This window comes from Melanotaenia boesemani, chromosome 14 (genome assembly GCF_017639745.1).
Source record: "Melanotaenia boesemani isolate fMelBoe1 chromosome 14, fMelBoe1.pri, whole genome shotgun sequence".
Taxonomy (NCBI): domain Eukaryota; kingdom Metazoa; phylum Chordata; class Actinopteri; order Atheriniformes; family Melanotaeniidae; genus Melanotaenia; species Melanotaenia boesemani.
The window spans coordinates 722799-783746 of NC_055695.1; the positions used below are offsets into that span (position 1 = coordinate 722799).

At 44.6% G+C, this 60948-nt stretch overlaps 4 protein-coding genes across 9 annotated transcripts in view; 2 read left to right on the forward strand and 2 right to left on the reverse strand.

Annotated features, from left to right (window-relative positions):
- The window catches only part of patj (PATJ crumbs cell polarity complex component), a 115216-nt gene extending 104066 nt beyond the window's left edge, over positions 1-11150 (forward strand). Inside the window, exons 45-48 of the mRNA XM_042006703.1 lie at positions 756-860; positions 1584-1690; positions 1762-1885; positions 8289-11150. Of these exons, the coding sequence (XP_041862637.1) occupies positions 756-860; positions 1584-1690; positions 1762-1885; positions 8289-8435 (483 nt within the window). The 3' untranslated portion in view covers positions 8436-11150. The remainder of the gene's footprint in view (positions 1-755; positions 861-1583; positions 1691-1761; positions 1886-8288) is intronic.
- Positions 11151-18657: 7507 nt separating this feature from the next.
- pdzk1ip1 (PDZK1 interacting protein 1) lies at positions 18658-26772 on the reverse strand. 6 transcript variants are annotated; one of them, XM_042006829.1, is made up of 10 exons: positions 26649-26772; positions 26477-26551; positions 24449-24575; positions 24206-24283; positions 23940-24002; positions 23159-23221; positions 22711-22773; positions 22135-22197; positions 21607-21669; positions 18658-18922 (listed from the first exon to the last, which is right to left on the reverse strand). In XM_042006829.1, exons 2-10 carry the CDS (start codon positions 26541-26543, stop codon positions 18850-18852), a joined length of 660 nt encoding a protein of 219 aa, XP_041862763.1. In that variant the 5' UTR covers positions 26544-26551; positions 26649-26772; the 3' UTR covers positions 18658-18849. The 6 variants fall into 6 exon arrangements, with proteins under 6 accessions (XP_041862763.1, XP_041862762.1, XP_041862764.1 ...); XM_042006828.1 differs by having other exon boundaries at positions 26477-26545; positions 26649-26740; XM_042006830.1 differs by lacking the exons at positions 23159-23221; positions 26649-26772 and having other exon boundaries at positions 26477-26560.
- Positions 26773-27063: 291 nt separating this feature from the next.
- nwd1 (NACHT and WD repeat domain containing 1) lies at positions 27064-46450 on the reverse strand. The gene is given in 26 exon segments (XM_042006834.1): positions 27064-27279; positions 27281-27402; positions 28125-28230; positions 28397-28419; positions 28422-28482; positions 28485-28604; positions 28606-28737; positions 28740-28793; positions 28796-28885; positions 28887-28959; positions 29529-29803; positions 29927-30089; positions 30168-30244; positions 31208-31465; positions 33484-33683; positions 33981-34103; positions 34298-34495; positions 34575-34739; positions 35018-35135; positions 35284-35437; positions 38996-39199; positions 40412-41690; positions 41769-42123; positions 42638-42754; positions 43510-43595; positions 45257-46450. Coding segments are annotated over 26 exon segments (4857 nt in total). The 5' UTR covers positions 45372-46450; the 3' UTR covers positions 27064-27090.
- A 5841-nt stretch (positions 46451-52291) lies between these two features.
- On the forward strand, positions 52292-60687 carry LOC121652931 (zinc finger and SCAN domain-containing protein 2-like). Its single transcript, XM_042006080.1, has 2 exons — positions 52292-52592; positions 59403-60687. Exons 1-2 carry the CDS (start codon positions 52424-52426, stop codon positions 60560-60562), a joined length of 1329 nt encoding a protein of 442 aa, XP_041862014.1. The 5' UTR covers positions 52292-52423; the 3' UTR covers positions 60563-60687.
- Positions 60688-60948: the final 261 nt, after the last annotated feature.

A 60948-nucleotide genomic window follows, 5' to 3' on the forward strand; every position in this document is an offset into this window, starting at 1 on the left:
AACCTGGTTAATAACTTTAGCATGCTTTATTAACCTGGTTAATAACTTTAGCATGCATTATTAACCTGGTTAATAACTTTAGCATGCTTTATTAACCTGGTTAATAACTGTAGCATGCATCATTAACCTGGTTAATAACTTTAGCATGCTTTATTAACCTGGTTAATAACTGTAGCATGCTTTATTAACCTAGTTAATAACTGTAGCATGCATTATTAACCTAGTTAATAACTTTAGCATGCATTATTAACCTAGTTAATAACTTTAGCATGCTTTATTAACCTGGTTAATAACTGTAGCATGCTTTATTAACCTAGTTAATAACTGTAGCATGCATTATTAACCTGGTTAATAACTGTAGCATGCATTATTAACCTGGCTAATAACTTTAGCATGCATTATTAACCTGGTCAATAACTTTAGCATGCATTATTAACCTGGTTAATAACTTTAGCATGCTTTATTAACCTGGTTAATAACTTTAGCATGCATCATTCACCTGTTAGTATCACATGTTTAATTACTGACTTTTTTATGAAAACAGACTTCATAAAAACTGGTTTTGGATTAACTCATTTTAGTTTCTATTAGTTTACATCTTCATCCTGGTTATCTTGGATAAAGCAACTGCTCCTCTTCCTGTGTCCACAGGATAAATGTCCTGATTCTACTTTGAAGGTCCACTTCCATAAACGTGATGTGTGTGTGTGTGTGTGTATGTATGTGTGTGTGTGCGTGGGCGTGTGTGTGTGTAGGTGGGCGACAGAATTGTCAGCATCAGCGGTCAGTCAATGGATGGTCTGTCTCACAGTGAGGTGGTAACCATTCTGAAGAACAGCTATGGAAACATCAGTCTACAGGTAAAACGCTCTGTGTACCTGACCACTAATAATCACCAATAATCACCAATAATCACTAATAATCTTTCTTCTGCCTCATCGGTTCAGTTCTTTCTCATCGGTTCAGTTTTGATCTTTTTGTTAAGTTCAGAAACATACAGTTCTGGTGGTTGTTGAGGAAATGGATTAGACTGATAGCTTTGTGTTTCTGGTTCTACAGGGAGAACTGGACTGAGCTGGACTCGAGTTCTGGATCAGTTTCTGACATTCAGAGCATTCAGTATGATTTTATTGGCACATGGATGATTGAGTTCTGTTATCAGTGTCGTCCAGCAGGCTGACTGTTGCATGCTGGGAATTTGACAGCAGCAGCATTAATGAAGCTCTTATCATCCTGCAGCAGATGGAGGCCTCATTCAGATTTCTCTGTCCAGGTTGTTGTCCAGAAATCCTTGATGCAGCTGGACAGTCTGCATTCAGATTTGGTGGATAGTGGCGACTCTGAAGGGTTTACCAGCTCTGCTGCATGTTGTTGTGATTATTGAAACTCTCCAGAACGTTCACCACCTTCACAGAGCTCTGCTTTTCCTTCAGCACGTCCACCAGCTCCTTCCTCATCAAGTTCATGCAGGACCAAGCACTGGACCAAGGCACAGCTTCCCAACAAGAAACCGATCCAGCTCGACTTTTCTGACTTAATGAGAGGAACTTCGTGGTTTCAGTGTTTGTCTTTATGTGTTTCAGGTGGTGGCGGACACAAACATCAGTGCCATCACGTCTCAGGTGGAGAGTCTATCCAGCAGCTGTGGCTTGTCAGCCAACACCGAAGCAAACAGCACAGCTGACCCAGAGTGAGAACACACACAGAATTTAATGATAGAAGTTCAGCCCAGAACCTGAACCTGACCTCCTTCCTCCCCAGGGGTCCACAGCCCCGCAGCATCAGTCTGGAGAAAGGCTCAGAGGGACTCGGCTTCAGCATCGTCGGAGGCTTCGGGAGTCCACATGGAGACCTGCCGATCTATGTTAAGACCATCTTCAGCAAGGTCAGAACCAGAACATGATGCTGGACTTCCAACCCTTCGCCTTCATTTTGAGCAGTAGCTGCGTTTACATGGAGCATCAGTGTTTTTATCAGTATAAAGATGCTTCATGTGAACGTCAGCTTATTGGATCGAGGTAGTTTAAACCATTTCATGAACTAATTGATGGTTTCTCTCTGCACATGATTTTATTATTAACTTTAATTTAACCAGGAATGTGTAGGACAGCTGTGATGGATAGTCTAGACTTTAGGTGATCTATGGTATATGGTAAAATGGTGAACAGACTGTACTTATATAGCACTTTTCCAGTCAGCTTGACCACTCAAAGCACTTTACACTATTTCACATTCACACACACTCTTACCTCGACAGACACATTGGGAGGCAACGTGGGGTTCAGTGTCAAGGACAAACAAAACTTTTCATATCTTTTAATCACAAGCGTCTTAAGCTCCTTCCCACTTAGTTTCAGACCAATAGGACAAAATCCCTAGGAGGGGTCTGTTAAAATGTAATGCAAACAGTAAAAAATGACCAGAAATGGGAATCTTTAACAATAGCCAGTTTGCTGTTGAATTTAGCCTACAGGCCCAGGAGACGCTTTGGAAGGTCCTCACATGTTCTGACTGTACTGACTTTTATCAAGTCAGTGTACTGGGCGGAGATCATTGTTTCAGTGTTCTAGGGGGAGAGGCGTATTGTAACCTAGAACGAATATTTGCTTGCAGCTCAGTTCATGCTGAGTTTGGTAAAGATCAGTATTTCTGTGTGTCAGCTACAGAGACTTCCTGGTTCATGGCTTGGTCACTGTTGATCTGTGTGTTATTTCTACAAAGTTCTGTTAGTAATAAATTCTGCTTTCTTCTTCTGGTCGACTTTTATGCTGCTAAATCTATTCATACATTCATTTTACCTCATTTTACCTCCCAGTCTGACAGCTGCTACACACTGGTTTATACTGGGATTAAAAGCTGCTACAGACTGGTTTATACTGGGATTAAAAGCTGCTACACACTGGTTTATACTGGGATTAAAAGCTGCTACAGACTGGTTTATACTGGGATTAAAAGCTGCTACAGACTGGTTTATACTGGGATTAAAAGATGCTACAGACTGGTTTATACTGGGATTAAAAGCTGCTACAGACTGGTTTATACTGGGATTAAAAGATGCTACAGACTGGTTTATACTGGGATTAAAAGCTGCTACAGACTGGTTTATACTAGGATTAAAAGATGCTACAGACTGGTTTATACTGGGATTAAAAGCTGCTACAAACTGGTTTATACTGGGATTAAAAGCTGCTACACACTGGTTTATACTGGGATTAAAAGCTGCTACAGACTGGTTTATACTGGGATTAAAAGCTGCTACAGACTGGTTTATACTGGGATTAAAAGCTGCTACAGACTGGTTTATCCTGGGATTAAAAGCTGCTACAGACTGGTTTATACTGGGATTAAAAGCTGCTACAGACTGGTTTATACTGGGATTAAAAGATGCTACAGACTGGTTTATACTGGGATTAAAAGCTGCTACAGACTGGTTTATACTGGGATTAAAAGCTGCTACAGACTGGTTTATACTGGGATTAAAAGCTGCTACAGACTGGTTTATACTGGGATTAAAAGCTGCTACAGACTGGTTTATACTGGGATTAAAAACAGCTACAGACTGGTTTATACTGGGATTAAAAACAGCTACAGACTGGTTTATACTGGGATTAAAAGCTGCTACAGACTGGTTTATACTGGGATTAAAAACTGTTACAGACTGGTTTATACTGGGATTAAAAGCTGCTACAGACTGGTTTATACTGGGATTAAAAGCTGCTACAGACTGGTTTATACTGGGATTAAAAGCTGCTACACACTGGTTTATACTGGGATTAAAAGCTGCTACAGACTGGTTTATACTGGGATTAAAAGCTGCTACAGACTGGTTTATACTGGGATTAAAAGATGCTACAGACTGGTTTATACTGGGATTAAAAGCTGCTACAGACTGGTTTATACTGGGATTAAAAGATGCTACAGACTGGTTTATACTGGGATTAAAAGCTGCTACAGACTGGTTTATACTGGGATTAAAAGATGCTACAGACTGGTTTATACTGGGATTAAAAGCTGCTACAAACTGGTTTATACTGGGATTAAAAGCTGCTACACACTGGTTTATACTGGGATTAAAAGCTGCTACAGACTGGTTTATACTGGGATTAAAAGCTGCTACAGACTGGTTTATACTGGGATTAAAAGCTGCTACACACTGGTTTATACTGGGATTAAAAGCTGCTACAGACTGGTTTATACTGGGATTAAAAGATGCTACAGACTGGTTTATACTGGGATTAAAAGCTGCTACAGACTGGTTTATACTGGGATTAAAAGCTGTTACAGACTGGTTTATACTGGGATTAAAAGCTGCTACAGACTGGTTTATACTGGGATTAAAAGCTGCTACAGACTGGTTTATACTGGGATTAAAAACAGCTACAGACTGGTTTATACTGGGATTAAAAACAGCTACAGACTGGTTTATACTGGGATTAAAAGCTGCTACAGACTGGTTTATACTGGGATTAAAAACTGTTACAGACTGGTTTATACTGGGATTAAAAGCTGCTACAGACTGGTTTATACTGGGATTAAAAGCTGCTACAGACTGGTTTATACTGGGATTAAAAGATGCTACAGACTGGTTTATACTGGGATTAAAAGCTGCTACAGACTGGTTTATACTGGGATTAAAAGATGCTACAGACTGGTTTATACTGGGATTAAAAGCTGCTACAAACTGGTTTATACTGGGATTAACAGCTGCTACAGACTGGTTTATACTGGGATTAAAAGCTGCTACAGACTGGTTTATACTGGGATTAAAAGCTGCTACAGACTGGTTTATACTGGGATTAAAAGCTGCTACAGACTGGTTTATACTGGGATTAAAAGCTGCTACAGACTTGTTTATACTAGGATTAAAAGCGTTTACAGACTGGTTTATACTGGGATTAAAAGCTACTACAGACTGGTTTATACTGGGATTAACAGCTGCTACAGACTGGTTTATACTGGGATTAACAGATGCTACAGACTGGTTTATACTGGGATTAAAAGCTGCTACAGACTGGTTTATACTGGGATTAAAAGCGTTTACAGACTGGTTTATACTGGGATTAAAAGCTACTACAGACTGGTTTATACTGGGAGTAAAAGCTGCTACAGACTGGTTTATACTGGGATTAAAAGCCGCTACAGACTGGTTTATACTGGGATTAAAAGCTGTTACAGACTGGTTTATACTGGGATTAAAAGCTGCTACAGACTGGTTTATACTGGGATTAAAAGCTGCTACAGACTGGTTTATACTGGGATTAAAAGCTACTACAGACTGGTTTATACTGGGAGTAAAAGCTGCTACAGACTGGTTTATACTGGGATTAAAAGCTACTATAGACTGGTTTATACTGGGATTAAAAGCTGCTACAGACTGGTTTATACTGGGATTTAAAGCTGCTACAGACTGGTTTATACTGGGATTAAAAGCTGCTACAGACTGGTTTATACTGGGATTAAAAGCTGCTACAGACTGGTTTATACTGGGATTAAAAGCGTTTACAGACTGGTTTATACTGGGATTAAAAGCTGTTACAGACTGGTTTATACTGGGATTAAAAGCTGATACAGACTGGTTTATACTGGGATTAAAAGCTGCAGACTGGTTTATACTGGGATTAAAAGCTGTTACAGACTGGTTTATACTGGGATTAAAAGCTGCTACAGACTGGTTTATACTTGGATTAAAAGCTGATACAGACTGGTTTATACTGGGATTAAAAGCTGCAGACTGGTTTATACTGGGATTAAAAGCTGTTACAGACTGGTTTATACTGGGATTAAAAGCTGCTACAGACTGGTTTATACTGGGATTAATAGCTGATACAGACTGGTTTATACTGGGATTAAAAGCTGCAGACTGGTTTATACTGGGATTAAAAGCTGCTACAGACTGGTTTATACTGGGATTAAAAGCTGCTACAGACTGGTTTATACTGGTATTAAAAGCTGCTACAGACTGGTTTATACTGGGATTAAAAGCCGCTACAGACTGGTTTATACTGGGATTAAAAGCCGCTACAGACTGGTTTATACTGGGATTAAAAGCCGCTACAGACTGGTTTATACTGGGATTAAAAGCTGCTACAGACTGGTTTATACTGGTATTAAAAGCTGCTACAGACTGGTTTATACTGGGATTAAAAGCCGCTACAGACTGGTTTATACTGGGATTAAAAGCCGCTACAGACTGGTTTATACTGGGATTAAAAGCCGCTACAGACTGGTTTATACTGGGATTAAAAGCTGCTACAGACTGGTTTATACTGGGATTAAAAGCCGCTACAGACTGGTTTATACTGGGATTAAAAGCTGCTACAGACTGGTTTATACTGGGAGTAAAAGCTGCTACAGACTGGTTTATACTGGGATTAAAAGCTGCTACAGACTGGTTTATACTGGGATTAAAAGCTGCTACAGACTGGTTTATACTGGGATTAAAAGCTGCTACAGACTGGTTTATACTGGGATTAAAAGCTGCTACAGACTGGTTTATACTGGGATCAAAAGCGTTTACAGACTGGTTTATACTGGGATTAAAAGCTGTTACAGACTGGTTTATACTGGGATTAAAAGCTGATACAGACTGGTTTATACTGGGATTAAAAGCTGCAGACTGGTTTATACTGGGATTAAAAGCTGTTACAGACTGGTTTATACTGGGATTAAAAGCTGCTACAGACTGGTTTATACTTGGATTAAAAGCTGATACAGACTGGTTTATACTGGGATTAAAAGCTGCAGACTGGTTTATACTGGGATTAAAAGCTGTTACAGACTGGTTTATACTGGGATTAAAAGCTGCTACAGACTGGTTTATACTGGGATTAATAGCTGATACAGACTGGTTTATACTGGGATTAAAAGCTGCAGACTGGTTTATACTGGGATTAAAAGCTGCTACAGACTGGTTTATACTGGTATTAAAAGCTGCTACAGACTGGTTTATACTGGGATTAAAAGCCGCTACAGACTGGTTTATACTGGGATTAAAAGCCGCTACAGACTGGTTTATACTGGGATTAAAAGCTGCTACAGACTGGTTTATACTGGGATTAAAAGCTGCTACAGACTGGTTTATACTGGTATTAAAAGCTGCTACAGACTGGTTTATACTGGGATTAAAAGCTGCTACAGACTGGTTTATACTGGTATTAAAAGCCGCTACAGACTGGTTTATACTGGGATTAAAAGCCGCTACAGACTGGTTTATACTGGGATTAAAAGCCGCTACAGACTGGTTTATACTGGGATTAAAAGCCGCTACAGACTGGTTTATACTGGTATTAAAAGCTGCTACAGACTGGTTTATACTGGGATTAAAAGCTGCTACAGACTGGTTTATACTGGGATTAAAAGCTGCTACAGACTGGTTTATACTGGGATTAAAAGCCGCTACAGACTGGTTTATACTGGGATTAAAAGCTGTTACAGACTGGTTTATACTGGGATTAAAAGCTGCTACAGACTGGTTTATACTGGTATTAAAAGCTGCTACAGACTGGTTTATACTGGGATTAAAAGCTGCTACAGACTGGTTTATACTGGTATTAAAAGCCGCTACAGACTGGTTTATACTGGGATTAAAAGCCGCTACAGACTGGTTTATACTGGGATTAAAAGCCGCTACAGACTGGTTTATACTGGGATTAAAAGCCGCTACAGACTGGTTTATACTGGTATTAAAAGCTGCTACAGACTGGTTTATACTGGGATTAAAAGCTGCTACAGACTGGTTTATACTGGGATTAAAAGCTGCTACAGACTGGTTTATACTGGGATTAAAAGCCGCTACAGACTGGTTTATACTGGGATTAAAAGCTGTTACAGACTGGTTTATACTGGGATTAAAAGCTGTTACAGACTGGTTTATGTAAAATTTAAAAAACAGGCGTATAGACAGCGGTATGGAGTTTTAAGTGTTAAATCTTTGCCTAACGTAAACACAACTGATTTATCAGTTTATCCAGCTTCCATGTAAATATTTCAGTTTGAATCTGATCAGACTGGTTCAAACTGGATAGAAGAAAGATGTAACACTAGCTAGGGTTAGGATTATTACAGATTCAAGTGTTGTCATTCTCAGTGTGGCCTGAGGGTGGAAGTGTTATCTTACTCTGTCAGTATTTATTGTTAATGTTCATTCAAATGGAGGTGTAACACTAGGCAGTATATCAGGACCTCTGCCGGTTGTAACTGAACCTGTCCACATCCAACATGGGTGAAGGTAAATGTCAGATATGATGCAGATGACACTGTTTATAAGTCCCGTCCTGTGTGTGTCTCAGGGGGCGGCGGCAATGGATGGTCGTTTGAAGCGTGGAGATCAGATCCTGGCAGTTAACGGAGAGAGTCTGCAGGGGGCAACACACGAGCAGGCGGTCGCCATCCTGAAGAAGCAGAAAGGAGCTGTCACACTGGACATCCTGTCATAACACACACACACACTCACGTCTCTGTCTTCTTGAGGACCAGCAGTTCTAACATGCATTCCTTGGACATTTTATTCCAATCCTGATGTGATCCGAGTCTCAAACAGAACCCTGAAGTTCTTCACTACACTGATTTCATACTGGAACATCCTCACAAAAACAGATGTGACGCCATTACACACTAATGTTTCTGAGCCTTTGGGTCCAGGCACTGGTTGGGTCACATGTATTCACATTTCTCATGAATTCTCAGATCTAGCTTTTGGTCATCAGTCCAAATTGTTATAAATCTTTGTTTCTGCTTGATCTCCTGAAACTGTCTGTTTCCATGATTCCTGAACCAAACAAAACGACTATCCTCGGTTCAGCCAAATACTTGTAACCGAAGAAATATGATTAACACTAAAACATGAGGTTTGATTTCACAACTTTCTCCACCAGTTTCCTGGAGAGAAATTCTTTACTGCAGTTTACCCCTCTGTTGCACCTGGACGGGTTAGATCCACCAGAGGGAAGCTTCGGTGCCAGCCGTAGAAAGTCCAGGTGAACAGTTTGAAGTTTCCACGGCTGGTGTGATGGAGGAGGAAACCTCAGCAGCAGCTTCCACAGAGCAGCAGCTCTGGATGTTCAGGCCATGGTTACATTAACTTTGCTAACTGTTAGCGAGCGCATACCTCAGATGATGAAAATGTTTCCCATTTTGTCAGTGAAGGTCAGAGACGGCTAACATTTCAGCCCTTTCAGAAAAATCGTATGTACTTTCAGAGCACGGGCGTCATTTCACGTTAGTCACTGCTGGTGGATTTCTCTCTGTTTTAGCCCACGTTCATTGATCTGATCTTTTTTCAGGCCTGTGAAGTCAAGAATCTGGAATCAACTCTAGTTTTACATCTGGTTTGTGTCTGTTCAGTGTGTGGTCGTGAGTCAAACACCAGTCATTCCTTCTGACTGGGTGAGTCGGTGCGTCCAAACGTTTGACTGGTTTATATCTGGTTTGTGGCTGTGTGACGTGAGTGAAGATGCTCCTATCAGGTCTCACCAGTTTGATGATGTCAAAACAAACCTGCTGCTCTGTTAGCAATAGCAGCTAGCGTCCAGCGTTTCTTGTCCTTCTCGGTTTTATCTTGGAAAGCAGAATGAATCCGTCCTCTGGAAATGAATCTCATCCACTTCTGGGATAGTGTCAGAGCTGTTTGTGTCCGTCGGTCTAATCTGCTGAGTGGCCTCACAAACAGTATTTTATGATGTTAGTGATACAAACGATGCATAAAATCTAGTGGACACGTGCTATCATGGTTACCTTCTGCTCTTGTGATTGTTGTAAACACTTAAATATTAACTGGCATGGAACAATGTGTCGGGAAACTGGAACCAAGCCTTCAGGTGACGGTGTTTAAAACATGAGTTTAGACAGAACCACAAACCACGCATCACTCCAGGAGCGAGCTTTGCATGCTGCAGACGCTTGAACTAAAAACATCATCATCTCTGCTGGATGATGTTATTTCTTATTAGTCGAATATGTAGAAGAAAACTTTAGATGATAATGGTCTTGAAACAAGGTGACCTGAAAGTGGTTGAATTCCTCCCGAACACTGAAAATGTTTCCGTAGAGGAGCGCTTGTGTTTGTGATCCAGTTTAATAAAAAGTGATTGTCAGCTGTTGCCTGTGAAGAAGTTCCGGACTGGGTTCCAGTTATTTTATCCACCTCACCTTCACATAACGTCACATAACTGTCAGATTCATTTTCGACTCAGTTTCAGGATCTTTAACTTTCCATGAAACGTTTTTCCAGACAAGGTGTGGCTCAACAGACCCATATGATGAGTAAAAACAATGGACCGGGTTACCGGGACCCCTCTGGAGCCAGGCCTGGAGGTGGGGCACGGTGGCGAGCGCCTGGTGGCCGAGCCTTTGCCCATGGGGCCCGTTCGGGCTTAGCCTGTAAGGGTGACATGGGCCTCCCTCCCGTGGGCTCACCACCCGCACTGCACCCCACCTGTAGGGGTCAGGTGCAGCTGGGCGGTGGCTGAAGGCGGGGACCCGGCGGTCTGATCCTCGGCTGCAGCAGCTAGCTCTACCTGGTGCTGAAGCTGTTAGTGTCCACCTTTAAAACAGATCTGTACGTGCATATTCTGAAGTTTGAATTTGTTTTGTAGAGATTAAAAACATCTTTTAGTTTTAGAAGCTGATATTAAAATGTAATGTTGAAAGCGTAAAATAGCCGGCATGCCGCTGTCTGCCTGCTGCTCGACTTCTCTGCATGAAACTTCTTTTAGGAAAGCTGATATTCTTCTGATTTCGTGATACAGTGGCCTTAGTGGATAGAATTAGTACCAGCAGCAGGAAAATGACAACACTGAGGACACTAACCTGGAAAACCCTCTGATAATCGGATGTTTCCCAGTAAAATCTGTCTCCTGATTTACACTTCTTGCTTTATGGAAAAGTTTCTCCAGGATATTTTTTACAGATGTAGTCCACGTGGTTCTGGATCAGCTGTCCGTTAACTGGACCACATGGATCAATGTTTTTCAGCCAATTTAAACATAGTGGAAATGATTAGCTAAGCTAAGCTAACATCCCAGAATGAGTCTCTCAGCTCAAGCGAAGGGAATCCATAAAGATCACGTTTATGGAGAAGAGATGATGTCATGTTGCTTCCTGCTGGTCAAACAGCTGTTCTCCAATAAAACTCCTCTGTTGCAATGATAGCCGAAAAATTAAGCAAGCTAACGTTAGCTTTTCTTAGTTCTAACTGGGCCACATTAGTGGGATTAACTGCAGGTAATCTTTAAACAGAACTAGTTTGTTGAGGCAGCTTGGTAGTTAGGTGATCATCAGCTGTACTTAGATGTAGAAATGCTGCCATCTCGTGTAATTTCCTGCATTTTCTGGTGCTTCAGTTAGCATCCTGGCTAGCTGTCTAGTCTTCTTCATCCAGAACATTCCACACTTTAATCTCTGAGTTGAATCTTTGTTCTCATGAATGTTGTTGTAATTGTTTGTCCATGAAATAACATTTACACCCACCAACTCCCACCTGCAACAAGCAAAAATAACTTCTAAAAATGAACATGTTTGGATAAAAACCTGGTTCTTCGACAGGTTCGGGTGTAAACGAGTTAACTCAGGAACAAGAGCTGCGTTCTGAAAATGGGAAACATTTTGTAGATATCGTGCACAATACTTCATTTTGTCGTAAATTTTGTTAATTGTTTTTTAGATAAACTTTCATTTATGTTTTTTATTTTCTGGGAATTAACTGTTTTTTCTCTTGTCATGAACTGTTTGTTGTTTTAAAACCTGTCAGAATCCAGCAGAATTTTATTTTCTGTGTTCCTCATGTCAACATGTTTCCTGGAAAATCTCTGATTTGTTTAGAAAATTCTGAATTATTTAGATAAATTGTCAATGAATGATTAACAGACAGACTTTCTCTGCAGGAAGTTTTTCTGGAAACCGGCTGCTGCTTCTTCAGTAAACAACGTGAAAACTGAATTAAAATGTTTCCTTCTCACTGAAAAAGAGATAAAATCTGAAAAAGATTTCATGTACTGATCTACTTAGAAGGTAAAAAGAGCTCCAGACTCCAACTTGATGCATAATAAAAAAGGTTTTATTACAAAAAGTGACATCGTAAACAGATGTGCAGCATCTGTGAGGTCTCTGTGTGACTGTAGAGAATGAGTGGCCTTATATAGAGTCACAAACGAGACTGTTCCTAACCACTGGAGCCCGTCATGAGTCCAGCAAATGGAAATGTGACGCTATATCCTATTCAGTTAATTAATTTTATCAAGTTAATGTTAAACTGTCTACTCTGAAGGCCGTGTTTGCTGGATCCATGTGATACTTACAGAAACAGACCCTTATGCCTAAATTTGCTTAGTACATCTCAGTGTGGCTTTGCTGCCTACATGATGCTAATAATTAGACATGACAGGACACAAACAACAGCAGGCGTTCAGAGCCAGTCAAAAGTTTGGACGCCCCTCCTCATTTAAATGTAATGGTGAGGGGCGTCTAAACTTTTGACTGGTTCTGAATATTTAAAATTTGTAAAAATGGAAGACACAGAATTAAAAGATAAATACGATCGTAAAATATAAAGGTTTTTTAAGTGTCCAGGGGGGTATTCCACAAAACTGGATTAAAGGAAAGCCGGGTTGATCTTGATAAGTCTGGCTCATTTAAGCCTGCTGAGTAACCATGGTAACTGATGCACCAGAACATGGTATTCATTAAAACTAATTAACACCTTATTAACCCTCCCCAGGTTCAGGAACCCGACCTCCACTGCCTCTGGTTGACTACCAGTAGAACTGGGATCAGCTGAGTCCCGTCCATACAGGCCGAGGGTGTTTAAAGAGAGAGAGAGAGAGAAAGCTGGTCTAAAGAGATGGATGGAGAAAGATATAGATAGATAAAGACAGGCTTCCTTTCTGGTTACCATGGCTTGGTGTTTTATTAATGACCCTACAGAGGGCGCACGCTTCATTCAAAGCTCATTCGTTAATGTAGATCACACACCTGATAATATATTCACACTGCATATTGATTATTGGGTTATTAATAAACTGAGCAGGGCCGGTACATCTTATCCAGCAGTGACGTGCGGTCAGGAGGCAGCAGTACTCTGCCTCACCTCCAGGGGGCGTAGTTTCATGCTGGTGGATGAATAGTTTAATAAGAAGCTCTTTTTGTTCTTACAATGTAAATGTGGCTCCAGAGGAGTCGGTGCCTCACCAGCCATGAACCCACCGCACGTCACTGATCTCCATCAGCTTTCTTTGTTCAGCTGCTGAGAAAATGAAGCTCTCGGTTTGCTCTCTTTTTCTGCTGCTCCTCTTTTCCACCGTCCACTCGTCAGGGCTTCCTACGTTCCTCAGGACCTCCACATAGCCAGGCTACGTAAGCCTCGCTTGGATTAGCTCAACTAGATGCAGCTGAAATGTGTTAGTGGAACAAATGAGCCTTAATTCAGAGCTGGTGTTAGTTCAAGCGAAGCTTTCCTCATACAGCCTGGCTTCCTGTAGCTACGCTGGTGGAGCTCCTCCTGGTTTCTGTATGACCAGAAACATAAACTTGACTGTGTTTATAAACTATTAAAACCACCTGAGGGGTATTGCACGAAACCAGAATAAAGAAACCCAGGATAATTAAAGCCCAGCTTGACCTAGCTTGCGCGGCCTATCCTGGCTTAATTGGTTGCACGTTTGCTGAGCCAGGATGAGAAGGTGCGGCTAGGTTAAGCCAGGTGAAGATAGTTGGGATAAGTGCGTGTGCACGGCATACTGAAGCAGACCTCGCGATCGCTCACAGAATCACCGATGGGGAAATGGATAAAAGTCGCGCGTCCTACGTCACGGCCGCTGAACAACAGCTCCTGACGGAGTTCTCTGACGAAGTTAAGGATGTTATAAGGAAAAAAGGCAATACCAATGCCATAAGTAAAGAACGCGAGAGAGCCTGGCAGACAATATCCGACCGGCTCAATGCGTAAGTAGTCAAAAACTACAATTAATAAACAGTGCTCCACTGGAACTGTCATAATTAGGCTACAATTAAAGGATTACTTTTCAAATCCACTAACTGTTGTATACTTTAAGAGTGACAAGCAGGTGCATGTTACTCAGGAAATGTAGAGTATGATTAGGTTCAAACAATTATCCACAATGTGTCATTTAATCTATTTTCCTCATGTTACGTTTTTATCTATTTTATCTTTCTGTCCTTCATAAAGGACAAACCTGTCTGGCCATAAAAGGACCTGCAGCAAGAAAAAATTAAATATAAGAACATTTTGCAGGCTGGTAAGTGACTCCAAAGTAGATAACCGTGAACAAATGAGGTGAATAGATGAGGTGTCTGCTGACATGTTCAATGTCTGTATGATTGTAGCAGTTAAAAAAAGGCCTATAAACTGGCACAGGGGGCGGCCCACCAAGCCAGGATGTGACTCCAGCAGAGGAACTGGCCTCCATTTAAATAAAGGGAGGCCAGTGATGGAGGGGATGCAGGGAGGGACAATAACTGACTCTGTCCCAGCCACAGAAACTGTCCGCTTCATACAAGGTACACAAAGTACTGCAATTCTACTGCACATGGAACACTATCAAATATAATATAGTGTCTGACTTTGGATAACCTTGCAGTGTCTGGGAACACAATTACACTTTTGGAGCCACCAGAAGATGATCCGGTTAGTACAGTGTCTCGAAATCACAGGCTTGGTATGTTCTGTGAAATCTTAATCCGAGTCCTCTCGCTGCATGTATACGGCAGGGGGAAGGCACATCTGCAGCTGCAGAATGCACGTCTGCAGATGAGGAGACTGTGTCAGTGGAGTCCAGAAGGCTTGAGGCATGTCAGTTTTATGGGATTGGCCTGCTTATTTATTCCATGAAGGATATGAAGTCAGTGATGTGGTGCTAATAGAAAATGTGTAACAGGACCCGGATGCTGCACAGTCTCCTAAGCGGCCTGGTAACATTGTGAGTATTGGCTAAAGTAAATCTACGTTATGCACAAATCCTGCTGTGCTAACTGACATTTCCTTTACAGACCTCACAAACTGTCAGAACGCTTTATTCAGGGCACCTGGAGAGAGAGAGAGAGCTGGCAGATGTTAAAATCAGACTCAAAAAGAGCAAGCTCCAAGGAATGGAGCTGGATCTTGAGATTAAACGCCGGACACTCAGAAAACTGGACCTGGAAATCCAGTAACAGAAAATCTGTATCTCTCAATGACATAGTCATCTCCAAAGGCCAGGGGATGTGAGCTGTCCCTGAAGACTCGTTCACGTCTGAATGCTCTTCTGAGGATGCGGGCTTCCTCGTCCAGCACATCCTCCGAAAAAGGGCAAGCCATTATGAAGAGGGAACAGGTGGAGGGGAGTTGGACCTGAATATTCTACATTGTCCTCGTCACGGATTTCTTTGAATACACCTTTGTAACCTCATCCACTGTGTTTTGTAATCTCAATTAATGCAATAAAACACATATTTATAAAACCTCTGACAGCAATTTGACGAGCAGTCTTCATTAGCATAGCAATATAACACTTGACCTGAGTAATAATACTGCAACTCGAATCCATATAAAAACGCTGCTGCGATTACGAACAGATTTGGATTAAATGTACAGTGACTGTATTTGTAATGTTTTAATACTGGATGATTAAAATGACGCGCCATACTTAGGAAGACCATGGACATGCTGTAAAACACATTAATTCCTCACAGAATTGACGTTGGACATGCAGGTGACTCGCTAGGATTAATCTTAGCCTGAGCAGTTAGCCTGGTCTGGAGCAGGCTAGCTGCAGCGGATAAATCACCACAGTAACTTGGCCGGGTTTAGTTTGAGCTGCTTTCATGCAACCGACTTAAATTCAGCCAGGATAACCAACATATCCCGGGTTAATCCCTTTTCTTGGTTTCGTGCAATACCTCTCTGGACTAACAGCTGACATTCTAAGAATAATAAAAAATAAAAACCTTTATTAGTCCCTCGGTGGGGAACAGTACAGGTGCAGGAAGCAGAAGTTTCACAGGTAATTTAAACAAGAACACACAGTCAATAATAACATGTCCAGTATCTGCTCTGCAGGGTGAGTGTGTACAGGATATAAACATGTACATAAACATGTAAAGACAGCTTCATGTGTTCGTTGTAAAGTGTGACAGCAGCAGGAGGAAAGACCTGCTTCCCACAGCAAGGACGGACCAGTCTGTCCCTGAAGCTGCTCTCCAGACCAGACAGGTGGGGAGCGGGGACTCATGGTCCAGCATGGAGGGCAGGTTTACCAGGACCCTTTTGTCACTTACCTCCTGAAATTGAAATTGAAATTAAAGCCTTTTATTACAAGACAACAGTAACAATTTACCAATATCACAAAATAGGCCTTGTAAAATGGGCCACCCCAGAAGCCATAGCTGGCTTATCAATGGGGCCCCAATAAACACACAATAAGATATTTATCCAATCTAATCAATTCCATCCATCTAAAGTACGTCTAGAAAACTACCTAGAATTCTATATTTAAGAAGACATGGTTAGTTTCCAAGTTTTTATACATCAGACTTCATTTGCATTGAAAGCGATCATAAGGTAAGTTCCATATAATTTATGATAATTTATATATAAATATTTTATTAATTTAATATACCAGCCAAATTTTGTTTAAAACTAAATATGTTATTAAAAGTGCTTGTTTTAATTTATTTTTAAAGATGGAGAGAGATTGTACCTCTTTTGTAATACAAATTCATTCCAAATCTGAGGACCTTTAATGTTATGCTAAAACTTCTACATTTCAGTTTACGTTTCTTTCCTTCTAAGAGTTGTTTTCTTCTTGTATTATATTGATGAGTAGGTAAACTAATTGGTAGGAGATGGCAGAGCCTGTCATTAAGCCTAAATACTACATCATGCATAATACAAGCATTGTGAAAGATTTGGCACTCAGTCAGTATCAGAAGTCTAAACGTATGGAAAAGAGGATCTGAGGGAGAGTTGTACCCGGCCCAAGATAAAACACGTCTTACTTTCTTCTGTAATATTTGTAATTTGTCAAGATAGCTTGGATACGTATTACACCATATGATATTACAATAATTTAAATGAGGCTCAAATAGAGACATGGACAAGGTTAGAGTAGCTTCAGTAGGAAGAAAGTGTCTCAGCTTGTAAAAGAAAAGGAGATATTTGGATAATTTAGTTGTTAATTGACCAATATGCTTTTTAAAGTTGAGATTTTCATGGATTCTACTCTTTCAATAGCTATCCCACTTATCATGATCTGTCCATCGTCAGTATTTTTACGGTTTCTGTTTGATAGAAATATTATAAAATTTGTTCTGTTTATGTTTAATGCTAATTTATTACATTTGAACCAGGTATCAACTCTTCATTTACAACATATTTGAGATGTTCTACGTTTTTGTGTGATAGAAGTAGATTAGTATCGTCTGCAAAAATAACTTTATGGAGAATATTAGATGCAAAATCATTTATATATAAAATAAAAAGAAGTGGTCCTAGTATCGATCCCTGAGGGACTCTGCAATTTATAGTTTTACATTGTGAAATACTAATATATAGAAGCCTTTATGAGATTGGTACAGTATTGACGCTTACTTACTTTTATGACATGTGTCAACTTATTACAATATTGTATATATTTCTCTTTGTTATTATTAGTTGGGTTTTTAATATAACGTTTATATTGTGTATTTTTCTTTTTAATTGATTTCAGAATCCCCGTGTTAGCCATGTTTTCTCCTCACCTTCAGATTTCTCAGGTCTCAGGTCTTCTCAGGTATACAAAGATTTATACTATCAGTTATTTTATTGAGAGCACTGTATGCCCCATCTGGAGTTTTACATCTGTAAACACAATCCCATGTTTTTCTCTAAGGTTTCCAGATAATTTTATTAGATTTTTTTCTGTCAGTATTTTCACTTTAGTTTTGGAAGGTAGCTGCTCATTGATCTTTTTACCAAGGTCAATGAAGAGCACAACAGGAAAATGATCTGTAATATCAGATAGAATTACACCTTAGTCAAAACAAGCGTTGGGATTATTTATGATGGTATTATAATCATGGTAGCCCCCCTTCCCTCCTAAAAACCGCCGTCTCCTCAGAAGATAGGGCTGTTCTAACCTTCCTGTACAGTGATCCATGTTGTGTCTCGAGTCTGCGGTGTAGAGGGTAAAGAAAAACCTGACCAATTGTTTTATGACGTCCTGTATAAACAGCTGACTTTCTGGAGGAACAGCCAACGTCCTGGAGGAACAGACGGCTTCCTGGATGAACAGCTGACTTACTGGACAAATAGCCAACGTCTTGGAGAAACAGCTGACTTCCTGGGGGAACAGCCAACGTCCTGAAGGAACAGCCAGCTTCCTGGTTGAATAGCCGACATTCTGGATGAACAGCTGACTTCCTGAATGAACAGCCAACATCCTGGAGGAACAGCCGAAGTCCTTGCTGAACAGCAGACGTCTTGGACGAACAGCCAATGTCCTGGAGGAACAGCTGACGTTCTGGGTCTTAGTGGTTTTTGAGCTGGTCCTGTCAGACTTTAGGAAGCTGCTTTAGTTTGTGGGAAAACACATTTTCTCCTCCGGCTGGTTTGTGTCGACTCAGCTGTTAATTATTGATCCCAGCTGGTTGTTTGATAGATCAGTAATGAGATGACACAGCAACTGGTTAGAAAAGATCATTTATTAATCAGGACGAAGAAAAACAGCTGATTATCTCAAAACTTCTGCTTCATTATTGATCGGACAATGAAAAATCAAAGTTAGGACCCTGAAGAGACATCTGCCATCATGATTTCTGGTTTTATTTGGAACTGCAAGAGAAGCCTGAAGCTAGACGGCCAATAGGATCTCTGGAGGACGGTCACATGGGTGTAGCTTTATCCACACTATTTTTCATCCTGAGGTTGTCATAGCCGTTTTTCTTGTCTTTCGTTCTGAAACACAAACAAACCTCATTACTCTCACTTTAAATAAAGTTTCTAACAGTTTACTGAGGGAATGTTAATGTGGTCAAATATAACTATGTTTATCATTATCGTTATTAATTTAATTATTATTCAACTGTCCGCGGAAGAAGAATTGGATATTGATCTGGGAGGGCGCAATCAGATCAGCTGACGAGTAAAGAAACTAGTTTGATAAGAGATGGATTCGACTTTGATCCAAAAGACCCAAAAAAGTTTAGAAAAAGATTAAAGCTGTAAACAGACATCTCACTGATCTACATGCAGGTCCAGAGTCCTGATACAGTGTCCCAGACCAGATTTCTGGTCCAGAGTCCTAATCCAGAGTTCTGATCCAGTCCTTATGTCTTTATTTTGGACATTGGTGCAATCTCTTTGAAAGTGGTCTTCATCAATAGTTCTTCATTTTTCTGAAGGTTCAAAATATCTTCTCTTTCCATTTTTAAGGCCAGTCTTGGTACAGACTAGGTTTCAGTACAGTTTCGCTACTGGATTGGATTAAGTCCAGTTATGGTACTGGACCAGTTCCAGAGGAACATATCTCTGAGCTCTGAATCCTTCAGGATAAAACAGGCTCCTAACTCAAGGGATGAGACAGAGTTGGTCAACACATAACAGACAACTTAGCAAAGAACCGGTTTAAACTGGATCTTCAGTCTAGTTTCCACTGAGTGGTATAATTCGGGTCATTGGTATGATGTGGTCTGCATCCTGTTTCCGCCAGCAGATCAGGTTCAGTACGGTTCAGCTCAGTACAGATTTTTTGGTGGAAAAGAGTCAGAATATGTGATCTGTCCCTCTTTTTTGAAGGGTGGAGCCTGACACGCTGCAGTCCTCTGACTGGTGGAAAGGAGCAGTTCCATGTTTAAATATAAAGTGGATTATTGTTCACATGACAAGAAGAAAGAAAACAACTTGCTGGACGTCCACCGTTGTCCTCTTTTGGTTCTGGATCGCCTTCTTGTTCTGGATCGTTCTTCATTAGAAGGAAGGCGCTGAGTCACTGTGACGTTTTTCAGGTTTTTGAAGATCTTGTCGGGTTAACATGTTTTAACTGGTTTTATTTTTATCTTTCAGTCTGCGATCGATTATTTTCTTTTCTCGTCTTAAACCAGCAGCAGTTTCATCCTGATCATCTTCCTTCTCTGCAGACCTTCGTCTTCCTCGGTTCTCTGCAGACCTTCGTCTTCCTCGGTTTTCTGCAGACCTTCCTCTTTCTCGGTTCTGTGCAGACCTTCCTCTTCCTCGGTTCTCTGCAGACCTTCGTCTTCCTCGGTTTTCTGCAGACCTTCCTCTTCCTCGGTTCTCTGCAGACCTTCCTCTTCCTCGGTTCTCTGCAGACCTTCGTCTTCCTCGGTTCTCTGCAGACCTTCCTCTTCCTCGGTTTTCTGCAGACCTTCCTCTTCCTCGGTTTTCTGCAGACCTTCGTCTTCCTCGGTTCTCTGCAGACCTTCGTCTTCCTCGGTTTTCTGCAGACCTTCGTCTTCCTCGGTTCTCTGCAGACCTTCCTCTTCCTCGGTTCTCTGCAGACCTTCGTCTTCCTCGGTTCTCTGCAGACCTTCCTCTTCCTCGGTTCTCTGCAGACCTTCCTCTTCCTCGGTTCTCTGCAGACCTTCGTCTTCCTCGGTTCTCTGCAGACCTTCCTCTTCCTCGGTTTTCTGCAGACCTTCCTCTTCCTCGGTTTTCTGCAGACCTTCGTCTTCCTCGGTTCTCTGCAGACCTTCCTCTTCCTCGGTTCTCTGCAGACCTTCGTCTTCCTCAGTTCTCTGCAGACCTTCCTCTTCCTCGGTTCTCTGCAGACCTTCGTCTTCCTCAGTTCTCTGCAGACCTTCCTCTTCCTCGGTTCTCTGCAGACCTTCGTCTTCCTCGGTTCTCTGCAGACTACAAGCTTTGGAATCAGAATAATTTATTTGGCCAAGTCTGTACGCACAAACAAGAAATTTGACTCCGGTAAACTTTTTGCTCTCGTACGTTCAGCACAGAAAGTAAAGAATAATTCAACATAAAAGCAAATAAAACATAGGCAATTGAATAAAATATAGATATAAATATAAACATAACATTAACATAGTATTTACAGGTTGAGGTAGTACAACTATGCACAAATATGCCGCAGCATAAAGTGAAGGGAGTTAAGCCTGAAGCTAGTTTCACTTTCACCCAGGAGTAATCACCTCTCTTCTGCCTCCCAACGTAGGTGTGGAGGTGGAAAGTTTAGCAGCTGTTTCTGTCTGAGTTTTCACTGATCGAGGAGGCAACAGATCAGAGCACCCCGGTTACTAAACCCTCAGAAATGTTGCTTCAAGAGCAGAAAGACTAGGAAAATGACTGGTTTTGTTGTTACTGAACGCTCCTGTGGGTGCTGGGTTTGGATCAAGTAGCATAGCAGGCACCTCTGAAAGCAAGCCGGCCTCCCTGACCCACTTTCTCATCTACCTGCTGAACAATAAAGGACACTGGAACCCACACAATCCTAAATATATAACAATGTCAAAAAACATGTTTATGGAACACAAACAATGCACAAATAACATCTCATACACGTTTTATAAATTCCATTTAGATAAAGTTTTTTTTTGTATTTCATTATTGATGACATCACTAGTCGACTTCAAAAATCTTCTTAAATGTCAATCCCTAGTTGGAACGTCTACCTGAGAGCATCCAGGTTCGGGTCACATTCGTTTTCTTTCTCCGTCTCAACGCTCACCCGGTTCCTGCACACAAACAGAACATGGGGTTAAAATATTGGGTCAGAACATTGTTGCGGCAAAACGGCTTCAGTTTAAAACGTTGTTGGGTCGGAACGTCGTGGGGTCAGAACGTCGTTGGGTCGGAACGTTGTCGAATCAGAACGTCGTTGGGTCGGAACGTTGTCGGGTCAGAACGTCGTTGGGTCGGAACGTTGTCTGATCCGAACGTTGTCGGATCCGAACGTCGTTGGGTCGGAACGTTGTCGGGTCAGAACATCGTTGGGTCGGAACGTTGTCGGGTCAGAACGTCGTTGGGTCGGAACGTTGTCGGGTCAGAACGTCGTTGGGTCTGAACGTTTTAGGATCCGAACGTCGTTGGGTCGGAACGTCGTCGGGTCAGAACGTCGTTGGGTCGGAACGTTGTCGGGTCAGAACGTCGTTGGGTCGGAACGTTGTCGGGTCAGAATCTGGTTAGGATGGAACGTCTACCTGAGAGCATCCAGGTTTGTCTCATATTCGTTTTCTTTTGCCATCTCAACGCTCACCCGGTTCCTGCACACAAACAGAACATGGGGTTAAAATATTGGGTCAGAACATTGTTGTGGCAAAATGGCTTCAGTTTAAAACGTCGTTGGGTCGGAATGTCGTCGGGTCAGAACGTCGTTGGGTCGGAACGTTTTAGGATCCGAACGTTGTTGGGTCGGAACGTTGTCGAATCAGAACGTCGTTGGGTCGGAACGTTGTCGGGTCAGAACGTCGTTGGGTCGGAACGTTGTCGAATCAGAACGTCGTTGGGTCGGAACGTTGTCGGGTCAGAACGTCGTTGGGTCGGAACGTTGTCGAATCAGAACGTCGTTGGGTCGGAACGTTGTCGAATCAGAACGTCGTTGGGTCGGAACGTTGTCGGATCCGAACGTCGTTGGGTCGGAACGTTGTCGGGTCAGAACATCGTTGGGTCGGAACGTTGTCGAATCAGAACGTCGTTGGGTCGGAACGTTGTCGGGTCAGAACGTCGTTGGGTCGGAACGTTGTCGGGTCAGAATCTGGTTAGGATGGAACGTCTACCTGAGAGCATCCAGGTTTGTCTCATATTCGTTTTCTTTTGCCGTCTCAACGCTCACCCGGTTCCTGCACACAAACAGAACATGGGGTTAAAATATTGGGTCAGAACATTGTTGCGGCAAAATGGCTTCAGTTTAAAACGTCGTTGGGTCGGAACGTCGTCAGGTCAGAACGTCGTTGGGTCGGAACGTTGTCGGGTCAGAACGTCGTTGGGTCGGAACGTTGTCGAATCAGAACGTCGTTGGGTCGGAACGTTGTCGGGTCAGAACGTCGTTGGGTCAGAACATTGTCGGGTCAGAACGTCGTTGGGTCAGAACGTTGTCGAATCAGAACGTCGTTGGGTCGGAACGCTGTCGGGTCAGAACGTCGTTGGGTCGGAACGTTGTCGGGTCAGAACGTCGTTGGGTCGGAACGTTGTCGGGTCAGAATCTGGTTAGGATGGAACGTCTACCTGAGAGCATCCAGGTTTGTCTCATATTCGTTTTCTTTTGCCGTCTCAACGCTCACTCGGTTCCTGCACACAAACAGAACATGGGGTTAAAATATTGGGTCAGAACATTGTTGCGGCAAAATGGCTTCAGTTAGAAACGTCGTTGGGTCGGAACGTCGTTGGGTCAGAACGTCGTTGGGTCGGAACGTTTTAGGATCCGAACGTCGTTGGGTCGGAACGTTGTCGAATCAGAACGTCGTTGGGTCGGAACGTAGTCGGGTCAGAACGTCGTTGGGTCGGAACGTCGTCGAATCAGAACGTCGTTGGGTCGGAACGTTGTCGAATCAGAACGTCGTTGGGTCGGAACGTCGTCGGGTCAGAACGTCGTTGGGTCGGAACGTCGTCGGGTCAGAACGTCGTTGGGTCGGAACGTCGTCGGGTCAGAACGTCGTTGGGTCGGAACGTTGTCGAATCAGAACGTCGTTGGGTCGGAACCTCGTTGGGTCGGAACGTCGTCGAATCAGAACGTCGTTGGGTTGGAACGTCGTCAGGTCAGAACGTCGTCGGGTCAGAACGTTGTTGGGTCAGAACGTTGTTGGGTCAGAACGTCGTCGGGTCAGAACATCGTATCAGAACGTCGTTGGGTCGGAACATCGTCGGGTCCGAACGTTGTCGGGTCAGAACGTCGTTGGGCTGGAACGTTGTTGGGTCAGAACGTCGTTGGGCAGGAACGTTGTCGGGTCAGAACGTCGTGAGGTCGGAACGTTGTCGGGTCAGAATCTGGTTAGGATGGAACGTCTACCTGAGAGCACCGAGATTCGTCTCATATTCGTTTTCTTTCTCCGTCTCAACGCTCATCTGGTTCCTGCACACAAAAATAACATTGGCTAACTGTTAGCTAATAGCACCTGCAGGTTTGGCCCAGGACTGGCAGGTCCTAACAGACATCTGACATCTAACCAGAAATTATGGGAAACCAGGACATGGACTCTTTAAGTCTTGTAAGATCTGACCATCTTTTAGCTTCTGGCTCTGATTGTTGATCTGAAATCAGCTTCCTGTTCCTACCTGATGGCGTCCAGCCTGGTGTCATAGGGCTCACTCATTACATAGTCGTTTCCTTTTACAGACTCCACACCATTCTTCCTGTTTCACACAAACAAATTCAGATTTTATCAGGATCTTTCTCTTTAAATCAGGTTTGGGGCTGGTATCCAGCTCCTCTTTTCATCAACAGTTATTTTAACCATCAGTTCTGCTGACAGTTCATATAAACAGCGATGAAGAGGATGATGAAGAGGACTGCCTGACCTTCTGGACTCCTCACACCAGACTTTCTTCACCAGGAAGCCGATGAAGGTGAGGAGGAGGAACCCGGAGACGGCAATGATGCCGGTCAGCCACTGAGGAAGAAGCCGCTCGTAGGAGGGAGGTGAAGCTGCAACATAGGGTTCAAAGGTCATCCTCAGTCTGCGCATCACCTGACTTTTAACTCCACATTCCTGGTAACAGAGAACCTAAAGATCCCAATTAAAACCGGTTCTTTGATAAGTTGTCTGTTCTGTTTTGACAAAACCCTTGCTCATCTAATTTACGAGGGAACACAGTTTTGTTGTTAGTTAGCATGATCTGTTTCAGTGACACTGAAACTGTTGTAATTTACTGGGTGGGATTATTTAAAAAAGCTCAACCGACTCCTTTTGAACTTTTTGTGTTTTCTTTTTTTTGGTCACATATTTTATTTTTGTTTTTATATTTGTCATTATGTTCAAATACATTTTCAATCAATTAATCAATCGGTTGAGTTAGGAGGTTTATCTTTCTGATCCTGGTTCTGATGAAGGTTTCAAAAAGAAAAACCTGGACCCGTCCCTCATGAAAAGCTACAGGCCGATATCAAACCTCCCGTTTCTTAGTCAGGTTCTAGAAAAAGCTGTTTTCCAGCAGCGACACAACTTCCTACCCGCTCACATTATGGAAACAACTAAACATGTTACCACAGTTATGCTGATGACACACACATCTACATAACCATCTCACCAGGAGACCACAGTCCGATCCAGACTCTGATCATCTGCATGGATCAGATTAAAGATCGGATGGGCCAGAACTTCCTTCAGTTACATGAAGACTAAACTGAAAAAATTGTTTTTGGAGCCAAAGAAGAAAAATTAAAAGTCAGTACTCAGCTTCAAACAGCAAAGTTCAAAACTAACAACTAAGCCCGAAACCTGGGAGTAGTCCTGGACTCAGACCTGGATTTTAGCAGTTATATTAAAACAGCTGTGAAGTCGGCCTGTTATCACTTAAAGAACATCTGGAGGATTAAAGGATTGATGACTCAGCAGGATTTAGAAAAACTGGTCCACATTTATCTTTAGTAGACTGGACTACTGTAATGCTGTCCTCACAGGTCTCCCTAAAACGTCCATCAGACACCTGCAGTTAGTCCAGAACGCTGCTGCTCCAGTCCTCACTAAGACCAGGAACGTAGATCCGAGAACTCCAGTCCTCATTAAGACCAGGAAAGTAGATCCTAGAACTCCAGTCCTCAGATCTTTACACTGGTTTCCTGCTGCTAGTTTACAAAGACCTGAATGGTTTAGGACCAGAATCCATTCAGGATCTTCTGGTTCGTTATGGACCAACCAGATCCCTCAGGTCATCAGGGTCAGGTCTACTTTCTGTTCCCAGAGTCAGAACTAAACGTAGAGAGGCAGCGTTCAGCTTTTATGTTCCTCACATGTGGAACAAACTCCCAGAAACCTGCAGGTCTGCTTACTCAGCAGTTTTACATCAGAGTTAAAACTTTTCTATTTGCTGCCTTTTATCAGAACGGATATTAATTCTCCACACTGGAACCTTAATTCTGGCTTTTATCTGGTTTATTTTAGCTTATTTCTTTCTTTTTCTTTCATTTCTTTTAAAGTTTGTTTTAATGCTCTTGTTACTGCTACCTGCTCCCCGCTGTGTTGCTTTAATGTTTTATGTAAAACACGTCTTCTACATGAAATGTGACGTACACATGACATGGAGGTTTTCCTTCCTTGTTCCATGGAACGTAGTAATTTTTCCCCCAGGTGTGTCTCTGTTTTATGACCAACAATAACAACAGTGACGGGAAATAAATCTGCTTCCTGGAACGTCGACTCATCCACAACTTGTTGGAAATATAGACATAAAAATGGAAAATTCTCTCATCCGTCTGTCCCGTTTCGTCTTGCATATTAAAACCCTAACTAATCATATGCCACATATTCGTTTTCTCCCAGCTGACAGTTCCTGTAAACATGTTCACTGTGAGCCGGTGGTTAGAGTCTCTGTAGAGGTCGGTCTTACCTGTCTGAGCCGCCACGTCTCCAACAGCCAGCAGCAGGCAGGCCTTCAGCATGAACACTTTTTCCATCTCTGAGTCTGAAAAGGCAGAAAGAAAACGGCATGAAGAGCTGAGCAGGAAGCTGCAGTCTGAGTTCAGGTGAGCGTTTCAGGTGTTGTTGCTGTGTGGGTGGACCTGCAGGTCAGCTGAGTTGATGTTTAACTCGGAGTGAAGCTGTAATCTGCAGCAGCTGCTTGTCTGGTTGATTCTGAGGAATCCAACATGTTGCTTCACCGGTAGGACAGCTCCTTTGTTTCCTCCAGAAAACCAGACAAACGTTCATATCTATCTAAGTTTACAGTATGTTGCCATGGTAACCATACTCTCGGGTTTACAGCCCCCCAATCCCAATCAGCTTGCAGGACCCTCTCCAAAACTAACAATTACCCAGTGTCCTATCTGGTGTCCTTCAGCAGGGATCCTCAGTCCTGCTCCCTGAGGGCCGGTGTCCTGCAGGTTTTAGATTTCCCTATCTCAAATTTAAGAGTAACAGACTTCATCAGGTGTGTTGCAGCAGGGAAACTTGTAAAACCTGTAGGATGCTGGTCCTGAAGGACCAGGATTGACAATCCTGGTCCTACACTATGACACAGGTGGAGGAGGGCTTTTCTCTGAGCATGCTCATGAGGCTTAGATTGAACTGGGCTGGGTTAAAGTCCTGGAGGTTGGACCCAGATGTCTGCTGACGGTCCCGGATTTTATCCCTGGAGGTGACCCGGAATGGGCCTTCACGTTCCTCAGAGGGTTGTTAGTCCAGACGGATCTGGTTCTGGACACTGAAATGCCTCCCTGATGACATAACCGAGCCGGGATAAACCCACGAAGCCGTTCCTGAAGGTCACCATCCGGATCACGGTAGAGTGGAAGTCCTGAACATACAGCAACTTTCCTGAAACCGAAAGTTAATGACGAAAACGTGAGTCACATGACCAGCATGTTAGCAGGCTGATCAGAAGTGATAAATATGTTGCTCCTGATCGTCCTCAGCTGATTCTGAATTAATCGCATTGATGGGTACAGTACCTGTTTGGATTTTTGGCAGCTAGTATAAAGTTGTAATTTAATCCTGTTTTTTTAAATCATCTTTAAATGTGAGAATGTGTTGTTGGAAATGCTGTTTACAACACTGAGCGTGATCTATAGCAATAACCTTGTGTTTTCTGTCCATTCTTCATTATTTCCCATAGATGTAGCATAAACAGGCTTTGGAAGACGTTCCTTCGTCCTCGTTTTATCAATGACTAAAAACACCAGAAATCTGCGAGCGTCTGCATCTGGGATCTGCAGCAGATGTGGCGTCCGTCAGGACTCTGTCCTTGGCCATCATCATTTTTAATGAATGAATTTTAAACTAGTTTAAACTTCCTGGGTCTTACAAGTTTTCTGAACAGGATTTAAAGCTCTTAGCCCACCTTACAGTTGGAGGATGATACTGTACGTCAGAGTAAATAAAAAATCTGACACTTTTCAATCAGGATTATTGACCCAAAGAATGAATGATAGTGATCCCAGGACAGAGCCCTGAGGGACACCTTTAGGTTTTTGCTTCAACTCATTATGTTTTTACAAGTTATGTAATCCAACATGTGGACCATACCTGGACAGTCTTACCTGTGACCACATCCCAGACCTTTATGGTTCTGTCCTGAGATCCTGTGAAGACAAACTGATCACTTTCTGAGAACACAGCTGAGACGACGCCCTCGAAGAAGAAACCCTGACAATGATGGGAGGAGGAAAACATCAGCAGAGTGTTATCATGGAAACCATGACATCATCAGCATAGTGACAGCGTTTATCTGCCTCAGTGGGACAGAGAAATTTTAACTTCATAGATCTGGTAACTCAGAGAAAGTTCATACCTAAACTACATCCACTCTGACCTGGTACTCCATGGTGTGGTCAGGACCAGTGGGTTCAGAGCCCACAGCCTCTGCACGATGTCCTCAGAGCCCACCAGGGCATGTGTCACCCCAGGTTACTGGCCGTCACACAGGTCACTCTGCTGGGATGAAGCTGCAGGTCGACGCTGGTGCCGCCGCTGAAGTCATGTAACTTCACCTCGCCGCCATCCCGTCCCGTTACAGCAGCCGGTGCGGTCAGGCAGCAGCGCCATGCAGGACAGGGGGGCATGCAGGAGGGACAAGGGGAGCCTCTCCAAGGGTCCCTCCACCCCGTGGAGGAAGCTGTCTCTGGTGGTGATCTCGAACAGACACCACTGAGTCCCTCATAGGCCACTGCCATGTGCTTCTCCTGAGAGATGATGGCCAGGCAGAGCACGGCTCTGAAAGGCTCTCTGGGGGGGGGATACAGAGCGTCTCCTGGGGCAGGCTTAACGGGTAGATGAGGACGGTGCCGCTGGTCAGACACAGGCAGGTAAACGTTGTGCTGAGCGAACTCCAGACAGGAAACCTCAGCAGTGACGGCCAGGCGTTCAGACCGGGAAACCTAAGCAGAGGTTTCAGGTCTGTAAGCACCCACATGGAGACCCAGAAGCAGTTTTAACCATTTCCTCCCCTCCATACATCTATCCATCCATCCGTCATCCATCCATCTGTCATCCATCCATCCATCCATATCAATCCATCCCTCCATCCATCTGTCATCCATCCATCTGTCATCCATCCATCCATCCATCATCCATTCATCCATCCATCCATCCATCCATCCATCCGTCCATCTGTCCATCCATCCATCCATCCATCCATCCATCCATCCATCTGTCATCCATCTGTCATCCATCCGTCATTCATCCATCCATCCATCATCATCCATCCATCCATCTGTCCATCATCCATCTATCATCCATCCATCCATCTGTCCATCTATCTATCCATCCATCCATCCATCCATCCATGAGTCCGTCATCCAGCTACTGGATAACCAAAGTTCAGCTGAATGAGGAGGGACTTTTAAATTTAAACCAGATGAGTCTCAGTAGGAACATCTGAGTGGAAATCCGACCGGGAATGTTTGTGAGGCATCTAATAAACCTCTTTCATCCCACTGCTCTGACCTGTGATGCTGTTCCAGACCATCACCTCCCTCTGGTTCTGATGGTGGACATAGAAAACCTGATCACCATCTCTGGTGATGGCGACATGGGCGGAGCCTGCAGGGATGTGGGCAGGAGCTTTGTTGCGGGTGTCGTATTCAAGACTCCAGAGCCAGATGGAGGCCGAGGCCGTCGAGGCTGAAACCACGAAGCTGTTGTAAAACATCATGGATATGACGGGAACGTGGGACCCACTCAGAGTGTCCAGCAGCTCTCCAGTGGTCACCGACCAGACCTGCAGGAAAACATGGACATCACTGGAAGGTCAGAGATCATAAAAAGACAAATTGGTCTTATCTTCCAGACTTCTGGAGGACACTTTCAGTCAGTCTTCCTGAATGTTTCTGGTTCTTCTCACTCGGATGAGCTGATCTGCAGCTCCGGAGGCGAGCCGGCGGCGGTCCGAGGAGACACAGGCTGATAAAACGCTGTCGTCATGATGGAGATCGAGGAACTTCTCCACACAGTCGCTGTTAATGTTGAAGAGGCTCAAAGTCTGCTCACATCCTGCAGGAGAAACCAGCCGTCAGAGATGTTTCCTCACCTGAACTCACCTGTCAAGACAAGGAGAACATCATGGTACCTGTTAACAGGATGGCTTTCATCCCTCCGTAACCAACAGCAACGATGGACGCAGAGGAAACTCAGCAGCTGTGTGTTCACCAGTCCTGCAGATCTGAAGATGAGGAGGAGGGAGGGTTTACTTCCGGTACTTACTAGAAGGTGGTTTTGATGATGAGGAAGGTGAGTTTATAATTCAATGATTCAAAGATGATGGTTCCTGAACTGCTCTGTACATTTGTCTGGTTTCAGGGTTCATCTCCACCAGGGTTAGTCTGCTAGATTCGGCCTGATTCAGGTCTTGGTTCAGTTGAGGGTTACAACATTTTTCCGGACTGAGTCTGCATTCACCTTTTAAATTGGACCCTTTTAATTAACGTGTTCCTCTCTCATCAGAGGCTGAAGAATTAATGATGGAGACAAACCAACGAAGAAGAAAACTGGGTCATCTATTGGTTAACTTGTTGTTTCCATGAGAGTCAAACATGGAGTTACATCAGACCCTAGCAGCCTTGCTTGATCAGATTTCATTCAAAGTTTTTACTATGTTCTTCAGCGTCTTGACCACAAGACATTTCTCGTGGTCAGAAGTCTGCTTCCTGCATCTGGTCTACTTGAAGCGGACTGGGATTCGGACCAAGATACCTTCACAATCCAAACAAAGCAACTTTCCCAGCAACGGACAGGACTGGATTTAAAAGTCTGATGGGAATGGGCTTTTAATCTTATTTAGCTGACAGATTCCAGGTTGTTCGTCTGGTGAACGACGAATTTCCACACAGATTAAGTCATGGAGTTCCTCGTGGTTCTGGTCTGGGACAATTTCATCGCTTCCTCTATTACCTGGAGTAAATCCAGTACGCTCAGTTCATCAGCTGCACCTCATGTTCTGAGTCACAGACGTTGAACCAACAAACTGCAGATCTGAGTAACATCTGATCTGAAACTTTGAGAATTTCCTTTTTTATTTGTTTTAATCCAGTTCACAACATTACGAGTAAATATTAAATATTAGTATCGGAGCTTTTTAAAGAGATCCAGAGAGGAAACTTTAGCATTTCTGACCGATGGAGCTCACCTGGTGAAGGAATCCTTCCTCCGACACCACCAACACTTTCCCACGTTGGGGCAACATCACAGAGGCCACCAGGTTCAGACTCCTCAGGTCCTCCAGCTGAGTCTCCACAGGTCGATTCTTCTTCAGCGGATGAGAAATTCTGACCCGACCCGAGTCCCACAGAGACACCACGGATCCTCCCAAAACCCCCAGAATCTGTGAGGCCTTGTCATCACTGCTGAGGTGGAGCTCTGCCCCATCCTGCCTCCACACCTTCACCTGCAACGACATGGCTGCCATCAGCTGCCACTTCACCTCAGCTGGTTCACACCTGGATCCACCAGACCTCAGACCAGGACAGGTTAGGGGTTCTGGCCCAGACCCGAACAGCCAGGGTCAGGAAGGTCTGATTCAGACTCTGGGCCTCGTTTCTAAATCTGGCGTAGGAACAGAAACCAGCGTACGCCAGTTCTGGCCAACTTCTGGGATTTATAAAGACCAGACTCGGTGGGAGAACGTCTCTACCTCCACGGCTACTCTGACCTGCCGTACACACAAAATCTGGAGGAACTGCGACGCCAACAGTCCAGAATAAAACCAGAGATGATGTGAAACCTGAGACGTTCGTTCACGATCTCATATTACCTTTCACACCACGTTAGATATTAAAGCTGTTTGCAGACACCAATAAAGAGGCATGTTTGATATTAAAACTCCTGAAGAAGAAGAAAAAGAAATCAGGATGAGCAGAGAAGCATGAAGCTCAACCAGGAAAACATGTTCTGTCATCGTGGAACAAAACTTCCATTCAGGCTGAATAAGGCGACAGTTTGCTGCAGCAGGTTCCACACATTATAATCATAACTATTACGTAACATGGTCGCCATGGAAACGTGCTGTCAGACTACAGTCAGGTGTTTCCACCTGTAGCTGTTCAGACTGCCGTGTGTTGTTCCAGGAGGAACCAGGCGGAACCAGGAGGAACCAGGAGGAACCAGGCCAGGAGGAACCAGGAGGAACCAGGAGGAACCAGGAGGACCCAGGTCAGGAGGAACCAGGCTGTGCCAGTTCCTCTGCAGGTGCTAACTGGGTTTCTGGCAACCAGCACCTTCCAGAGGGACCCAGCTGCCAGGTCGGGGATCTCACAGTCGACCTTCAGACATGTTAGACGGCATCATCGATTCGTCCCAACGTTACATGAACTTTCCTCTCTGGAGGAGAACAGGAAACACTAAGATGTAGTTTGCAGCAACGTCCGGTTTCCCCGATGGAATCGCTGCTGGTGAGAACCAGGAAAGATGAAACGATAATAAATAAAATAATCCCAGGGGGGAATTACAAAGTGGAAATGAAAACATTTTCATTCTCTAAAGGTCCAGATCATGTGTGGTTCAACATGTGGCTCATCAGCCTGGGTGGACCCAGTGGATTCATCTGCTTCATCCCCACTAACATAGCTCCTAGGGTCATCAGGACGTGCAAACCCAGGGAGGAATAAGAGGAGTTTTCATTTCTCCACAAAGCTCAAAAGCTTTGTGGAGAAATAAATCTCCTGCAGCTTCTTGTCCACCTGGTTAATAGAGATGATGGTTCCCTCTGCACCTGCAGGACTTCCTCTGAGGACGCGGCTGCTGTGGTGCTGGGTGGAGTCTCTGGCCTCACCCTCTCCACCCACAGCTGGAGCCCCGCCCACCCAGCTGGAACACCAGGAACTATAAAGAAATATTATTTAACACTAAATAAACTGCTACCAGTCTCAGGCGTATCTGTATGTTCATTTTCTAGATGAAAACAAAGGAATAAATGAGCTGATCCTCTTCTCTGGTGTCATCTTCTGACACGGCGTTGACAGCGTCTCCACCTGCTGCCCTCCTCCACCTTTCTGACCTGGTGATGACCACACCGTCCCCACCAGATAAAACCTGTTCTAGTTTTCCAACGTGGTCCACAGGATGTCCGTCTCATATTCCGAAGAATTCCACATCTTCCCTCTTTTTCCCTCCTGAGTCATCATCATCATCGTCTACCTGACCTTTTATAGCCACCATGTGGGCGGGGCAAGGCGCTCCCTCACGTGCACCAACTTTAGAGTAGATTCTGGTTTATAAAAGAAGCAGGTGTGGGACGTGCATGTGCACGATTTTAGAAATCTGGAAGTTTTTGTGCGCCTCCTGTGGTCGGCTTTGCTACGCTCCAGTTTAGAAATGAGGCCCCTGGACAGTAGGGATTGGGGGTCCAGGACTAAACAAACATGGAAACGACTTTAAATACACCATCAGGCTCCACCCACCACCTACCTGTGTCCTGGTGTAAACAAACAGCAGCTCTTTCCACAGGTGGAGGTGAACTGATGAGGGGGTGGAGCCAATTGGGGCCGCCTCCTGGACGCAGAACAGCTGTTGGCCTTTCACCAGGCTCCACCTCCTCAGAGAGCCATCAGCAGCCAATGAGATGCAGTGAGCGGAGCTGTCAATCACCTTCACAGACAAGATGGCCGCTACGCACCAAAGGCACACCAATTCATCATCATCATCATCATTACGTCACTTTAAAAACAATACAAAAAAACAACAAAGCTGCAGATCTGGTGGTTATAGAAGGTTGTTACTGCTAGTCATGGTTAACTGGTTTTATTTAATTTTCTCTCAACAGCTTTAAATTAAATCAAGTTTAATATAATTGGCATGTGTATCTTCTCAGATTAATGGAGGAAGACATGGACCGGTTAAATATGAAATATTTACCTGAGTGAAATGTGTTCTGATTTTAGCATCTTGTGAGCTGCAGCGTTTACCTGTGTGACCCAGCAGAGCGTGCAGGAGCTGTTTGTCCGTGAGGCTCCAGACCGCCACTACGCCGTCATCCGAACCTCCAACCAGCAGCTGCAGCTCCGTGCTGACGTCCATGCAGACCACACCTGGAAACAGAAGGATCAGGTTTTACTTCCATCGTGGTTTTTATTATTTAGAAGTTGGTGTCATCAGAAACCCGATTTATACCAGAAAAAAGATCACAAACAGAAGCAAAGAAACGAGTTCATGGAGACCAGCACTGCATGGTTTTGGTTCTGATCAGTTCATTAAACATTAACACGATTTTGTGGAGTCCGACCTCCGTGCAGAGCAGTCAGCGTGTGCTGCAACGCCCCCCCCGGCTGCTGCAGGAAGCTGCACTTCGGGATAAGAACCGGGTCCGGACACGTTCTGAACCATTCTTCACACTGGCTGCAGAGCCGGCCAATCACAGTGGGGAAGGCGGAGCTTAGGGAAGATAGACGGCCCAGCAGCTCGGTGTAAAACACAGAAACATCTGGAAACGGAGACAAACAACAGCTGCTCACCGAGTTCTGACCCAAACAGGCTGGAAGTAAAAACTGAACCACACCAACCCATGTGACTGTCCCCGAAGTCCAGGCTGGTCTGGATCAGGACCAGAGCGTCTCTGATCAGTCCGGTTTCAGCACAGTCCATGTACCTGGAGCAAAGATCCAAGTCATGGATCACACTGGACACACCGCAGACCCGAATCTTACAGAACAACCACTCAGGACTGCCTGTAGACAAGAAACACAGAGCCAACCACATGAGTTAAACCAGATCAGACTGGTTAAACCAGGCCAGACAGATTTAACCAGACCACATGGGTTTAATCTGAACATGACAGGTTTAACCTGGACCAGATGGGTTAATCTGGACCAGATGAGTTAACCTGGACCAGATGGGTTAAACTGAACCAAATGGGTTTATTTGGACTATAAAGTTTTAACCTGGACCAGATGGGTTAAACTGGACCAGGCAGGTTTTACTGGAACACTGCATTAACTCATCTCACTTATGACTTCCTGTCGTAGATCCTCCCACAGCCCAGAATGCAGCAGGTGATAGGGCAGTTCCTGGAGCTTCCTGGCATTAGCCAATCCAGGAGCAAACCACAGAGGCTGGGGTGGGACCTGTTGGATGACAAAACTAGTCAGAGGAAATCCTTCATACGATCAGCTGAGAGGACATGCTGTTTCAGGATGGAGATTTTATCGGACGTGTGATGCCACAACTCTGTCTGGAAGTTTCTGTGGTCGCCGTCAGAGGAGTCGTCCATACCTTCCTGTCGGACAGCAGCAGCGACAGACCTGGCAGACTCACTGGCTTCAGTTTGTCTGACCACCGACCCAGGAAGTACTCTGCCAGGATCCTATGACTCCGCCCCCGTCGGTCTGATGATAGGTAGCGGACTGTAACTGCCTCAGACAGACGCCTGAACAGAAACATCCAGTTATTCCAGAAGTTTTCAGATTCATTTGCCCATTCATAGCATAATAATTGTTTCCATCATCATTATTTTTATGATAATCTTCATCATTATTATCATCATCAATATAGTCATTGTCACTATCATCATCATAACCACCACTGTCATCATCATCACCATCGTCATCATTATCATCATCATCATCATCACCATCATCATCATAGTCATCATCACCATCATCATCGCTATCACGATCATCATCATAACCACCACTGTCATCATCATCATCATCATCATTATTATCATCACCATCATCGTTATGGTCATCATCACCATCATCATCATAACCCCCACTGTCATCATCATCATCATCATCATCATTATTATCATCACCATCATCATCATCATTATGGTCATCATCACCATCATCATCATCATCATAACCACCACTGTCATCATCATCATCATCATCATCATTATTATCATCACCATCATCATCATCATTATGGTCATCATCACCATCATCATCATCATCATAACCACCACTGTCATCATCATCATCATCATCATTATCGTCATCATCATCTTTACCACATCATCATCATAACCACCACTGTCATCATCATCATCATCATCATCATTATTATCATCACCATCATCATCATCATTATGGTCATCATCACCATCATCATCATCATCATAACCACCACTGTCATCATCATCATCATCATCATTATCGTCATCATCATCTTTACCACATCATCATCATAACCACCACTGTCATCATCATCATTATTATCATCACCATCATCATCATCATTATGGTCATCATCACCACCATCATCATCATCATAACCACCACTGTCATCATCATCATCATTATCGTCATCATTACTATCACCATCATCATCGTAACCACCGCTGTCATCATCATCACCATTTTCAGCATCATCATCATAACCACTGCTGTCGTCATCATCTTCATCATCACCATTATAATCATCATCATCATAACCCCCACTGTCATCATCATCATCATCATTATTATCATCACCATCATCATCATCATTATGGTCATCATCACCATCATCATCATCATCATAACCACCACTGTCATCATCATCATCATTATCGTCATCATCATCATTACCACATCATCATCATAACCACCACTGTCATCATCATCATTATTATCATCACCATCATCATCATCATTATGGTCATCATCACCACCATCATCATCATCATAACCACCACTGTCATCATCATCATCATTATCGTCATCATCACTATCACCATCATCATCGTAACCACCGCTGTTATCATCATTACCATCATGCTTTGCATGAAAAATCAGTTTATGCATATTAAAAACAAAACGAGCCTTTGCACACATCAAAAGAGACTACATAACAAAAAAAAAAAACAGTTGCACGCACAAACATGCATATATATACACAAAGCAGATACACACACACCCCTACCCCCATTCTGCACATGAGTCCTTGATTTCTGTCTCTGTACTAAAAGTAGTATAAAACACTAAAAGTAATAACCATCTGGTTTGATGCTGCTGTGAGGAAACTATATCATGGGGATCCATCCACACCAGGAGCCAGTCCACCCATGTCCTACAGAGGCCGCCATCATGGCAACCACGACAAGGGCGATCACCGCAGCAACAACCCCCAGACTGAGCAGGCAAAACCCCAGCATGGAGTATCCCCATGAGGAAAACACTGGAGTTAAAACAAAGATTAAGAGTAAGTAAATAAATAATAACTACAGCTGAGTAAAATTAAATGAAAATAAAGTAACAAGATATAAAATTAAAATTAGCTTAAGATCAAATACAATTTAGTTAAATGCTAAGCTAAAAAGGTCTTAAGCCTCTTTTTAAAAACATCAACGTTCTCTGCAGCCCTGAGGTTCTCTGGCAGACTGTTCCACAGACGAGGGCCGTAACAATGGAAAGAGGCCTCACCAAAAGTCCTGGTCCTCACCCTTGGAACAACTAATAGACCGCTACCAGAGGACCTCAGGGTCCGCGAGGGTTCATAATTTAAAAGAAGGTCTGATAAATAAGAGGGCCCAAGACCATTAAGACATTTCTAAACTACTAAAAGAACCTTAAAATCAACCCTGAAACGCACGGGGAGCCAATGCAGCGATTTTAAAACTGGTGTGATGTGTTCCCGTCCTCTGGTCCTCGTCAGAACTCGTGCTGCCGAGTCCTGAAGCAGCTGTAGGTTTAAGATGGACATTTGGGAAGACCAGAGAGCAGGGCATCACAGTAATCTAATCTACTAGAAATAAAAGCATCAGCACCTTCGTGCAGGTAGGGAGAGAAATGGGTGGACTCTGGCGATGTTTTTAAGATGATAAAATCCAGTTTTTGTGAAATTTCTGATGTGTGGAATAAAATCAAGCTGAGAGTTAAAAAGAACACCCAGGTTTCTCACGCACTGAGAGGGATTGAAATTATGTAGTTTTGATTAAACAATCTCTCTCTTGCCCTCAGGACCAATATTTAAAACCTCGGTTTTGTCTTGGTTAAGCTGTAAGAAGTTCTCTGCCATCAGTGACTTAATATCTAAAATACAGTTTAAAAGGACGTTAACTGGCTCCAGGGCATCAGGAGACATGGTGATGTAAAGCTGTGTATCATCAGCATAGCTGTGGAAATCAATGCCGTGTCTCTTGATGACATCCCCAATAGGCAACGTGCAAATTAAAAAGTTTTGGGCCTAAAATTGATCCCTGGGGAACCCCACACTTGACTTTAGCATGTATCCATACTTACAAAGAATTTTTGATTTATAAGATAGGAGTAAAACCATTTTGGAACGGTACCTGAGAGGCCAACCAGACTTCTGAGTCTGTCTAGTAAAATCCGGTGATCAACTGTATCGAAGGCGGCACTAAGATCCAGTAGAACCAGGACAGAAAGTTTATGTGAGTCTAAACGTCTAAAGACTAAAAAAGTCTAAGGTCATTAACAATTTTTAAAAGGGAGTCTCGGTACTGGGGTTTGATCTGGAATTTTGGGTTATTCTTGTTTTCTGTAATAAGATTGGAAAAATGAAGGGTCCTGGCTTGTCTAAATGTTTTATTGTAGGTTTTAAGTTGTTCCTTAAAAATTTCTAAATAAATGATTTCCTCTCTGCTCTCCTGCAGTGTCTTTTGAGTTCTTTGTTTTGCTCATTCCTCCACGGTGGTGTGGGTTTGGATTATATTATTTTAGCTTTGAGAGGAGCTACAGCATCGATAGCTGTTTGCTGTTAAAATGATCCACAATGAAATCACATGATGCAGGTAAAATCTGAGCAGGAGTTTGGTTTAAAATTTGCAGCCACTTCAGACGTAATATATTGTTTCCTCACAGTTCTCATTGTTGGCGAAAAGTGATGATGGTGTGTGTTCTGGCTGCTATGTCAATCCAAGAATAATTTGCAGTTTGACGTAAATATGATTGCTCTTCCACTGCTCTGTCAGGATTTAAAGAACCACATTAACTACCAAACACAAATAATTTGATCATTGATTAATAATCAGGTATTTTACCGGCTGTTGAAGGAGATGGCAGCAACACCGCAGGTCCAGTGTTCCTCCAGCTGATCCTCGAGGTCATGTCTGAGCCTGGCCCAGAGGAAGGGGGGCAGACGGATCAAGGAGGGGGTCGGGGGGAGCGAGTACCTGTACACCTCACTAATGATGTCATCATCCAAGGACATGACATCACGCAGCTCCGCCTCCAGCAGACCGTCCCTGTGTAGAAATGATCAGCTTCTGTATCACATCTCAGAATATTTTCTGTTTTCTAGTTTCTGATTGGTCAGGATTTGAAGACCAAATAGAATTTGTTCATTTAAAGTTGATTGACAGCTTTCTGGACCAATCATCTTTCTCCAGACTTCCTCAGCTGATTACAGGAGTGCTAACGTTGGAACAGATGACGTCCCAGTCAGATTCCAGTAAACATTAACCTGACAGACTGAATCTGAGGAATATATTTGTTTTCATGGTGTCAGTTTTTTTCTTGTTTGTTTCCACCTGAGGACGTCAGGGTGGTGCGTGTAATTACACTTAATTACACTAATTATACAATATGAGCTTAATACAAGACATGAGCAGCATGAGTGGGAATTTATCTGAAGGAACCATGTTTAGGAGTCTCATTTTGATCCGTCGGAGATTTTTTTGAGACAAGACTTGAATAAGCCAAACAGTTGTCCTGATCCGGATCAGACTGGTTCACCAGCGCCAGTTACCACGATAACTCAGTTGGGATTTATTTAAGCCACATTGATGGAACAGAACTCTTTAGCCGGACTTATGGAAAGCATTGAGATTTTCCCTGAGTCCTCCTTGATGGAGAACCTCTCTGGTGGTCATTGTTCATGTTGTTGTCTATGTATTTTCCTGTAGGTGCTCCTGATGGTTCTCTACTTTGTTTTCCTAGAACTGTAAATGTATAGTTTCTTTAAGATGCAGCAGCTGGTTGTTTGGTTTAACTTTGTTTTAATTGTACAGTTTTTGTTTTTCTAATGTATCTTCAACTTCTTTGGCTCTTTTGTGTGCTCTCCTGGTCAAGTCCAACAAAATATACAAGTCAGCAGTAAACTAAAATAAATAAATAATGCTAAAAGATAAAAGAAATAATTACATGAAATTATGAAAATGAATAAATTAGATACAAGATAAAAAAATAAAATATAATCACATTGATTAAATAAAAAAAAGAATAGGTAAATACAATCCAGCTTTATTTATAAAGCACTTTAAAAACAACCAGAGAGCTGTACAGAGCACTAACTAAACTGACCATAAAGCTGTATATTAAACAACGAACCTGCTTCAGACTCTGTTTATTGGATGTGAGGAGACATCGCCATGGAGACCACCTTCACCAAACTTAAATTTAAATATAAAGTTTTCCAGACTGTCTGGATCAGAACTTCATTGGTCTTTCAGTCTCACCTTGCTAGAGCGATGTATCCCAAGGCCCCGCCCACCAGCTCCTGCCCATGTTTCTCCTCCAGCCTCAGCAGAAGCTGTGACATCACTTCCTGTGTGCTGGTACCCAGCTCGGTCCAGGGGGTGAAGGACGACCAGCGTTTGGCTGCAGACAGAATCAGTTTCAGGTGGAGAGGACATCCGGTCGGTTGGACGCTCTGCAGGACAGCGTCTCTCTGCTCGCCGGTAAGTGTTCGTTCAGACGCTCGCAGGTACGATTCCATGATGTGTTCGCTGTCATCATGAGATAAACGCTCCACCTCAAAGAAGCTGTCCAAAGAGTCCATCTTTAGCCGCATGCTAGCGAACACCTCACTGCAGGTGTCCATGGAGACCAGCAGGTGTACGTTGGGCGGGACATAGGCTGGCAGCCACCGGAGCTTCTGTGCGTGATGTCGATCTGCCAGCTGGTCCAGAGAGTCCAGGACAATGAGCAAAGTGTTCCCTTGATGAGAAACCTCCTCCAGGAGGTTCTTGAACAGCTGCAGCAGCTCCAGGTGAGAGCAGGTCTTGACCTGGGGGGGCGGAGCCAGACCGCAGGCCAGGCTCACCTGCAGGCAGACACTGCGGAGGACGTGGTCGATGTCAGGTCTCTGAGGATGACGGGACGCCAGCAGCCTGATCACCAGCGTCGCCCTGCCCTCCATGACCCTTTGGATCTCCTGTGCCACTTTGCAGAGCAGGGCGGTCTTCCCCATGCCGGCGGCGCTGTGGACCACCAGCGGGCCATGCCAGGCTTTGGTCGACTCCCACATGGCGAGGTGGATTTTACCTAGCAGCCCCTCTCTGCCATGAAGGTCTCCACACAGCTTGGTGCTCAGATGTTGCCTCATCTCTTCAACCATCCAGTCTTCCTCGGTACTTCCCCAGATCCTCCTGCTCCCCGGGGCTGTTGAGTCCAGCATGGTTCTGATCTGGTTCTTCATCTGTGAGACGAGCTGCTGGCAGAGGCTGTCCAGGTACTGAGCATGCTCTCTGCGTTTCGGGTCGATGCTTCCTCTGCTGAGCTCCACGCTGTGCAGGTTAAGGATCTTCTGCGAGGTGGCGTTGAGTTGTGACTTGAGCCCGGCGAGTAGCTCCCGAGCTTCAGCGTCCAGCAGCCCGTCAGCGGTCACGTCCATGAACCTGACGAGACGTTTAGGTCCATCCCTCTTTCTCTGGCGGGGAGTCTCTCGGATGAAGAGCAGAGCAGCAGACTCCTGGCCGTCTCTCCACAGACCCTGCTGGACCTCCTGCTCAGTGACTGTGGACGAGAAAAAGAGGACATTGAGACACTGTGAGACAATGGAACAAGCTGAATGGGACGTGTCCACTCTCTGACCTGATGTGTAGAAGTCTCGTTTCTGCTCAGCTGTGATGTCGGCGGTGGCCTCGGCATCAGTCGCCGCTGAGCGTAGGAGCTGCAACAGCTGACCCTCTGTGAGACGCCAGGAGAGGACATCGCTGTCGTGCTGCTCCTCACACTGAGGTCTAAGGTCACTGTAGTGGGGGAAGTGAGCTGTGATTGGTTGAAGGACGTAGGTGGGCGGGATAGCATTGTTGTCCTTTAAGAACCACCGTTGGAGCTGCGTGATGCCTTCAGGATTTTTTGAGAGTTTGGACAGAAGAACCTCAAACAGTTTTTCTGGGATGAGTCGAGGAAGAGCTCGGTGTCCGTACCTGTTCCCCAGCAGGGCCTTTAGAGCCCACAGAAGAGAAATGTAGAAAAGAAAAAGAAAGAGCTGGAATGCCAATGTGGTCATGAGAAAAGAAGGTCGTCAACTTTTAGGTCTCAAGTTTTATCTTTCAGGACATAAAAACAACCTCAGAGGATCATCATGGTGGATCAGACTGGGTCCATTCTTACCACATCACAGGGATCCAGAGGGTCAGTACCAGACCTCATCCTGACTGTGGGAACCAGGCAGACTGGAGGAGGTCTCAGTATGGTCCAATCAGAGTCCAGACCTCATCCTGCTGCTGGAGGAGCTTCTAGAAGCTGATGGAGAGGAAGCAGGCTCTGTTCAGTAAATGACCCCATGTGATCTGATGATGATCATCTGAGGTTGGAGGTTCTGACCGCTAACACCTGAGGCGGAGCAGATGGGTTTTTATGTCCTGACATGTAAAACCAGAGAACTGAAAGCTGGAGTTTCTTTTTTCAGGTAAATGATGTCCAACAGGTGGAGAACAGGAAGTAGCAAAACTCACAATGAAAGTTGGACCAGCTGAAATCCTCTTACAGGTCTGGATCTCCTGCAGTGAGACCTCACAGGCTTCATGGTCTCCAAACGGGATGTTTCGTAAGCCCCAATGAAGGTCCACTACCTGGACAGGAAATGACCTCAAAGATGACTGAGCAGGTGCTAATCATGCAGAAGAAGTCCTCAAAGCAACATGTTGGGATGGAGTGGACTACAAAAAACCCTCAGGAGGCCCAAACAGTGACGTCCACCCACCTGCAGGGTTCTCTAGGTCTGGATCAGAGGTGATGCAGACCGGAAACAGCCTCAGAACTTAGTGTTAGGGCCAGTTCTGGGTTTGGATCATGTTTAGATATCCTTTGTTTTAGTTCAATTTCTCCAGGTTTGTCCTTCCAGATTTCTAAATGACCCACCCTGCCCAGGTGTGACTGTTCCAGGATGAATGAGTTCTACGTCAGCTAGAGCCCCAGAATTCCCTCTGTCAGCTCCTGAACTGGTCCTGGTTCTGGTCCTGGTTGTGGTCCAACCATCCCAACATATTTACTTTCTTTCAGAAAAATTAATCAAAACTTGTCTTTAGTTTTATAAGAAGCTTTTCAGGACTTCGCATGTTTCTGTAAGTCTGATCTCTGGTCTCAGCAGATGGTTTCAGGTCTCTGGTGTCTGGTGTCTGGTCTCAGGTCTTAGGTCTCCTGTCTCAGGTCTCTGGTCCCAGCAGCTGGTCTCAGGTCTCAGATCTCCTGTCTCAGGTCTCTGGTCCCAGCAGCTGCTGGTCTTAGGTCCCAGCAGCTGGTCTCTGGTCTCAGGATATTTTGGCTCATGGATGTTGACATAATGCTGCAGGTTCAGGTTCCAGTCAGGAACCAGGTCTGAACTGACCTCAAAAATCAGACCCAGGCCACGACAGAAGGACTGGACTTCTGGGAAGGCGCTCTCCATCAGGACTTTCCTCTCGGTGCTCATATCTGGGTCCAGAGAAAAGATCTGGGTTCAGGTCTTCGAGATCAGTAAAAATTCATCTTTATTTCTATATAAACAAATTAAACAAGATGAAAGGAGCCTGGTTGGTTCAGAAACTGGACCCAGACCAGGTTCCAGACTGGGTTCCAGACCTGACACAGACCAGGTTCCAGTCCTGTCACTAAGAACACAAAACTGAGGCTACAAACCACACATACTCAATATCATCAGTGATCCGGCTATGAGGGTAAAATTGTGGGATCTGGTTTTGGACAAATATCTTATAACGTCTGAGACAGACCAGCTCTGGACCAGGCCTTCATCTCTGTGAGGGACTTCATCTCTGTGAGGGCCTTCATCTCTGTGAGGGCCTTCATCTCTGTGAGGGACTTCATCTCTGTGAGGGACTTCATCTCTGTGAGGGACTTCATCGCTGCGAGGACCTTCATTTCTTTAACACTAAGTCTTTTCCAGCTGCTTCTATCACTGCTTCTACATTCTGACCACAGCAGAATATATTAATGTTGTCAGTAAATAGAATAAAATGCCGCATTTTGGAAACTGTACATATGTCAGTAACATACAGAATAAACGACAATGGAGCAAACACTGAGCCCTGTGGGACACCGCAGGTCACTGCCAGCAGCTGGGAACCAACCACTGATGTGGATTTACTGGGATCTGTTCTCCAGATAGCTCCGGATCCAATGTTGCACCTCTAATCCCACATCTGTAAAGTTTCTTTAGTGATAATTTGTTATTCACAGTATCAAAAGTGTTGGTTGGATCTGGAAATACCCTGAGAACATAGCATTTATTTTCTGTTTTTAAAATATTTTCTACAAGATCCACTGATGCTAAGGTAGCGGTCCTGTTGGGTCTGAAGCCATAAGGCCGTTTACCTGGCTGGTGGAGTATAAAATCTTTTAAGGAATAACTTCTCCTGTATCTTAGGAAACTGTGAGAATTTGGAAATGGGTCTCCACTTAGTGAATTCCTGTTTTCTCACCAGCCTTGTGACTAGGGATCACTTCTTCATCCCTTCTGGAAACACACCTGAGGTTAAGTATTAGTGCACGTAAGTGGTCTGACGGCACTGAATCATTTCACACTGAAATGTCTCGTCTGTTTCAGTCAGCCAACTTTTTCTCTTCATTTTCATCAGTGGCTTAAATAAAATAAAGTTTTATCCAGATTAGATATTTATTTATCGGCTCTACTGGAGTTTTTTTTTTCCTTTAGCCACATTAGGTCCTATATTAGTAAAATAATTATTACATTGGTTTTCTGTTTCCCTGCTTTGATTAATAATTAGATTTTTTGTTAGAAATGTCGGGAATCTGATTTACCTTTTTGATTCATTTGTTTGAGATGCTTCATGTGTTTTTAATATTGCTTCTATTTTTTCAAAACCAGCACTAAAATGATTTATTTTACCTGATCTCTGCGTTTTATAGACACTCTGCCTCTTTAGTCCTGTTTTCTGGAGATCTCTACACAATGTGTCCTTTCCTTGCATGCCTTTTGAACCCTGTTAGCCGAGGCTTCTCAGTTAATCACCGTGATGGTCAGACATGTCAGTCGTTTAAAAGGCAGACCTTGGTGAATTCTGAGATAATCTCGACCTTCAGGATCTTCCTCTAATCCAAGATGAATCAGTTCTGACCTGTAAACGTGGAGCTGACGAACACTCGGATCATGTTGGTCTCTGTCCTCTGAACTCCGTCTGTCCTCAGGACGTCCTGCAGGCTGACGTCTCCTGCTGCTGGACGCTCGGCCATCCTCCTCAGCCTGAAACCTCTGTCGTCCTCTTCCTCCTCTTCCTCGTTTTCTTCTGCCTGATCTTCCCTCCCTCTGCTGCTTCAGTCCTCACAGAGTTTCCTCCACAACAACATGACCTCCCAGAGGAGCAGGAGGAGGAGGAGCTGCATGAGGAGCTGCAAGATTCAGGTCCAGGTTCTGGTCCAGATTCGGGTCAATTGTCTCTGAAAAAAACATCTTAGACATTGTCCCAGAAGAGCTCACCTGTTGTTCCAGAAGAGCTCATCTGTTCAGGTGTTGATGTTGTTTCACCTGAGCAGAGCAGGGGAGTCGGACCCTGGGGTGGAGTGGGGTCCCTGGGGGCCGCCACTCACAGCTGCAGCTCAGGCTAATTACCCTGAAGACAGGAGAGGGTACGAGGACAACAGGTGTGTTGGGAGTCTGACATCATCCAGGTGTTAATACAGAATATTAGAAATCATTCCTGATGAGATCAATCAGCTCGATTGATCAGCTGCTTCTGATAAAGGAGGGATGGTAGGAGCAGTGTTTCTGGATCTGATTTTCACTTCATTCAGTTCTTCTTACAAAGCTTCTCAGCTACAGATGATCAATCAGTGTGTTAGAGTAGAAAAATCCTGTTTATCAGGTTTTTCTCACATCAATAATATGAAATCGTCATTAGGTGTCAATAGTTTGGGAGTGCCCCAGGGATCAGTACTGGGTCTGCTGTATGCAGATGACACACTCATTTACTGTCAGCCCACATCAGCGATCCGGCAGTGGTTGGAGGAGGCTGTCGGCCCACGTCAGTGATCCGGCAGCAGTTGGAGGAGGCTGTCGGCCCACGTCAGTGGTTACAGTGGTAACCATCCACCAAATGGCGGTTGTGAGTGGTTGTAAACAGTCCTGGTGATGTTTTGGTCCTGATGTGATGTGGAATGTTGTTCCAGGCTTTGGTCAGAACATAAAAGAAAGATTGTTGTCCGTAACAGCTCCTAAAGGTGGTAGTGGTCCATTTGTCACTGATCTGGTTAAACGATCAGATCTGGGGTTAAGTTTTGGCTCTAAGGTAGCAGATCGGCATCTACTGAGCAGGTAGAAATACAGTTTAGTCCCATGACTCAGCACAAAGCTGTGAAAGGTTAGCTCATGGGACAGCGCCACAGCAAAGCAGTGGTGAGCCTGTGGTGGATCTTATAAACTCTGTTATAGAGTCTTGCTACTGGCTGAAGGATTTCATTGGTTATAAGTGTCCAAACAGGTAAACAATATCGGACAGTAATAAATAAAAAAAATCACTAACTTGAGATGTTATCCCAATGTCAGGAAATTTTGACCAGCTGATACGCAGATGAACTCAGTGGTGAAAAAGTGGTACGAGTTTTAAGAAGATTCATATCTACAGTACGAGAAACCTTTTAAGTACACGGATCTATTCATGCAGATGAACCAGTGCTGCCAACAGTAGCGCAGGCTGTAAGTTTTCTATATGCTGTGTTTTATTTCTATTAATTGTTGGATTTTAGTATTTGCTATTAAATGTAATGGATAATAAATGCATCAGGACTAGCTTAATCCATTAGAATGTTTTATAAATATTCATTGCATTGTACTGGCTGTTGTAATTAGTCTGTGTGTATTAGTTTACCTGGCCGGGGACTGCAGATGGAAATCAGCCAGTGGATAAATCTGCTACATCTTTTTTCTTCTGAGATGAATGTTTTTTTTGTGTACGGTCACAGACAAATAAGACAATAAACAAACAAACAAACTCATTTACATATTTTTGGATTACCCATCGTTAGGGGGGGGCAGAGGAACTTGGAAAGAGAGCTCTTCTTCAGGAATTCCTTCCATCTCTGGGAATATCTAGGAACTGGTCGGTCACATGACTCAGCTCAGACCCTCAGAGTTGTTTCTTCGGATGAACATCAAGTCTTTTATCAGACAGAAACTCCCGGAGGAAGAATTCTTTCATCTTATTGGAAGTGTGTTTTCCAGTCTTTTCCATTTTATTTCAGCTTCCCTTCTTCTTCTTGTCAGAGCGATGGAACCTTTCTGGTTCCTGATCACCGTTAGCGTTGAACTGCTGCTGCGTTGGCTAGCATCTCCTGAACATTCCCAGTGAAAACTGAGGGAGCAATCTAAACACTGGGAAGCAGGAGCTCTGGGAAGGCTGAAGGACTTCCAGCCTGTAGAAGATGAAAGATAAAGGATGAAGGATGGAGGACATAGGATGGAAGATGGAGGATAAAGGATGGAGGATGGAGGATGAAGGATGGAGGATAAAGGATGATGATAGAGGATATAGGATGGAGGACATAGGATGGAAGATGGAGGATAAAGGATGAAGGATAAAGGATGAAGGGTGGAGGATGAAGGATGGAGGATAAAGGATGGAGGATAAAGGATGGAGGCTAGAGGATGGAGGATAAAGGATAAAGGATGGAGGATAAAGGATGGAGGACATAGGATGGAAGATGGAGGATAAAGGATGGAGGATGGAGGATGAAGGATGATGATAGAGGATATAGGATGGAAGATGGAGGATAAAGGATGGAGGATGGAGGATGAAGGATGGAGGATAAAGGATGATGATAGAGGATATAGGATGGAGGACATAGGATGGAAGATGGAGGATAAAGGATGGAGGATAAAGGATGAAGGGTGGAGGATGAAGGATGGAGGATAAAGGATGGAGGATAAAGGATGGAGGCTAGAGGATGGAGGATAAAGGATGAAGGATGGAGGATAAAGGATGGAGGACATAGGATGGAAGATGGAGGATAAAGGATGAAGGATGGAGGATAAAGGATGATGATAGAGGATATAGGATGGAGGACATAGGATGGAAGATGGAGGATAAAGGATGGAGGATAAAGGATGAAGGGTGGAGGATAAAGGATGGAGGCTAGAGGATGGAGGATAAAGGATGAAGGATGGAGGATAAAGGATGAAGGATGGCGGATAGAGGATGGAAGATGGAGGATAAAGGATGGAGGCCAGAGGATGGAGGATAAAGGATGGAGGATGGAGGATAAAGGATGAAGGATGGAGGATAAAGGATGAAGGATGGAGGATAGAGGATGAAGGATGGAGGATAAAGGATGGAGGACATAGGATGGAAGATGGAGGATAAAGGATGGAGGATGGAGGATGAAGGATGGAGGACATAGGATGGAAGAAGGAGGATAAAGGATGGAGGATAAAGGATGAAGGATGGAGGATAAAGGATGGAGGCTAGAGGATGGAGGATAAAGGATGAAGGATGGAGGATAAAGGATGAAGGATGGCGGATAGAGGATGGAAGATGGAGGATAAAGGATGGAGGCCAGAGGATGGAGGATAAAGGATGGAGGATGGAGGATAAAGGATGCAGGATGGAGGATAAAGGATGAAGGATGGAGGATAGAGGATGAAGGATGGAGGATAAAGGATGGAGGACATAGGATGGAAGATGGAGGATAAAGGATGGAGGATGGAGGATAAAGGATGAAGGATGGAGGATAAAGGATGGAGGATAAAGGATGGAGGACATAGGATGGAAGATGGAGGATAAAGGATGGAGGATGGAGGATGAAGGATGAGGATAAAGGATGATGATAGAGGATATAGGATGGAGGACATGGGATGGAAGATGGAGGATAAAGGATGGAGGATAAAGGATGAAGGGTGGAGGATGAAGGATGGAGGCTAGAGGATGGAGGATAAAGGATGAAGGATGGAGGATAAAGGATGAAGGATGGCGGATAGAGGATGGAAGATGGAGGATAAAGGATGGAGGCCAGAGGATGGAGGATAAAGGATGGAGGATGGAGGATGGAGGATGGAGGATAAAGGATGAAGGATGGAGGATAAAGGATGAAGGATGGAGGATAGAGGATAAAGGATGGAGGATAAAGGATAAAGGATGGAGGATAGAGGATGGAAGATGGAGGATAAAGGATGGAGGCCAAAGGATGGAGGATAAAGGATGGAGGATAAAGGATGAAGGATGGAGGATAAAGGACGAAGGATGGAGAATAAAGGATGGAGGAAAGAGAATGGAAGATGGAAGATAAAGGGTGGAGGATAAAGGATGATGATGGAAGATATAGGATGGAGGACATAGGATGGAAGATGTAGTATAAAGGATGGAGGATAAAGGATGAAGGGTGGAGGATGAAGGATGGAGGATAAAGGATGGGGGATAAAGGATGGAGGCTAGAAGATGGAGGATAAAAGATGAAGGATGGAGGATGGAGGATGAAGGATGGAGAATAAAGGATGAAGGATGGAGGATAAAGGATGGAGGATAGAGGATGGAAGATGGAGGATAAAGGATGGATGCTAGAGGATGGAGGACATAGGATAAAGGATGGAGGATAAAGGATGAAGGATGGAGAATAAAGGATGGAGGATAGAGGATGGAAGATGGAGGATAAAGATGAAGGATGGAAGATGGAGGATGAAGGATGGAGGATGAAGGATGGGGGATAAAGGATGGAGGATAGAGGATGGAAGATGGAGGATAAAGGATGGAGGCTAGAGGATGGAGGATAAAGGATGAAGGATGGCAGATAGAGGATGGAAGATGGAGGATAAAGGATGGAGGCCAGAGGATGGAGGATAAAGGATGAAGTATGGAGGATGAAGGATGGAGGATAAAGGATGATGATGTAGGATAAAGGATGGAGGACATAGGATGGAAGATGGAGGATAAAGGATAAAGGATGGAGGATAAAGGATGAAGGATGGAGGATAAAGGATGAAAGATGGAGGATAAAGGATGGAGGATGGAGGATGAAGGATGGAGGATAAAGGATGGGGGATAAAGGATGGAGGATAGAGGATGGAAGATGGAGAATAAAGGATGATGATGGAGGATAAAGGATGGAGGACATAGGATGGAAGATGGAGGGTAAAGGATGAAGGATGGAAGATAAAGGATGAAGGATGGAGGATAAAGGATGGAGGATAAAGGATAAAAGATGGAGGATAAAGGATGGAGGATGGAGAATAAAGGATGGGGGATAAAGGATGGAGGATAGAGGATGGAAGATGGAGGATAAAGGGTGGAGGCTAGAGGATGGATGATAAAGGATGGAGGATGGAGGATAAAGGATGAAGGATGGAGGATAAAGGATGGAGGATGGAGGATAAAGGATGAAGGATGGCGGATAAAGGATGAAGGATAGAGGATAAAGGATGGAGGATAAAGGATGGAGGCCAGAGGATGGAGGATAAAGGATGAAGGATGGTGGATAAAGGATGGAGGATAGAGGATAAAGGATGGAGGATAGAGAATGGAGGCCAGAGGATGGAGGATAAAGGATGATGATGGAGGATATAGGATGGAGGACATAGGATGGAAGATGGAGGATAAAGGATGGAGGATAAAGGATGAAGGATGGAGGATGAAGGATGGAGGATAAAGGATGGGGGATAAAGGATGGAGGCTAGAGGATGGAGGATAAAAGATGAAGGATGGAGGATGAAGGATGGAGAATAAAGGATGGAGGATAGAGGATGGAAGATGGAGGATAAAGGATGGAGGCTAGAGGTTGGAGGACAAAGTATAAAGGATGGAGGATAGAGGATGGAGGACATAGGATGAAGGATGGAGGATAAAGGATGAAGGATGGAGAATAAAGGATGGAGGATAGAGGATGGAAGATGGAGGATGAAGGATGGAGGATGGAGGATGAAGGATGGAGGATAAAGGATAGAGGATGGAGGATAAAGGATGAAAGATGGAAGATAAAGGATGGAGGATGAAGGATGGAGGATAGAGGATAGAGGATGGAAGGTGGAGGAATAAGGACGGAGGCTAGAGGATGGAGGACAAAGGATGAAGGTTGGAGGATAAAGGATGGAGGATAAAGGATGTAGGATGGAGGATGGAGGATAAAGGATGGAGGATAAAAGATGAAGGATGGAGGATAAAGGATGGAGGATAGAGGATGGAAGATTGAGGATAAAGGATGGAGGATAAAGGATTAAGGATGGAGGATAAAGGATGGAAGATGGAGCTACTCTCTCATATTTAATGTGTTATGCAGTCTTACCTTCAGGCTGTTTTTAGCTGCAGGTCTCCACCCTCAGTTCCACCTAGAAACACCAGCTGTCTCCTTCCACAGCACCACATGGCCCTCAGTGTGGTTCATGTAACATTGGTGACTGGTCCAGGTGTACTCTGGGATGGCATTATTATAATTTTATAGATACTGTATATATGAATCAGGCCTATACAGAGTCGGTTGTCCTACCGATGACTAGAGAGGGCTGGACTGAAGGACAGCACAGAGCTGGTAACCATGGCAGCATGGGACCAAGCCTTGAGACTTCCAGATACAGACTGACAACATGGTGGTGGCCAACCAACCGGGCATTGTGATCATGGATAAGCAGCAAAGGACAGCCGTAGTGATGGATGTAGCATCCCCAACGATGAAATATCAGGAAGAAGGATCACGAGAACCTGAAGAAATACCAAGGACTCAAGGAAGAGCTGGAGAAAGCCTGGAAGATGAAGGCAACAGTAGTACCAGTGGTCATCGGAGCTCTGGGCGCTGCGTATCCACCCTGGAGAAGTGTCTCCACCAGATACCTGGAGAACCATCAGAAATCTCCCTCCAGAAGAGAGCAGTCCTAGGAACAGCTAAGATACTGGAGGACCCTCAAGCTCCCAGGACTCTGGAAGAGGACCCGAGCTGGAGATGAACAGCCACCCAGGAGAGGTGGGAGGGAGAGTTCTAGAAAAATATTAAGGAGAAAGATGGGAAATGGTTCAAAACCTTGAAAGTCTGAAAATGAAGCTGGTTCTGGAGAAGTTACTACAACAGAACTCTAAAAGTAAAATAATTACGGTTTTACTTCAGTTTTTAAGATAAATTTTGTTTGAGAAAAGGTCAGGGTTTGTGGTTAATGGTGAGAGACGGTCCGGTCCACACTCCTGACCAGCTGGTGGCGGAAATGCACCAAGTTGTTGTTCGCCATCCACCAACGAAGAAGAAGCAGCAGCGCTAGCATCGTTAGCTTCGCTGTGTGGAGGTGTGTGAGCGGAGTGTGTGAGTGTGTTTCAGCAACAATGTCTTCAGTTCAGCATCTGAGAGAGTTTATCAGCGCGCGACTAACTGCTGCTGCTGAAGAAATATTCACAGAGTTTGAAAAAACCATCGTCCAGTACGAAGAAGAGATCGATCGTCAGCGCAGACTGCTGGATGTCACCTGGAAACCTCACTTAAACCTGAACACAGGTGAGTTCCAGACGGAGCTGCTGCAGCAACGATCCCAGGTTTTATTTCTGTTTGGCCCCAGAAGTTCTGATTCTGTGTAAATGGAAGAAAATGATAACGAGTAAGTCAACTTCCGGTCTGATTCTCTATTGCTGCCCCCCTTAGACTCATAAAACCCTAAACAGGTCAGAACCAACCCGACTCGAACTGCATGGCGAGCCCTCCAGTCACCCTCTTTCTCTTTATTGGAAATATTTTAAATATTTCCTCATTTAATCGCGAGCATTGTCGCGCTGCCATGTGAAGTTGTGAGCGTGGGTAGCTGCTGTCGTAACCAAGGAAACGGGCTGCAATGATTAGTCGACAATAAAAATAGTTGAATTTACCCGTCGGTCATTGTCGGCAAAAAAACAAACAAACAAACAAAACAACAACAACAATCAAACAAAACAAAAAACAACTACAGAGTGAGACATCGTCTTCTTTTCTTATCTCTGCTGAGAGGTGCACATGCCAATAAAGTCCGCCAGGGGAAAATATGGCGGCCACCAGGGAACAAAACGGCAGCAGAGGACGTCAAAAGTCTGAAATAACTTCACATTGAACTTACAAAATAAAATAAATACATGTCAGATTTGTAAAGCCGACCTTGCGTACGAAAGGTCCGCTTTACGTCTGCAACGCTCGAACATTTAAAGAGGAGGAACGTCGGCCTTTCAGAACAACCTCATGCAAGATTTCAAAGCTGGAACTAAAATAAGATCATTTATAATAATCATGAGATACAAAATCTGATTGGTCGATTAGTCATCGACTAGTCGACCATCAGAATAGTCATTAGTTTCCTGCTGTGGACACTAATTTCCGGGAAGAAGAACTGTTGTTCACATCTTCTGATTCACATGCAGGCTTGTTGCTTTATTGTGGACAGCTGTGAGACTCAGGACAGCTTCATGAGAGGAGGATGAGTAGGCGGCGCAGCCCCAAGTCGCTGATAACGGACAGACCTGGCAACACTGCCCGAGTGTTTGGGTTCCCCGTTGGATCGGTGGACCAGAAGTCCGGGTGTGTGTGTTCCGGTCAGGAATCGGCTTGGGGATACCAAATGAACCAAGTCCCTGTTCTACCACAGAGGGTGGGGTATCTGCATGGAACGGCATGGTGGGGGTAATGAGTTGCTAACAAATATTATGTGTAAACTAAGTTTCACTTAGGTATACTTCAGATGTCCCTGATGTCAGTGAATGCAGCACGCAATGCGCTTCTATATGTAGTTCAGTATCAACACTGAAAAAAGTCTGACTGTTTTAACACATTTAACCTCTGATGAGTGGGTAAGCTGTAATAATCAGCTAATTATTTACTACAATCTAGGCCTTAAAAAGTTCATATTTGTGCCCCCTTTCCCTGGTCCTGCCTGCCCCCCTCAGAACTTTCCTAGATCCGCCCCTGCATGTAAATCCTTTGTATCACCAGTAAACCGGCTGTGACGGTGATGCAACTGCTTGTAGGGAAACTTGGTTAAGTGGAAGGTCATAGATTAAAACTAGAGCGCTATAAGTTTGATCTTGAGGGCGGGTGGAGGATGGGTGGAGGAGTATGTTTATACGTTAACTCCAGACTCCACCTAAACGGTTGTGAATATATGGCCTGGAAGGATGATTACTCGGACATTAAATGGAAACTGGTGAAGGTTGTAATTTATGGACCTCCTGACTGCGCTGTTTTAATAGTAAATCAGAGGAAACTCTTCATGTACCAAACAGGAAAAATAATAACTGGATCCTCCTCAGACGTCAGCAGACGCCTCTCCAGCGATGCTGTAATTAAAAATGACTTTTTAAATACTCTGTCTTCATTTTCCCGCTATAAGTACTTTTACTAGAGTAATTCATCCAGCCTGTCGTCGGTAATGTTGTCACAAATATTCAGGATATGCAGGAGTAGCGGGAGCGTGCCGTCGTCCAGCAGGAGTAGCGGGAGCATGCCGTCGTCCAGCAGGAGTAGCTGGAGCATGCCGTCGTCCAGCAGGAGTAGCGGGAGCATGCCGTCGTCCAGCAGGAGTAGCGGGAGCGTGCCGTCGTCCAGCAGGAGTAGCTGGAGCATGCCGTCGTCCAGCAGGAGTAGCGGGAGCGTGCCGTCGTCCAGCAGGAGTAGCGGGAGCATGCCGTCGTCCAGCAGGAGTAGCTGGAGCATGCCGTCGTCCAGCAGGAGTAGCGGGAGCATGCCGTCGTCCAGCAGGAGTAGCGGGAGCGTGCCGTCGTCCAGCAGGAGTAGCGGGAGCGTGCCGTCGTCCAGCAGGAGTAGCTGGAGCATGCCGTCGTCCAGCAGGAGTAGCGGGAGCATGCCGTCGTCCAGCAGGAGTAGCGGGAGCATGCCGTCGTCCAGCAGGAGTAGCGGGAGCGTGCCGTCGTCCAGCAGGAGTAGCTGGAGCATGCCGTCGTCCAGCAGGAGTAGCTGGAGCATGCCGTCGTCCAGCAGGAGTAGCGGGAGCATGCCGTCGTCCAGCAGGAGTAGCGGGAGCGTGCCGTCGTCCAGCAGGAGTAGCTGGAGCATGCCGTCGTCCAGCAGGAGTAGCGGGAGCATGCCGTCGTCCAGCAGGAGTAGCTGGAGCATGCCGTCGTCCAGCAGGAGTAGCGGGAGCGTGCCGTCGTCCAGCAGGAGTAGCGGGAGCGTGCCTTCGTCCAGCAGTCAAACCGCTCCGCACAGATCCGTCTATCCTTCATGGTCTAAAATCATCCCAGTTTATTAACCCGGTGATAAAAACAACAGTTACCGTCCAGGTTGTGTTCTACCAGCTCTCTGGAAGGTACCGGAGAGTGGCGTCAGTGGGCGGAGTCAGGCCTGGATACGCTGCATATTCCCACCAGCTGTCAGTATGGATTCAAGAGGAAAAGCTCTACATGCTGTTAACCAAAACAACCACGCTCTCGACCAGGGTGGATGTGGAGATCTTCCTATCCAAGGCATCATTGTGACGTTACTGGGAAGAGGCATCATCATGGCGTCAGAGGACCAGCGCTCACCTGGTTCAGACGTTACCTGAACGGTCGACAACAATATGTAAATAACCATACATCACAAAACAAGGAAATCAAATATGGGGTTCCCCAGGGGTCAATTCTGGGGCCTTTTCATAATCTATATTAATGACTTGGTAAATTTCCTGCCACACAACAACACAGCATCTTTAAACGCTGAACTAAAAACTTCACCTCAGTAAAACGAGTTAAATGGTGTTCGACCCAACACAAACCACCTCAAACCAGACTGGTCTTACGGTAAATGATGAGAATCCATTACAAGTCAGTTCCACAGAGTTCCTGGAGGTCCTCATTAGGCGCATTCCGACAGAGAAGTTCTAAGAACGCAGTTCTAATAACTGTCCTAGTTCTAAGAACTACCTTCTCCAGGGGAACTGTTTCATGTTGCATTCGTACATGAGTTGGGGGCGGAAGCGGGACCGATGTGACGCATACGTCTGCAACAGTGACGTGTGACTTTAGCGCCACATAACAACAAAACAAAACCCGCTAAAAACAAAACAACACTGTAAGCTAATATGGAGAAGAAAGAGATCGTAGTGTTCATGCTCTGCTTGATGGAGATGTTACTGATGGACGATACAACCAGGCGTCTCACGTCGAGGCTGGAAGGCTCCTGAAAGTCAGAAGATGAAGAATCCAGCGGCAGGAGATCCGCCGCAGACAAAGGAGACGACGTGTAAGTTTAACTTATTAAACATGCGCCGATTGTATACGTGTCTTATGGGTAAACATTTCAGACGGTTTTCTACTGTCTGTGTTGAGCAGATTATAATAAGTAAATATTTCAGACGGCGGGTTTATTGTAACTCGTGTTCTGCGTTTCAGACGTTGCTGCAGCTCATTGAACCTCCTCCGGCTGGTCTGGAGCAAAGCTGATAACTAGCGGGAAAAGGTTGTTCTCAATTTTACCGATGAGCAGTGGACAGAGAATTTCTGTACGTCCAGGGAGACATTTCAATACATCTGTGGCCGCCTGAAGCTGCACTGGAGAGGATGGACACAACCACCTGCTGCAGATACTGAAGGAGATGGAGAACAGCCTGGATGCTTCACCTCCTGCCTTCCAGCTAATCACTACACACCTCTTCATAATAAGCATCATGTTCTGGAAGTTCGACAGACAGAATATACATGTATACATGATGTACACATTTAAAGAGAAAATGTTCCATAGAAAACGCATCATTTCATTTTTTTTTTTTTTTTTTTGTGTGTTATGTGTAAAATAAAGATCTCATCATCTGCTTTAAGCTTTGTGTGTTTTATGGAATCATCAGTAGAAAGGTGGAGGAGTAATCCGTCACTGAAGGGTTGGTTGTGACTGAGTTATGGTTTAGAATTATGAGGACTTAGTCACACAGATTTAGAGTATATGAAGGTAAAAATATAAAAAGGGTGGTGAAATGTTTACAGGTGTGTAATTTGTGTCAGATCTTGGTTAAACATGATAAACTTCGTTCTGTGGTATGGAGCATATTATAAAGTTGATGAACTAATGTAATTTACACCCAGGATAAGACTTAAAATGTAGCGACCAAAGATGGATTATTTAATATTTCATAGCTGTGATAAGTTAATAACTACTCAATATTTTTATTAGCTAATATTTTATAGATGTGATAAGTTAATAACTACTCAATATTTTTATTAGCTAATATTTTATAGATGTGGCCAGAGCACATCTAACAGACTCAAACTGAAAACTTCAGACTCTTTACAAAGTCATTTATTTTTTTATAGTGAATACAGCAGAGCAAAAATAACTATGTACATGTGTGTATAAGCTGCATATCACACTGGCTTTTCCTGCCGCACGCAGGAGTCATTTGCTGCGGCGTTGCCCGAGTAAACATGTCGGTGGTACAAACTGTCCAATTTACTGTTTGTTCGGTTCGTCCCGCTCCGGTTGTCGTGGTTCTTAATTTATTTGTAGTCTTGTGTGAGTTTTCTACGTGCGCTGCTTCGCGTTATCCCGCGTTCTCTGACTGAGAGCTGATCGTCAGGAATATTTTTATATCAAAACCTCTCTGAAGATCCTCTGTGGCGTAGACGGTCAGAAGAGCTTCGACCTCCTCGTCGGTCCATTTATCGCTTTCTCTGTTGTTGTTTTTGTCCGTATGTGCAACCGTGTTTTTTAAATGTGGCGGGGACACAAAATGCGGAAATCTGGCAAGGGGCGGAGCTACCAGTCACCAAACACCTACGTCATGAGGGTTCCTATAGAACCCCGCTCAGACCCTGCCTCGGAGCAGGAGCTAAAATGGTTCTAGGAACTGAGGGCTTTGGTCCCTAGTTCCTGTATGTCGGAATGCACGAAAAAACGGCCTGGTTCCTGAAAAGGTTATAGGAACTGCAAAAGGTTCCTACAGTCGGAAAGAGCCTATTGATGAGTCGTTCACTCTAAAAGCTGCGCATAGCATTTAACATGAACATGATCTAAATACGTGGGTCTGTTTTTTAAAAGAAGACGTCTTCCTCAAACTGCTCTTCTTACCTTGTACAGAACTTTGGCTCTCATTTGACCCACTGTAATGTCATCCGGTGGAACACATTCCCCTCATCGAAAGAAACTAGAAAAACCTACAAAAGAAAATATTGCGAGCCCTGACTTGGTCCAGTTTTAGGGCCCCTACTCGGCCCCGTTCCGTCCTTTCGCCTCCTCCTGTCCCACGGTTGTCAAAACAAGCTGAGTTCTTCTTCCTGTAAAGTTTCATTTCTGCTTGAGCTGGTCTGTGCAGAATGTGGCAGAACTGCCAGGATGAAGAAACACAGAGGTTTTCACAGCTTCAGAAACTTCACACTTTCCATTAAACCTTCTCTAGTTCCTCTCACATGACCAGCCTGGTTTAGTTTAGCCTTTCTAGCCCTTTGCAGCCGTTGCTTTGGCGGTAAGTTCACCGCTGTTTTACCCACAGCTGTAGACAAACCATCACCAGCACGCAGGTTTTCCACATAAACATGAACACGGTTAAATCATCATCATGACCCACAGGTCTAATAATCCATTTGCAGCGGTTTTGACTTGAATTGAAGGGGCGGAGCCGTTGCTTAAATCCGCTGGAATGTTAAGAAAAATACTTAGAAAAAGTCTGAAAATACATAAAATCCCCATGAACACGAACAAACGGCTCCTCTACTGAAAGCTCACATCTCACAGATTCCACAGCTGGAAGTTTCATCTGAATATGACCAAGATTCACCGAACCAGAGGCAGAAGAAGACCCGATTTATGCTGCACGCTTGTAAAAGTCAGAAAGCATGTCTTACCTTTGCTGTCTGGCATAAATTAAAACCACATTTATTAATAAAATAAATTTAAAAAACAAAGCTTCTCGTTGTCTTTTAGGAGCAGTTTCCCGTCCAAAAATCACGATGTTCTACCATCTGCAGGTTTAGACAAAGAGAAACATCGGTTCTTCTTCTTCCAGACAGAAAACGTGTCTTCATGTTAACAAACACGCTCTCTCCTGATTACACCATCACCGCTGCAGCAGGGAAGAGAAACATGGACGCCATGTTTCTGTCACCAAAGCCAGCGGCCAGAAAAAACAAAAAACGGAACGCGCAATTAAAAACATTAACAGCGTTAATAAAACGTTGCGTTAACACGTTAACATGCTAAGCACTAATATATATATAAAGGAAATAAATCGTATCAGCGGTTTGATTCCAACCTCCAACGAGTCGTGTTGGGACGATGTGACGCAGGAAGGAGGTGAACATGGTCAGAAATACGTCGCTGCTGCAGGATTCTGCTGACGGTTCTCTTCTCTTGTCTTTCCAGACCTGTCGCAGCAACATGACTGTAGGGAGGAAGAGGAGGCTCTCCGCGGGAAGCAGGACACCTCCATTCTGGACCAGGAGGAACCAGAACCTCCACAGATTAAATGGGAGCAGGAAGAAGGCTGCAGCAATCTGGAGGAGGAGCAGCTCGTTCTGAAGGAGGAGACTGATGCCTTTATGGTAACGGTGGATTATGATGAAACCCAGCCAGAACCAGACCAAGAACATCTCCTCTTTCAGACCTCTCCTCTGACCAAGAGCCGGGATCAGGAAAGAATCCAGCCAGAAGCTTCGGGATCAGCTACGAGTGGAGAACCAGAGAACAAAAGGGATGACAGGGACACGCCTCCCGTGTCAGAGAGTCAAGGTAGCGCAGGTAAAAAGCCGGTCAAGTGTGACTTCTGTGGAAAAGACTTTAAGTACAGATACCTGATGAGGATTCATCAGCGCGTTCACACAGGGGAGAAGCCCTACTCCTGTCAGATGTGTGATAAAAGCTTTTCCCAGCTCAGTAATTTCAGTCACCACATGAGAATCCACACAGGTGAGAAGCCTTACACCTGCAACATCTGTGGGAGGAGTTTCAGTCAGAGTGGAACCTTGACAGCCCACCTGAGAACTCATACAGGAGAGAGGCCGTATCCCTGCGAGATATGCGGGAAAAGTTTCCAACGCAGCGACGACCTGTTGAATCACATCAGAATTCACTCGGGCGAGAAGCCGTATTCCTGCAAGATGTGTGAGAAGAGCTTCAACAAGAGGTGCAACCTGACAGTGCACATGAGGATCCACACGGGCGAGCGGCCATATTCCTGCCAGACCTGCGGCCAGAGCTTCAAGAGGAGCGACGACCTGCTGAGCCACACCAGGAACCACACCGGCGAGAAGCCTCATGCCTGCACCACATGCGGGAAGAGCTTCACGCGGGGCTATCATCTCACCGCCCACATGAGGACTCATACAGGAGAAAAGCCGTACACCTGCAACACCTGTGGCAGGTGCTTCTCTGAAAACCGCATTTTGACTGCACACATGAGAACCCACACAGGTGAGCGGCCATATGCCTGTAAGACATGTGGGAGGCGTTTCAGCCAGAGCGGAAACTTAACCGTCCACATGAAAACTCATGAAGGCGAGAAACCCGCGAGCAGCAGCATGTAAGAGCACGCTGGAGCATCACACCAGTCCTACGTCATCCCGTAGCAATACTGATCTGTGGGAAGGGACTGGGTCTTGGATGTGGGGAGGGATCAGGTCTCGGATGTGGGAAGAGATCAGGTCTTGGATGTGGGGAGGGATCAGGTCTCGGATGTGGGAAGGGATCGGGTCTCGAATGTGGGGAGGGATCGGGTCTCGGATGTGGGAAGGGATCGGGTCTCTGATGTGGGAAGAGATCAGGTCTCGGATGTGGGAAGGGATCAGGTCTCGGATGTGGGAAGATGTGGGAAGGGATCGGGTCTCTGATGTGGGAAGGGACCGGGTCTCTGATGTGGGAAGGGACCGGGAAGGGACCGGGTCTCTGATGTGGGAAGGGACCGGGTCTCGGA

Excerpts from the sequence above, each read along its gene's own strand:
- LOC121652931 (XM_042006080.1), top strand. The coding sequence starts at position 52,424 with ATGTCTTCAGTTCAGCATCTGAGAGAGTTTATCAGCGCGCGACTAACT. Across the intron at positions 52,593-59,402 it reads TCACTTAAACCTGAACACAG|ACCTGTCGCAGCAACATGAC; the intron begins GTGAGTTCCAGA and ends TTGTCTTTCCAG.
- pdzk1ip1 (XM_042006829.1), bottom strand. The coding sequence starts at position 26,543 with ATGGAAAAAGTGTTCATGCTGAAGGCCTGCCTGCTGCTGGCTGTTGGA. Across the intron at positions 24,576-26,476 it reads AGACGTGGCGGCTCAGACAG|CTTCACCTCCCTCCTACGAG; the intron begins GTAAGACCGACC and ends CCTATGTTGCAG. Across the intron at positions 24,003-24,205 it reads ACCAGGCTGGACGCCATCAG|GAACCAGATGAGCGTTGAGA; the intron begins GTAGGAACAGGA and ends TTTTGTGTGCAG.